Raw genomic sequence first — 60948 nt, 5'->3', positions numbered from 1 at the left:
AGGACTTAGAATTGGGTGTTACGTTTCCATCGTTAAACATCATTTATCTAAAAGTATGTCACTTTATATTATGCTATCCATATTTTGAGATGCCACCTGAGGATGGTGAATATATGTGGTTTCAAAATGAAATCACTTCCTAATTAGACTTGTTGGTTGCCTAAAATTGATGTTGATACGGGTCTGAAACTTGAAAACTGTCCTCATAGTTCTCATAAGCTCTTGTATATAACTTTACTTGCGATTCTTGACTTGGAATTATGGAAATGTATTCATGTCGAAAACTATGGCCCATTTTTGACCCATATTATTGGTCACTATTGATTAACATCTCAAATAACTTTAAGTGGCACGCACTAGCAGTACTCGCAGAGAACTTACTCAAAGAGCAGTAAGGAAGATATTTGTTTGTTCGCACCAAAAACCATAACTTGAGGTTTTGGGAGTACCTTACAAATTCGGAAAGTGACAGCTGAGGTGGTGGGATGTCGAATATTCCTAAAGATAGTGAGTCGGAAATCCTCGAAGTTTTTGAAGAATGCCAACTTAATAATTTGTCACACGATCGCTTATGTGTAAAACTGAAAAATATTTACGACAATGTAAGTGGCGACAAATGAAATTTTTATAATTTGTTCTTTATATAAGCCTTGAATTCGACTCAAAATTATGGGTTTAGGGTGGTTACTGTATTCAAGTAACCATCATATAATGATTTTTCAGATGGATTAGTCTCCAGAGCTACCGTAGTGAGGTTTAAAGTCTGCGTACAGATTCAGATCCAGATTTGTGTAGTAATGACAGAAGGCCTACGGCCTATGTTATTCATTTTCTAGTATGCTTCTGTGAGTGTCCAGTCTTCTCTTGAAAGAGTCAATTGAAGGTGCGGACACCACTGCTTCGGGCAACAGGTTCCAAGTATTGATGACTCGGTGTGAAAACCTGTATGCCACGGGTATTTTGTTCGTTCTTGGCTTTTCTACTCGCCTGCTATGTCCTCTGAGGTGTCCCGATCTAGTGGGAAGAAAGAGAGAGAATAAGTTAGGTCCAAAATCATTTCACAGTATTCTGTACATCAAAATAAGATATCCTCTTAGTCTGCGATAGGACAGAGTAAAGAGGTTCAGTTTTTCAAGCTTCTCTTTGTATGGTAAACCCTGGAGTTCCGGAATCGCACGCGTAGCTGCTCTCTGTACTTTTACGGGATGTCCGAGTCACCTTTTAAACAGGGGCTTGCAGCCTGAACACAGTTCTCTAACTTAGTTCTCACTAAGGATGTGTATACTGTGTTGAACATGGTAGTATCAAACTTAGTGAATGTCCTTTTTGTCTATTGAAACTGTGTTAATCCTTAGAGTGTGTTTTCCAGTGAAGGCCCAGGTTCTAGCCGAAAGTGTTTGCTGAACAGGCCAATACTACTCGTTGTGGTAAGGTGTTCTAGACACTGACCACTCGATGAGAAAAAGGAAATCCACTAAGTTTATTAGATAGTGGTTTTTGAACCTTCTTACTATGGCCTTGGAGATGATTAGTGCTAGAGAAAGTGGAAAGTTAAGACATTAACATCCAATCATAATTAAAGATACGGAATACCGAAATATGTTCACCTCGCGTCTTACGATGCAATAAGGGTGACAGGTGTAAGCGTTTTAAGCGCTCTTTGTGAGTCTGGAAAGACCCTTCACCAATTTTATCCCCATACTCTGAACGTGTCCAAGTGAGTTAGTATCCTTAGAGTTCGCGTGATTATCGCAACCAATGTTTAGAGACTAGTTGATAAGGCTCAAAATTGTTCACAATGGTAACTGCTCATTCGCTCTGTCTTCCCTAGGACCCTAAGTTTTTTTGATAAATTTTTATTACACTAAGCTGTATTCTCGGATCGTATGTACTGTGACCAATATTTTCTACTATGAATACAACTGCTACACTAATTTCTATTCGTTTGTTTTCCTTTGTTATTTTCTCTTACCTTTCCCTATTTCTTCTTAGTCCCATTTCCTTGTTGTGTACCACATATACTTATTATGATGCTCCTTTGTACCAATATTTGTGTTCAAATAAAGAAATAATACTGTTTGTTTTATTAATCTACACTCATTGGTTTAATCATAACTTCTGTTTAATGTGGAGATAATCATTGTGACCTTACATTTTTGTACCTCTGTCAGTGAGCCAAGATTTCAGGTAAATCGTTTAGTTAATAGGTCTAGGGTTTCCTTGAGCTAGAAGATTCCAACTGGGTGACGTGGCTCAAGGTACATCATAGTGGTCCACGTGTATTTTTATCTTCATCTAAATCTTGAATTTCGATGTTCATATTTTCTACTCCTCGGCCTATGCTCCTTCACGAGGACTAACAGGCGTAAGTAAGTAATTTTCTACTTCTCAACTTCATTCTTGCTCTACATACTGTGTTTATCCTTCATTTCTTACCACCATTGATGCTAGTACTAATTGAACTCCTTTGTTATTACCACTCTGCTAATGTGGCATGACAACTTGGACTGACAGATATTTGTACCAGAACCTATGCCACTCAGGACTGACCAGTGAGCTTTAGATTTTGTTTTGTTAATTGTATATTTTCATTCTATTACTCGAGTTTTCATTGTATTTGGTTTAACAGACACGGTTTACACACTTCGCTGATGATTTCTTTGAGCTCTGCCGTTACAGTTTAGTATCCAGTGAACGGTCATCCTATCGCGAAAGGACAATTGATTTCATCACAAAGTTTGCTCTGTTTTGTGGAAAATCAGATGATAGTAGTCAAGATACACTGAATAACCGTTTATTGTTAAAACTTTTCTTATTTTGTATTAAGGTAGGTATAGTTTTTTATTTTTTGCCCATAAAATCGTACACTTTTTTTGATGATCACTAATTTTTGTGTTCTGACTAGGACGCAGGGTATATGAAATTATTTAATGCTTAATTGTTATTCCCATAATGAGTTCTCGCTTTGTGATGTATTAATATTCATAGAATCAATTAAACTGAGTTTATAGACGTGTTGTTGGTTAACGAAATTTAAAGACTGGGAAGTTAAATTAGTCTTGAACAGTTATCACAAATAGACATTAGTCTTGACTTGTAATTAGTGTAGTGGACGCTTATCACAAAAATGTAAATGGTGTCGAAGTTTCAACAATTGTTGAACAGTGAAGAGTTTCACTACACTTGGAGGTCAGTTGAGAAGGCAGTTCAGAATACAGAACACATCGAAAGATGCAAATGGACAATTGAAGGCTATGTATATATGTTATGTAAATACTTTGTAACTTCTCTCAATCAAATACATTCTTCCTGCCTATTGTTGTGTTTTACACTAAAAGTAAATTATCTAACTAATTCGTAGTTTTCCTTAGAGTAATAGGAAATGCATTTAAAAACGGTATGTTTTATACTCTTAGTTGTTTCCTGAGCCTTATCAGTTAGAATATTTTGACATATACTATAATGAAATCACCTGTTTTATAGCAAGTCTATGTTTGCAAGTGATGATTGAATCAAAATCGGTCATTCAAAATAGATTGAAAAGTTGATGAAACTGAACTAGCAATCTATTAAAATTTAAAATTTGGTCTGGTTCGGTTTGTATCGATATGCACCACAAGTGAACCTATCACTTACCTTGTTTGTACCCTATTAATTATAACTAATATTTCGTGAAATCAATCTGTTTACTGATTAGATCTCATCTGTAAGCATTTCTACCAAACCATTCCATGTATAAATCATAATACAAAACGTATAATATGTTCTTCTTACCTTAGTATTCACACTAGTTAATGTGAGGTTCAAAAATGTGTGGTTTCATGCTTTTATTAATGTTTTATGATAAACAGGTAGGCATAAACAACTCATAACTCGAGACAAATATGTGATTGTTCGCGAATTAGCTGTTGAAATGATCAACGGGGTTTGCGTAATCATTTTAATGTTCATTTCATCCATTGTTATTCGTAGTCTAGATACGCGGTTAAGGAACACAAAACAAAGGATTTGAAATTAGCTTAGTCGACAACGTTTCGTCCAGCGGAGTGTTGTTTTTTGACCGTTTAGCAGATTTTCCCATACATTTTAAAATCCTGAAAGTTAAGTGACGTAACAATCGTAAGTAATTGACAACCATCACATTACTACTCATGTTTTTCTAATTCCTCGTACTCTGGATATTTGTGTTATAGTCGTACTAAGTTAATGAGTATGATTTAATTATCTTTCACACAGCTCAGTTTTATAGTTTTCTATTATGCTTGTCTGTTGATCTACTCTTCAAATCAGTACAACGAATGTCCGAATCCTGCAGTAAGATTTCGATGTATGCAGATTATTCACAAACTATTGGATGGGATTGGAGACAATGGAATAATGCCTGAAGAATTGTACAGAACGTTGCAAAGTATATTACTTCGTCGTGTCTATGATACAAAGGTTAGTTGGTTTCTTGTGTGTGTTAGAGAGTAAAAGATAGTCTCCTGTGAAAAATGTGGAGACAAATTCGTTAATTATACAAACGTTTCATTCAATATCATCTTGATTTCACCAATTCAGTCGCATACATTTATCAACTAAAAATCATTGATGGTTATTAAGTTTCGTATAGTTCCATTGTTTCTATCCAAGATTGAATTGACCTGATATGTTGGCAGGCCTACATGTCCTATATAGAGCGAAACTGGTTTCCGAAATTCCATTATTAGTCACCATCGAAAATGTAGTCAATTAAAAATTAGTTTTGACTAAGAAGTATGTTTTTAGAATAATGCAATATATCTAGTAGTTTACAGTGGAATTTAACAGTATGATTTGGCCACACCATAACAACGAAATCAGACTAACAGTTCTTGTTGGGGGCTCTAACGTGATATCTATTTTCAAATAATTATTTCCGATAGGACGCATGCAACTTGTTGTCGTCGATGTCTTTGTTGTGACTCGGCCAGTTGAGTTTTTCATAATCATTTCTCCTACAAAACACCCTAAAATTCAAAACCAGATCACTATAATGTAACACCATAAAACATATTCTCATGATTTGAATAAAGGGAAAAACAAATACTTTTCCTTATTTCGTGCTATTTTTAGATTTTGTTTACCTCTATGTAAGAGCTTGATACAATCAAATACCAGAAAATACTCTGCATAAAAATGAGTTAACAATGTAATCTTAATGGGTAGGATCTTAAAACAATGGAACTAATAGTTCAGATTTCATTTGTTGCAAATAGTACGTCTGTTTATGCAGTGCATAGTAAAGGCTGTGTTTTGCAAGTACATAGTAGAGCAAGAGTTTTACAATTTAGGTATATACTTCCAAAGGTATGTATTTCTCTAGATATCATTATATAAAGATTGGTTATATCTGTCACATCTCCGGCTCTCACGTTACTATTCGTATAGTCGAACCCCTCAACGATAAATAACGTTTCATTAAACATTAATCGAGAGTAATTATTGGCTTCTAAGTTTAGATTTATAAAAACTTAGTTTTATTGATCATCATTCTCACCTACGCCGATCGATTGCAAATCATATAAACTTAAGACGTCCATACATGTTCATAATTTTAATCTTGTCAAGTTTCATTGATCCGAAAACATATTACCTCAAGTCATGACTAGTAGCTTTTATACTGAAAAATCATAATATTTTTTTAAAGAAATTCGTACTATCAAGCTGTGTAGTTCGCTTGCTTTTCAAGTTTTCATGCTGCATTTATTATTGTCAAGTTTTTGAATAGGAGTACTTCACAACTTATTTCATAATGTATGGTGCTTAATATAACGAAATCTCGTGATTGCAGAATGAATTGTACTCTTTAGCTGAATAGATTCGTCATAGTAGTCAATAATAATAGTTGTAATTTCTGAATGAATGATTTTAAAAATATCGGCATTTACACTGATAGAACAACATCGCATTTTTTATGGTTTACTATGTTTATGTATACCTTCTAGGTGTCGGTGCGAGTTGAAGCAATCCAAGCACTTTCTCGTATGCAAGATCCTACTGATGCAGAGTGTCCTGTAGTAGAGGCATTTATTTGGCTCACACGACACGATCCTACTGCAGAGGTTCGGCGTGCGGCATTAGCAGCAATGGTTCTGACTACTCGAACATTACCAAGTCTAGTTGAACGATGTCGTGATCTTGCTGACAATGTACGTCGGGCTGCCTACAAACTGTTAGCATCTCGAGGTATTTTACGACCACTATCGATCGCAAAACGTATCCGTATCTTACAAGATGGATTATCCGATAGATCGGGTAGGTAGCTTTAGAAAATCCTAGGATTGCTGGGATAGGACTACCTTGTGTGATATATATATATCACGTTTATTCTTTTTTGCTAAAGTTATTACTTTGGCTTTTCATTCAGTGCTTTTTATTGACGGGTTTATTCGATACATATATAATGTCGCTGTGAAATCAGTATCACTGCACACTTTTATTATACGTCCTCTCCAGTAATCACGTTTTCTAGAGACTATCAACTTTAAATACTGACTGACATGGTGGTTACCAATTTAACTTGACGATGATAGATACGTGTAGATCATACTGTTATTGACCACTCTGAAGGAGAATCAGTAAGATATTGGCTTTTTTTAACTAACTACTTAAACTATGATCACTATTTGTTTCTTGTCCTCGTTTGTGCCTAACTGGGTGTCGTCAGCCTAAAGGTCAAAATATCGGCCAATTATTAGGGCACGACTACTCTTCTGAATTAATCAGGTTAAGTATTCAGTCTATTGTCAAAACATCAGTAGGAACGGTAATATCTTTTCGGCCTGTAGCCCCTACAAGTCAGTAAATCATCTTAGCATCATCTGAACCATGAAGACTCACCCCAACTGGCTATAGGGAACAATAGCAAGCGAAAACAGTTTAAACGCAAACTGATCGGGCGTATTTTCTAGTAGAAATAATTGGTGGCATGGCAACTTGAGTTGATGCACATGAATGATAAACTCAATTAGCTACAACGTAGGACCAGGCACATATATGCATCCGTCCAAGTTGCCATACCTCATTAGCACAACAAGATGAACACAGAATTCATAAAATAGTTACTTCAATGGTAGTAATCTATAAAAGAAAGATTACATATTAGAATATAGTACAGGAAGAAATAATTGGTTGGTAGAAAGAAATATATGAAGCGATTTTAATCTCATAGTTTAAGGGAAGACAAAGAATGTATACACCTACGCCATTGTGATTGATTCTGAGCCATGTCACCCAGAGTTTCCAACCATTGGTTACGATAGTCACGCTATGGTTTGCTTCATACTATAGAACGTATTTACAACATTATTTTTAAAGGTAGAGATATGTTAGTTGAAGATATTCGATAGTAGGTATTACCATGACGTGTTGCTTACATGTGATGAAATCACCGAATAATGTTGATGTAAAGATTATAATGCTAAGTGAGAGAGATGAATCAGTTAACCTACATGAACTGTGATTCGATCAAATCTTCGATCATTAGTTTGAACTACATAAATAAAAAACAGACATGTATAAAATGTTACGGATATATGAAGACAGGGAGTGTATACACCTACGCCATTGTGATTGATTCTGAGCCATGTCACCCAGAGTTTCCAACCATTGGTTACAATAGTCACGCGGACCCCAACCAAGTAGTCTACATCTACCAACATGGCTCAGACTAGGACTGATGGACTGATTGGTGGTGAATATACGCTGTTGATTTTCACGATGAATAACTTAATACTTGTTTCTGTAGTTTTTCTGTCTTCATTTCTATCCTTCGTTAGTTTTGCGTTTTGTTTTTCCTTTTTCCCTCGTTTTTTTATACCGTTAAGCTTTATACCAACTTAAACCGTTGTATATACTTTTCATGTCATGTCCTTGTTTTCCTTACACTCCCTAGAATTCGAATATTTTGCTTAAAAAATATTACAAACTTTTGGTAAGTTCAGTGATGATAATGTTTCTGTTTTTCAATGTATTTAATTATAGAGGAGGTTCGTAAAGCAACTAAAGAACTAGTTTTAGCATGGTTTAATGGAACTAATCGAGATCCAGTACTACTGTTACGACGTTTAGACCCAGAAGGTGATCCTAGTACAAGTCAAAAAGCTTTAGATAGTCTATTTGAAATGTTATCACTAGACGATCTGTTGAAAGTTGTCCAAGAATGGTCTCCAAATTATTTAAATTCTGAGTAAGTTATTAATGACTTCTCTAAACCTCTTATATTTACTTCTTAGTGTATCATTCTGTACTTCAACATACCGAATAAATAAATAAATAAATAAATAAATAAATATATATATATATATATATATATATATATATATATACTCCTCGTTGAGAAGCGTAGGCCTCCCACCGGCTTTCTCCAAGCAACTTTGTCTCAGGCTATCGTTTCCAATTCCTATTTATTCTTTTGATGTCTGCTTCCAACTCCCAGTGCACTATGTTCTAAAGTCTCCTTCATTTCCTTTCGCCTTCAGGATCATAAGTCAGGGCTTTTCTCGTGATGCAGTTTTGATGATTTCCACAATGCATGTCCTATGTATATATATAGAGAAAGAGAAAGTTGAAATGCAATTCATTTGGGGCAAATACTCTTATTGGTCTAGTCAGAAACGTGTGATTGACTTGTAGTAGTAGCACTTATACCTTACTTCCCATTTTTGGAGGTTGAGGTCATTTTGAATTGGCGATCTAATTGTTACAAATTAAATGTTTAGATTGCCTAACTACAACCATGTGTTGTAGAAGGTTGTAAACAATTAGTCAATAATTAATAAAGTAAAATCTGCTTGCATGCAAGTTGTCACACGAATAAGTATTCGTTGGTATGTTCATTTTGTAATAGGGAAAGATAGGTTCTCAATCAGCGAGTAATAGTAAATTTTTCATAGAACAAATGTAAATTGAACTGATTACTGCGCTTGAAAATGAGATATTTCTTCAGATTATTATTGGTTTATTTTTCAGTCGAATACTTAAATCCGATTGTCTTACACCGGAAGCAACATTTTTCTGGAGAGCATTGGTGGAATTTATTCATAAGAGACTAACTAATGTAGATGACACAACGACAACAACAATAGGATCAGCTGTACACCTTGAGCATGAAGAAGAAGATGAAGAAAACAACCCTTTACAACGATTAGCTGATCTAGTTCAACCGTCTGTTAGTGTTTACGTTGACTTAGCTAAAAGGTTAGTTTGTATTTGTTAATGGGTCCATGAATAGTTGCATAATGAACATGAGTGAGTTGAATCACATGAAGTATAGTAAAATCATTGTCCTGAGTACTTTAGCTCAGTGAATCTGCCAATTAATCAGGATGTAATTGATTGTGAATCTGCCAAGTACTAGTTGAAAGGCATATGTTTTAACCACTCTAAGCCATTGATTCACACGCCATGTGATATAGTTTGTTGAATATCACTGTTTTGTATGATTAACAACACAAGCTGAATACACAGAAGTAAACAAGCAAGTGAAGAGGAGCATCAGAACTGACAAACGTAAATATGTAGAAGATTTATCAACGACGGCAGAAAAGGCTGCAAGGAAACATGACACGACAAAGAAACTCTCTGGAAATCACCGTAAACCAGAACGACCAGTGAAAAGCAAGGAAGGCGAGGTAATCACCAACACTGAAGAACAACGAAACAGGTAGGTAGTGCACTTCAAGGAACTCTTAAATCGACCAGCCCCACTGAACCCACCCAATATCGAAGCAGCACCCACGGACCTCCCAATCGATGTTGGCCCACCAACAATTGAAGAAATCAGCATGGCCATCAGACAAATCCAGAGTGGCAAAGCAGCAGGACCAGACAACATTCCAGCAGAGGCACTAAAAGCAGACGTAGCGGCAACTGCAAGGATACTCCACATTCTCAATCAGATTTGGGAAAGATTTGGAGAGAAGAACTTCTGGTTAAAATACCAAAGAAAGGCGTTCTCAGCAAGTGTGATAACTACAGGGGCATCACTCTTCTCTCCATACTGGGAAAAGTCTTCAACAGGGTATTGTTAGACAGAATGAAGGACTGCGTAGACGCCCAACTTCGAGACCAACAGGCAGGATTCCATAAGGATAGATCGTTTTCAGACCAGATCGCAACTCTACGAATCATTGTGGAACAATCAATTGAATGGGATTCATCACTCTACATCAACTTCATTGACTACGAAAAGGCATTTGACAGCGTGGACAGAACATTACTATGGAAGCTTCTTCAATACTACGGCGTGCCTCAGAAGATAGTCAATATCATATGGAATTGTTATGATGGATTAAACTGCAAAATTGTGCATGGAGGACAATTGACAGACTCGTTCGAGGTAAAGACCGGTGTCAGGCAAGGTTGCTTACTCTCACCCTTTCTCTTTCTCCTGGTGATCGACTGGATCATGAAGACGTCGATATCTGAAGGGAAGCACTTGATACATTGGACATTTAGGATGCAGTTGGACGATCTAGACTTCGCAGATGATCTGGATCTTCTATCGCAATCACAACAACAAATGCAGGAGAAAACGACCAGCGTAGCAGCAGTAGATCTCAATATACACAAAGGGAAAAGCAAGATTCTCCGATACAACACAGCATGTACCAGTCCAGTCACCAAATGACGGAGATTTTGAAGATGTAAAAAACTTTACATATTTGAGCAGCATCATTGACGAACGTAGTGGATCTGATGCAGATGTGAAGGCGCGGATCGGTAAAGCAAGAGCAGCATAATTACAAATGAAGAACGTCTGGAACTCAAAACAACTGTCAACCAACACCAAGGTCAGAATTTTCAATACAAATGTCAAGACAGTTCTACTGTATGGGGCGGGAACCTGGAGAACTACGAAAGCCATCATCCAGAAGATACCAGTGTTTGTTAACAGTTGTCTACGTAAAATACTTCGAATCGATTGGCCAGACAGTATCAACAACAATATACTGTGGGAGAGAATAAACCAGATTCCATATGGAGGAAGAAGCGATGGAAGTGACGTAGGACACAGATTGAGGAAAGTACCCAACTGAGTCACAGTTGGGAAGATCCAGAACAGAGTGGATTGGAGAATGCTGGTCTGCGGCCTATGTTCCATTAGGAGTAACAGGCGTAAGTAAGTAAGTGACAATACCTATATATCTAACTAATAAGTCCTAGAAGAGTGAAGAAAATCCGTATCTTAAATCGAAATTCCTAAATACAGTAAACCATAAATATTAAAACTTCATACAACTTGACTTCAAAAATTAATGAATTCTCAACAACATAAATAAATATCATTTCCCATTGAAATATTTTTGTCTACCACTTATTCTAGTGTATTTCTTAAGTTACGTGGTAGCAGTTATTTGAAAAGAGATTTCAACGTAACATGATATTAATCTATAAGTCACTGATCATTGATCTTAAGCCCTTACATGTTGGAGTCTTCGAATAATATGCATTTGATTACCTTCCATGTTATGAATTGGCATGTTATCAATTGGTAGGCGATACATATATCCGTAACATTTTATACATGTCTGTTTTTTATTTATGTAGTTCAAACTAATGATCGAAGATTTGATCGAATCACAGTTCATGTAGGTTAACTGATTCATCTCTCTCACTTAGCATTATAATCTTTACATCAACATTATTCGGTGATTTCATCACATGTAAGCAACACGTCATGGTAATACCTACTATCGAATATCTTCAACTAACATATCTCTACCTTTAAAAATAATGTTGTAAATACGTTCTATAGTATGAAGCAAACCATAGCGTGACTATCGTAACCAATGGTTGGAAACTCTGGGTGACATGGCTCAGAATCAATCACAATGGCGTAGGTGTATACATTCTTTGTCTTCCCTTAAACTATGAGATTAAAATCGCTTCATATATTTCTTTCTACCAACCAATTATTTCTTCCTGTACTATATTCTAATATGTAATCTTTCTTTTATAGATTACTACCATTGAAGTAACTATTTTATGAATTCTGTGTTCATCTTGTTGTGCTAATGAGGTATGGCAACTTGGACGGATGCATATATGTGCCTGGTCCTACGTTGTAGCTGACTGACTGTGTTAGGTACTGTGGTTAAACGAGGAAATATTCGTCGATATTTACCTGTTTTTTACTCCGCCTGTAGCTCTTCTAGAGTTACTGCCGGTCCCAAGCCCGGGTAAAGGAGGAGGGTTGGGCATGGGGTTAGCGTCCTTATCCCGTAGAAAACTAACTGACTAAAAAAACGCTTACCAGAAAAAATAATTCAAACCATTTTAACTCTGCCCTGAGAGTTAGAAGGTCTTCATTTAGAAGAATTATGACGCTTCATGGTGAAAGCCGTGTTCCTTCGGAAGCCACGAGGCCGATGCCCCTTCTAACAACCAGAGCAAAAATCTTTATATGTACATGGAACGTTCGAACAATGTGGGAAACCGGGAAGATCAGCCAAATAGCAACGGAAATGAGGAGATACAACTTAGCAGTACTGGGAATCAGCGAAACCCATTGGACCCAAGCTGGACAGAAAAGGCTAGCTACGGGAGAGATGCTGCTATACTCCGGTCACGAAGAGGACAATGCTCCACACACTCAGGGAGTCGCTCTTATGCTGTCCAAAGTAGCACGAAATGCACTTGTAGGATGGGAATCTCACGGATCTAGAATCATCTAAGCATCATTCAAAACAAAGAAGGAGGGGATCTTAATGAATATTATCCAATGTTATGCACCCACCAATGATAGCAACGACGACATTAAAGATCAGTTCTACGAGCGGCTTCAGTCAATCATAGAGAAATGCCCAAGAAAGGACCTCACCATTCTAATGGGAGATCTAAATGCCAAAGTCGGAATAGACAACATCGGATATGAAGATATTATGGGACGACATGGACTGGGTGAGAGAAACGAAAATGGAGAAAGATTTGCAAATTTGTGTGCATTCAACAAATTGGTCATAGGAGGCACAATATTTCCACACAAGCGTATACACAAGGCTACATGGATCTCACCGGACCACACTACAGAGAACCAGATAGACCATATTTGTATCAACAAAAAATTCCGAAGGACAATGAAAGATGTGAGAACCAGGAGAGGAGCTGACGTAGCTTCAGATCACCACCTAGTTGTAGCCAATTTAAAACTGAAGCTAAAAAAGAACAGGACAACTGGACAAACAGTAATACAAAGGTACAACACAGCCTTCCATCGAGATACTGTCAAACTCAATGAATTCAAGATAGCTCTCAACAACAGGTTCCAAGCCTTACAAGATCTGAAAGAAGAAGAAACTAGTGTGGAGGACAACTGGAAAGGCATCAAGGAAGCATTAACTTCAACGTGTCAAGAGGTTCTGGGTCTAAAGAAATACCATCATAAGGAAACACTGGACAAGATCAAAGAAAGGAAGAACAAGAAGACAGCAATAAACAACAGCCGAACACGAACAGAGAAAGTCCAAGCACAAGCTGAATACACAGAAGCAAACAAGCAAGTGAAGAGGAGCATTAGAGCCGACAAGAAGAAATACGTGGAAGAACTAGCAACCACGGCAGAAAAAGCTGCTAGAGAAGGAAATATGGAACAGCTTCACGATACAACGAAGAAACTAGCAGGGAAATACAGTAAACCAGAGGGGCCAGTCAAAGACAAAGAAGGCAAGCCAATCACCGAAATTCAACAACAGCGTAACAGATGGGTAGAATACTTCGAGGAACTCCTGAATAGGCCGGCTCCAATGAATCCACCGGACATCGAAGCAGCACACACAGATCTTCCTATAGATGTCAACCCACCAACGACGGAAGAAATCAGAATGGCCGTCAGACAAATCAAGAACGGGAAAGCAGCAGGACCCGACAACATACTGGCTGAAGCACTGAAGTCAGACGTCGAAGTAACCACAAGCATGCTTTACCTTTTATTCAAAAAGATTTGGGAGGAGCAACAAGTGCCGACGGACTGGAAAGAAGGACACCTCGTCAAGATTCCAAAGAAAGGAGATCTGAGCAAATGTGAAAACTACAGAGGCATTACACTACTGTCAATACCAGGGAAAGTCTTCAACAGGGTGTTGCTGAACCGGATGAAGGATGCAGTAGATGCCCAACTTCGAGATCAACAAGCTGGATTCCGAAAGGATCGGTCGTGCACAGACCAAATTGCAACACTACGGATCATCGTCGAACAATCAGTTGAGTGGAACTCGTCACTATACATCAACTTCATTGATTATGAAAAGGCATTCGACAGTGTAGATAGGAGGACATTATGGAGACTTCTTCGACACTACGGAGTTCCTGAGAAGATTGTCAATATTATCCGGAACTCATACGACGGACTACAGTGCAAAGTAGTGCATGGAGGACAGCTGACAGATGCATTCCAAGTAAGGACCGGAGTCAGACAAGGCTGTTTACTCTCTCCCTTCCTCTTTCTTCTGGTGGTCGACTGGATTATGAAGACCTCGACATCTGAAGGAAAACACGGAATACAATGGACAGCTCAGAACCAATTAGACGATCTGGACTTCGCAGATGACCTAGCCCTCCTATCACGTACACACGAACAGATGCAGATGAAGACAGCCAATGTAGCAGCAGTCTCTGCATCAGTAGGCCTCAGTATACACAAAGGGAAAACCAAGGTCCTCAAATTCAAAGCGGAGAACAGTAATCCAATCACTCTTGATGGCGAAACTCTGGAAGATGTAGAATCCTTCACATATCTGGGAAGCATCGTCGATGAACAAGAAGGCTCAGATGCAGACGTAAAGGCAAGGATTGGCAAAGCAAGGGCCGCATTCCTACAATTGAAGAACATATGGAACTCAAAACAACTTTCGACCAATATCAAAGTGAGAATCTTCAATACGAACATCAAGGCAGTTCTACTGTATGGAGCTGAAACTTGGAGAACTACAACAACCACAATCAAGAAAGTACAAGTATTTATAAATAGCTGTCTACGCAAGATACTCCACATCCATTGGCCGGATACCATCAGCAATAGCCTTCTGTGAGAGAGAACAAACCAACTTCCAGCTGAAGAGGAAATTAGGAAAAGACGATGGAAATGGATAGGACATACATTACGCAAATCGTCAAACTGCATCACGAGGCAAGCTCTAACTTGGAATCCTGAAGGGAAGCGGAAAAGAGGAAGGCCAAAGAACACATTACGTCGGATAATAGAAGCAGATATGAAAACGATGAACTACAACTGGAAGGAGCTAGAAAGGATTGCCCAGGACAGGGTTGGATGGAGAATGCTGGTGAGCGGCCTATGCTCCTTCACGAGGAGTAACAGGCGTAAGTAAGTAAGTAAGTATTTACCTGTTTTTTACTATTATAGACTTATTATAATTCATTATTATGCGATGATTAACTCAATATTTGGTATTATTATCTTTATTTCAATAATTTAGTGTTGTGGATAAACTTGTTCAAACTGTTCTTGCTCAAGAGTTTGATGAAAAAGCAATTGAACAAGAATGTGTTGTTGAACAAATTTTGTCAATGGCAGGTTCACTTGATTTAAGTGATGAATTTGGTCGAAGACGTTTAGTATCACTAGTTCATGATTGGATAACTAGTCAACAAGTTTCGGGTACTTTAGCTCCTCAATTATTAAAATTGCATGCTATTTTAGAACCAAGTCTGGTGAGTAGTTTATTTGTTCTTCATGATAGTGAAATTTAATTCTTAGTTTTAGTGTTGTGTATGTTTTGTAAGTGTTTAGAGAGTTACCTCATTCATTTTTTTTCACTGTTGCCACTTGAGTGTAATTATACTACCTTGACTTGGTCAACTAGAACTGAGAAGCCGATTTGGTGTGACTAATTTATGGACAACCTTTGAGCGACGCCAGACTGACCTTGAAAGTTTCCACATAATGACCGGGACCAAATGAGGATTATGAACTTGTGTGAGGAATTAGAATTATGATTTACAGTTGATAATTAAGGTTAGAAATTAGATTTAGTGTTTTCATTACGAACTAACATTAGCTATGATGCCAAAACTTCATTAGGTCTAATGAGTGTATGAATTTCGCGCCAAAATCCGAAACCTGTTATCTTGTATGTGACTACTGGTTCGTCCATAAATTATAGTGTCGCCAAAATATATTTAGATAGTGATTATAATGTTGAAAATTGTTGCTAAACTTTCTCTTTTCACCATTACAAAATGGAAACGACACTGTGAATCACATTATATGCCTACTTCTTTTTATGTGCACAACACAACTCAACAAGTTTTTGTTTAGAGTAAACTTGACAAACATAGGTCTTCATTAATGGTTAACTCAATATCAGTCGTGATGGTGAAATAGAGATATTTAAACACCATAATTTCTGTGAATGTCTTACCTATATCATTGTGTTGTAAATTTATCTAGCCAGCTCTTCAAACGATCTTGTAAATAATGAATTTTCCATAAAAGTCTATTCTCATTCAGATGAATAAAATAATGTAGACATGTTTATTTGATGATAAGATCGGATAACTGATAATAAGCCTTGAAAAGTTAATAAGCTTCTCGGAACCACTGTACTTTTACAAGTTTCACATTTACATTCTATGGTAATATTACCCATATCGATTATGAAGCGTTACTTTTACTCCTATGTTAAGTTAGGAAGCATGAGTCGTTCAAAGCATTTCGCCTGATTTTCAATATCGATATAAGATTAACTCAATTAAACGTATCCCATTCATTAATCAATTGGTCGGAGATAATCTATCTTGTATATTTACTTATATTTTAGTTGTTTTGTTTTGACTTCATCTTGTTCATTATATTGTAGCGACGTCGTATAAATAGTGTAATTGAAATGATTAGTGAACTTTGTGATCCAGTAGAACCACAAAACTCATTGAGAAGTGCAATATCTGTTCCAGTTGAGTCTAATGAAAATTGTTGTTTGACAAAAGAAACAGAATGTACAAATCTACAACCTACCTTGTCAAAAAAGAAAGAGATCAGTATTCGTTTAAAAGTATGTTATTATTGTAAATGCTTTTTTTCTTAATTAAATAAAGTGATTTTTCCTTCTTTCTTTTTTTTTATTCGTAGTTACTGAGTTATTGTACTCTTGAAGTAATTAGTTGATTTTGAATTTTTCACATCACATTTGAAGAAGTATAGCCAACTAGTGAATGTTTTAAATCACTGTATCACAGACTCAATCTATGCTTCACCTCTTTTGGCTTGAATGGTTGGGTTGTGTTGTTAACCTTTATAGATAAAGTGTAATTCAAATTCAAACGTATTGCGTTCAACCAATGAGTAGTGGGTTTTTTTCTAGTACATAGACTTTTTTTCATGCACTTGCCCTGTTGCTGTAGTATTATCATCGTTATTAGGTGAATTTTATCTAATTATTACAGCAACACCAAGAAATATTACACAACACAAAAAAGGTGTTCTATCCAAATAAGAAAGAGACTGTGATGAATATCATTTTCTCATCCAAAGTACATCTCACTGAAATGATGTTTTAAATTTACAGATCAAGTGGATGTTTTTGGTATTAAAACACGAATTTCAGCGAAGGGATCTCTTTTCAACGAATCCTAAACGTTTTTGGTATTGTTAAGTTCAGCTCTCTATTTATATGAAATACATAACATTAAACTGAATTAACATGATGAGAATCGGTTTCATTGATTGCAGAGTAATGGATCTTCAAAGTGGATATTATCTAGTTTATAAATATCTGATCATATTAATATTTTTGTTATATAAACATATTTTATTAATAAAATATCTCTTCCAAAAGACACCTCTCTTGTCTTTGAATATCTTTACAATAGGGTCCTTAAGTCAACAATTTGATTTTGTAATTGATTGTCATTAGATCACATCGTATCATTGAATTATATCAATTGATCAGCATTTTATCCCTTAATCTGACTGTTCTAATCTCTTTCTTACGGTTATGACCCAGCTATTCCTATTGCTTAGTATTCTCGGACACTGATTCACTCGACAAGTACCCAAATCAGAACACGGTTGTACAGGAAAAGGGATTATATTCCAGATAACAAGGTTAGATGGAAGTAAAAAGCACAATAGGGAAAACGTTAGTATATTTATAGTTTTTCACATGAGAAGATTCTAGAGTATTCTCCAACTATCGGCTAGTGCTGATTGGATAAGAATTAGCCAATTAGCGTGCACCAAAGCAATCGTGCATTGAGCATGCTTTAATCCAGTCTATGTCCCGCTAACACTGACAGTCTCCCAAACGTCTTACATTACAATTTACCGAGTTCTAATTCATATAATATTTGAAATTTGATAATTAGTTATTTGTGATAAATTTGCATGATTTTTTTAGGACGTTGTTCAAGAGATTACAATGTTTTGACAGTTTATCTAACACAACTAACCTTTATATCCTCTTTTTTTTATACATACTGGTTGTGCGACAGCATATAGTTACGTTCTGAGGTTGTTTGATTTTAATACTGATGTACATGTCTCTTATACCTGAGCCCAGTCTATCACGTAGGCAACAACATTAAGAATAACTAGAATGAACTTTTCAGATTCATTTGTATCTATTTATTTTTTAAAAAGAACTCGTTTTTATCATTCATTTAGCGACACATACATAATGATGATAGGAATGATGGTAAATTAGTTGATGAGGTTGTGAATCTTCAACGACTGAGATGATTGGGCCACGTGTTACGTATGCCTGAACACCAATTACCACGGCGCACAATGCTGACTAGTGTTGGGGTTGGTTGGAAGAAAGTTAGGGGTGGCCAAACCAAAACATAGCATCAGTGCTTGAAGTCACTAACTTCTAGTCTGAGTCATGTTGGTAGATGCAGACTACTTGATTGAGTTCCGCGTGACTATCGTAACCAATAGTTGGAGACTGTTGGTGACATGACTCAGAATCGATCACAGTGGCGTAGGTATATTCATTCTTTGTCTTCCCTTAAACTATGAGATTAAAATCGCTTCATATATTTCTTTCTGCCAACTAATTCTTTCTTCCTGTATCATATCCTTTTATGCAATCTTTCCTTTATATATTACACCATTGAGGTAATTGCTTCTATGAATTTGGTGTTCATCTTGATGTGCTAACGAGGTGTGACAACTTGGACCGATGCACATATGTGTCTGGTCCTACGTTGTAGCTAATTAACTGACTGACATATATAATCGTTTAATCTTGTTCTATATGCACAAACGCGCTTTAGATGGTGGTTGGAGGTAGTCAACAGGAAACCCTGTGCCCGGGCTTCGTGCTACTCGGCACTCGTCAGCAAGGTGTACCTGTAATCTTGAGGGATCTGGTGCTCCCTGGCGGATTCGATCTCGTGTCACCCAGCAAGCATGACATTGATCACCACCGGGTGATCAATCAATTGTGATTACATCTCAGTCCTATAGGAGGTCAGTCGCGGCTCGGATAGCTCAATGGTAACGTCTCTGACTGTGAAGCTGGATGACACGAGATCGGATCCGCCAGGGAGCACCAGCTCCCTCAAGATTACAGGTACACCTTGCTGACGAGTGCCAAGTAACACGAAACCCGGGTCCAGGGTTTCCTGTTGACTACCTCCAACCACCATCTAAATCTCAATATATAGTGCACGCAATGTTGAGTCACCTAGACTGATGGCCACATTGCAACATGATCGATAGCATTCGATCTGCACTAATAAGGACTGGACAAGCATGACATTGATCAACACCCAGTGATCAATCAATTGTGCAAACACGCTTATTAAACTATTTGCATATTTCGTGTTTCCTTTATTTCTGTTCCCTTATTTTCTCTCTTTCTTTAAATTCAACTCAATATTCTTCCCAATTACACAGAACCTGTTTTTTTTTCAAATATGGCAACACTGAAACTTGTGTATTGTTGGATTTCTGAAGAAACCCAAAATGTTTTCTTCACAACATTTATTCACCCATAAGGTATTTGTGAATAATAATAATAATAATAATAATAATAATAATAATAATAATAATAATAATAATAATAATAATAAAAGCTGTAGTTGGCAATCGAATAAGAATGCACACCACCCACTGGTTTGCATATAAATCTCTCTTCCAGGCATACTATCTAAAACATCCACCGAGTATATAATACCATGTTCATTCATTAGAGTGCATCATTTCTAGCTAAGAGAATGGATATATGACAGTATATGAGCTTAGACAAGTGATATGTGTGAATTCACCTCCGCCTATCACATACTCCTGGTCTTAATTAGTTATACATTGTATACGACAATTTGTTATACTCTCTTACTCAAGAAATTTATTAAGGAGAATAATTCAGATAAGCGGTAATTATCTTTATTTTTAAAAAAAATAACACGTTCGCTACATCCTTGAAATTTGAGTCGAGTAAATTAAAACATCGTAACAACTCAAAACTAAATCTATAAGTGAATGTGATGCAATCATCAAATAATTGCATAATCAATATGAACAAGTAATCAAATTAGATTTATTTACATTATAGGTAAATGATTGAAAATTAACTTATTACTTTCATATATCTTTCTTTTTATTATTGTAATAAACATTAAGATTGCTAGTCTTGAAGTTCGTATGAATGAACTTAATGAAGCATTACATGATTGTGTATCTCGTAAAGAATTTGAACGTGCAACTGAACTTCGTGATGCTTGTAATAAATTAGATATAGAACGTACAGAATTATTACAAGAATTACGTGGAAATATTGGAATATCGTGAGTTTGTTTTTCTCTCGATTAATTCTTTTGTTGTTCCTTGACATTTATGAAATCAATAATCTGAAAAAAATATTCCTGCTGAATGTATAAATCACTTTTTTACTCAGATCTACAGTAGATCATGCAGTGCTGACTAGTGTTGGGGTTGGTTGGAAGATAGTTAGGGGTGGCCAAACCAAAACATAGCATCAGTGGTTGAAGTCACTAACTTCTAGTCTCAGCCATGTTGGTAAATGCAGACTACTTAGTTGGGGTCCACGTGATTATCGTAACCAATGGTTGGAGACTGTTGGTGACATGACTCAGAATCGATCACAATGGCGTAGGTGTATACACTCCCTTAAACTATGAGATTAAAATCGCTTGATATTTTTCTTTTTTGAACTAATTCTTTCTTACTACACTACATCCTTATACACAATCTTTCTTTTATATATTACCACCACTGAATTAACTACTTCTATGAATTCGGTGTTCATCCTGTTTTACTAATGAGGTGTGGCTGGTCATACATTGTAGCTGACTGACTGAAATCATGGATAAATTGAATATGATTGCACTATCATATGTAACTTCAAATGAGCTTATTATACTCTGTAATTTGATGTTTTTGAAGCACAATGATTTACTTGTTTGAAACTTATGGATTTCTACCAATAGGTTTTAATCCCATTCTACTTTCTTCGGTTTGAGAAGCCAAGTAATATCGAGATGATGGAGAAGATTTGTAGCTCAGGTGGATGATTTTGATGGAGTTTTGTTCTCTGAACTTCAGTAGTTTGTGCTGATGATGTCGTTCAGAAGAATGATGAAAGCCCCACGACCAAACCATCCAGTTCAGAGAACAAAACTCCATCAAAACCAAGTAATATCATCAAGTTCCAGTTAAAAATAGTTGTTACTCAAAGCTTATTACTTGAACGTTTAATTGGTAAATGAATTACATCACATTACACTGCATAGATTTATTCTGCAACATGGGTGTGAGGATGAAACTGTTTAACTGAAGGAACGCTTATAAAATGTTTTACCCTGTATCAGCCAATCTGTCTATAAAACTTTCTGGTTAGCGTTATTTTAGCGAGTTAGTTTTCTACGGGATGGTGTCGTCAACCTCCATGCCCAACCCTCCTCCTTTATCCGGGCTTGGGACCGACAGTAGCCCACAGAGGGGCTCCAGGCAAAGTTGCCTATAAAAACTTAAAGAAACCTAAATAATTATGATGGTTTTACTTAGCTTATGAATTTTTCAAGGTTTCCACTTGGGTTCCTATTAACTTTAGACTAGACTATTTTCGCTGCAAAATCTAATTTATTCAACAGAATAGATTGTTATATACTCAAGTCCATTACCATATAAGTAATGATTCCAGGATTACTTACTCATTGTAGTTTTCACAGTATTTATGTACAGACTGGTTCTCTGAAAGCCCAATCAAATTACAATTTAAGGACTATATAAATGAAATCCTTAATATATTTAAGCCATTTGAAGGAACATAAGAGTGCCTATGATTCAATAGATCAATAATGAATGATATTATTTGTTTGCGTTTTTTTATCAAAGTAAAAAGGAGTGAATTTTCACTAAAAAATTATTTTCCGAATAGAATCTGCTTTATATGGCTGGGGGTAAACGTTTCAATGTAACTCTCCTTTCATACTATATGATTGTTACCATATCATAATACGAAAACACTAAATTTCCTATCTTGGTTTTGATTGATCTTATCAAGAACATGTTTTTATGGCGAACTGATTGTCATCACGAGCATTATCGTACTTTTTAATCCATTGGAAAGAATCTCTTGATAAATGATATATATACCTAAGTTTGCAAAAGCAGGTGAACAGGTATATACCTACATCCGATTGCTCAGTTGAATTATTTTGTCCATCTCTCAGAGACCGGTTAGCATAAGACAAACAATGAAGTTGCGTAACTTAGCCAAGTGTAACATTACCTTTTAAGTCCAGACTAATGTACATTTTTCTTTATCTGATATATATTGATGATTTCTGGATAAGTTTGGATTTTCTTCTTGCCTATTGCTAGAACGTACGGACGAAAGGTTACTCGCAAAATTTGCTTTTAGCTGCTGTTGTATGTAAGCAGGTCATTAACTGATGAGCATATTTTAATACGTTAACCTGTCCTAAAATAGCTCATTCTAAAGAACAACCCGAAAATATAGTATCTTTTATATAATAGGATGGATTGTGGCTAACAGTGGAATCTGGAATGCGTGTTTCGCCCTATTTGGGACTCATTAGCTGGATGTACTTCATCCCAGTATGCATGTTCATTATGTCTCAAATCCAATATCTTTCACGCCAAACACCTACGCGTTATCACTAAATAACATCAACGGGATAATTAAAAGCCTAAGATAATGATATAATATCTTATATCCAACATATATTTAACTGTATATGACATCAGATTTATAATTTTACACTTCTGTCAACTTCTCCTGTCTTTTACAGAGCAGATAAACCTCCTGTTTCGCTGTCACCAGGATCTGATGAACAGATTAAGAATGAAAATAGAGGAGATCTAAACACTGAAAACCCCGATGGAGGTACAAATAATGATAAAAATGATGGAGATGATGATAATGAAGCGGATGCAGTTGAAGATGCAACACAAAGCCTTATTAAACGTTGTTCATCATCTGTATTATTTAAGGCAAACAGAATGGCTGCTTTAATTATACAACAATCTCCTACTCTGTGGAGTTTGCCAGCTTCATTACGTTCACTATTGGACAGTTTAGTATGTTTTTCGTCACATATAATATACATACCGACACACTTATTTATACCTTGAAATATTTTGTGTTTATTATGTTAGGAGCTAACTTTTACTTATTTTTACACTACTACTCAGATTTTCTGTCTCAGTGATTGATTATTGTCACTATCAAGATGGACGCGAGTGTTGTTGGCAATATCAGAATGTTGTCATCTCCTGGTTTTTAACACCTCGGAAGGATTCCTTTCCGTAAACAACCTGAAAAAGGGACACTAAATTGTGTTCTTCGACTACCTGGGAGCGTGACTACAAAGTTGTCGTGTTCGTCAAACTTGAATGCCACTACTGATTCGTCTTACTCGGAACGGAACGAAGAATCAAGGGTTCAGAGACTCGATAGGCTATACTGGTCCGTTGTCCCCGACTCAGCTAACTCGATCCAGGAGTCTTGGTAAGATGTAGAAAGTGTATTCTACAGACAACCAGAAGATACCAGGTCCATCAAGCACACAAATCAAGCGTATTTATGCAAAATATATATGATCGAAATTGCTATGAAAGTTTTTAAACATTTAATCGATAAGTTCGTCAATCAACTATGTGCGTAGGTGGTAAGAAATGCCCAAGCATACATCTGCATACAAGTTCCACAAAGATAAAATTACAAAATATGAGTTTTGGGGATCTAACGTCCCCAACAAAAGGAGAAACAACTGTTTAAGGCTAACAACACATGTCCCTTTTACCATCAATTTTCGATGTATCTTTGTTCTTTTCCAGACATATCTGCGGAGCAAGAAGAGTTGTGTTATTGACTCCTACTTCTAACCCCCTTTTACTTTCTGGAAAGGCATTATAGTTGAGGTGGCCAAGTATCAGAAAATAACACCATCTCACACATTCTCTAGAACATTGAACAGTACAACTTCTCTCTTGAACCTTAAATTTCCCTGTTTTGTCTTACCGTTCTCTATCTGATTTACCTCATATAGAAGAACTTTAAGGAATGAATATTTGAATTAATATAGTTGTGTTATCACGATAAAGAAGTCTGACTATCATATCAAAGTAACAGCTACAATCAGTTGTTGTCACTAGGTTGACTCTTGACTTTTTCAATCATCTGATAAAAAGTGCATGAAATTATGGAACAATGTGTTTATTGTTTATCATAGTTTTTTTCGTTCCTGTTTTTGTCTTTTCCCCTCCAATGAGATTGTATTCTCTAAGTTTTAGTTTCTTTTGTGAATGTTTTTTATTCCCTAGATATTGCCAAGTATGCAACATCAAGATGTTGCTGTTCGTAATCAAGCGATATTAGCTTTGGGTCTTTGTTGTACAATGGACTTACCATTAACATTACAATATATTCATGTGTTTTACTCAGTGAGTTTCTTTATTTGGTAAATATGTTAATCTTAATATTTGAATTCATGAGTCGATCTAAGCTAGACCACCATTTAAAACCTGGAAGTGCTGGGTGGTCGTTTCTTCCTAGTATGAGACTTCTCAGCAGTGTGTAACCATTCATTCATTATCTGGTGTAGATACCTATCTCTAGCCAACACGGATTGGATTCCACAGCTCACCGTTTCCCACTAGAACTCCAGAAAATCCATCTTGAAGCCAGTCACTGAGGAGTGTTCGAATCTCGCGAAGTGGGGTCGTGTATGCGCACTGCTGGGGAGTCCTATACTAGGATGAAACGGCCGTCCAGTGCTTCCAAGTTTTCAGTAGTGGTCTAGCTTGGATTGACTCATGAATGCAACTATTGAAATAACTGCGATCTCCACAAATCCTTATTCTGATAATATGTGAATTGTTGTTATTGTTATGTCGTGATTACCTTTCTTACTATAAATAATTTTGAGACTTAAAGATTTCAATGTACTGTATTCTCTTCAATTGTGTTATTTGTTTTTTACTATAATTTTTATGTAAATATTATACTTAGATATTGTTTTCATGTTAGTTAAAGAGAAAGAGAGTATCTCTGGAATCTGTCAGTTCAAACATCCGATCTGTAAAAACTTCAAGCATACCTTTTAATGTGGTAACTTAGTAGTTAAGTTAGTTAGGTTTCAACTTATAGGTTATGGAGTCAACTTTCGGGCAGTAGCGTCATATCACTAATTCTAACATAAATTATGTATGGTTCAATTGCTGAGTATATAGAGTTTACAATCTATCGAACAGTTATTATGATATGTCTCATCATGTGAATTACAGGTTACTCTTAAGATTGAGTTTTTTTTAGATCCAATTATTGTAACTTGTCGAAATCGAAAAGAATTCATTATTCACAATAATATATATCCCTGGCTATGGAAGATTTTTTTTCTTTTTAGAGTTAGGTTAACAATTCTCAGTCTATAATTCTATTTTGTATATTCTATGTATGTTTTCTAGGCTATGCGTGTGGATCACTTGATGATTAGTGAAACAGCACTAGGTTGTATTATTGATTGTTTGCTTATTTATGGGTTTCGTCCATTTCATGATGCTAATATTAATCCAAATAGTCGATTAGTGCCAACTGATACGATTATCGTTGATGAAGATGATGACGATGAAGAAGAACAGAATATCAAAGCTTGTAAGTTGCTGTAGTTAATAATAATAATAAAGACTTGTATTAGTTAGTGTACCTTTATCAAATTTTATTACTTCATATCTTAGAGATATGATCGTATAAGCTGAATGTTTGTTAATGAGTAAATACTTTTTCAATTTTGTGCTTTTATTGATCAAACTTTTACAAAACTAAGAGTGAGGGGACTATAATTACAAGCGTCTAAAATAACGGAAATATTCCTGTAGGATTTTCCATACACTTTGTCGTTTTAATTAATTTACATGTCATGTACAGAGATCCATTAGTTCTATCCAATTGTTGTTCATTTTTCTCATGTCTGTCTCCGTTTTTCGACGTGATGTGTTCTTTGATCTTCCTCTCCTCCTTTGGCCTTGAGGATCCCATGTGAGGGTTTGCCTTGTGACACAGTTCGGTACTTTCCTCAATGTGTGTTCTATCTACTTCCAACGCTTCTTCCTTATTTCCTCCTTCACTGGGACCTGATTTGTTCTCTCCCATTGTAGGTTGTTGCTAATAGTGTCCGGCCAATGGATCTGAAGTATTTTGCGTAGACAATTGTTAATAAACACCTGTATGTTCTGGATGATGGCTTTCGTAGTTCTTCAGGTTTCCGCCCCATACAGTAGAACTGTCTTGACATTTGTATTGAAAATTCTGACCTTGGTGTTGGTTGACAGAGAGTTGTTTTGAGTTTCAGATGTTCTTCATTTGTAGATATCCTGCTCTTGCTTCCTTGTTATACTTGTACAATACATTTTATCAGTAAGTCATAAGTAAGGTTTTGGCTTGGAACAAATGTGGATCGATTCAAACAGTCACATCACATGTGTATCATGATAAAATATACAAAATAATTAGCAATGTCTTGTTTTGACCCCCTCTAGCTGTTTTCTTCAACCTACTCCTATTTAAGCCAGCACTATATATCATGGAAGGCGGTGTTGATTTATCATACAGAAGAAATCTCTCTCGTTTTCAAGTTATGTACTGTTTAAGAAAATTCAATAAGTTTCAATAAATACCCTTGCCAGTAGGGGTTTTGTGGAGATTTTAGAAATTTCACTGATTGAAATCCTTTAGTCAATTGACTCATGATTTCAATCATCTGCTCACTAGTGACTGACTTCAAGAGATACTCCTGGAGTTCTAGTGAGAAGCCGTTACCAGTGGAGTTCAACCAGGTCTGTTGTGAGATATCAACTCACTGAAGACAATTGTGTACGGTGGCGCAACTTCAAGGATTGGTTGAAGTTAGACATTAACACCGTTGGATGTCGGCTCAGTGGTCTAGTTGGTTATGCGCCTGGCGCGAGACTGATTGGTCCTGGGTTCGATTCTCGCGGGGTGCGGGATCGTTCATGTGCACTGCTGAAGAGTCCCATACTAGGACTAAACGACTTTCCAGGTTTTCCATGGTGGTCTAGCTTCAATTGACTCATAATTTCAATCAGTGTAATACCCTTGTGTTTAAAGTATAATTTCTCTGAATATCAATCTTTTGAAAGATTAAACAAGTGAAGTGAATTTTCTAATTTATTCTATTGTATTCTCTCTTATACAGCTAAACATGATTATGCTGTACTAACACGGCAAACTTCACAAGATTCTACCGATCTGTCTCATAGTTATCCACAGGGTATGTTAGTTCGATGTGATGAAATGTCCAAAACAGCTTATCGTTTGTTAAAACCAATCACTTCACTTTTGGAAAAAGAGGTAAAAAGAAATTTGTTTGTATATTTCAACACTTAGTTAATTCTTTGGATTCTCTTACAAACAGTTTGTGATAATTTAATTATTTAGATAATGCTATCAAATAGTCTATAATTAACTAGTCAGCTTATCTTCTGTTTGTTATTTTCAAAATAGAAAATAATGGAATATTGCAACTTCAGTTTCGGTTTATGTGATGAGGTTATATGAACCTGTAGCTCCCCCCCCCAAATACCCTGGTACCACCGAGAGTGGGAGGAGTCAGCTCTCCCTCTCGAAATGCTTTCAAGTAGCCACGTGCATTGATTGCGAAATTGAGAGGACGAAAAGCGAATGTCCGGCCCTTTAACTGGGTTGGTGAATACGGAAGATCCACCCGCCTTGTGGATTGGACCTTAAGGTCAAAGGCTTGGGACGTGGCTCCCCAAGAAATCCACCTGTTTCGATTTGGGCACCCGGGCAGTACCCCAGCCTTCACGCAAATCGAATGATTTATGTGTCGCATATCTATTTGGTGCCTCCTTGTACCAATGTTTATGTGTTAAAGTAAATAAATAGGCTAATACTATAGAAAGGACAATAGAAAATTACTATGATCAAATCTCAATGTAGAAGGTAAAATTTAGGAGTGACTGTGTTGAAACACTCAAACCTTTAGATTGTGAGTTTAGTGCAACTGAAAAATTTCTTAAAAGCATTACCCATATATGTTGGGACCACCGAGTGAATGATGCTAAGGCTACCAGATATAAATGAAAATCGGTAATGACGTAGTAAATCATCATCAACAAATGTGGTTAGGATGTGTTACATATGCCAACCACTTTCTACCTCTATATACAATGTTGGATGGTATAGAAATAGATTGAGTGAGAACTAGGAATGTCGAAACAAAAACTTAACAACTTATCTCAATACTGACTATTTGGTAGTTCATCTGATCATACGTACACATGAGGTATTACAGCTACCTGTAGTGAAATACCTATAATCTTGTTAAGTCATATTCCTTCATTTAAATGATCAGTTTATAGTGTAGTGTAATGACGTGAACCTATGAACATATATGCCAATTTCTACCTTCATTATTACTAACTCAAGTATTTCTTATCCAAATAAATTATAAAAATTAGTTGGACATTATTCAAAAACCGTGTACAATCTCATTCATTATCAAAATAAGTTATGATTATTATTTGTAATTGTAATTTTGATTAATTCACCGGTATTCAAATGCACAACGGAATAGTTGAAAGTTGAGTTGCTTGTTTTTTAGGGCGGGGGAATTCGAGAAACTATTACTCTCATAGTTAAGTACAAATCTTCAAAATAAAATGTATAGATTACAAGATATACTGTAAATTAAAAAGAAGAAGAAACAGTCACTTAATAGGACCTGTCAGTCAGTCAACAACGTAAATCTTCGTACGTACGTACATCAGTTCAAGTTGCCATGCCACATTAACACAGATAAAATTGTCGATTCAAATGTCATTGTGGTAGTGGTAGTGGTAGTCAAAGTATGAGCAGTAATCGGAAACATTAGGGTTTGAAGATGTTGTTCAAGGAATATAATTCAGTGAAATAAATTTGAAGAGAAAAAAAGGGACATGAAGAATTCGGAAGATTAGAATTTGAGAGAACACAAAGAGTGAATGCACTAGCGCCATTACAAAGGATTTTGAGCCATGTCATTCAAGGTCTCTAACCGATTGTATCAAGCTCTTGTATCCTGATAGAAAATCATTATATTTTATTCCATGTTTATAGAATTACTATCCGTTAAGTTGTTAGTCGGGTTATAAGCGTATGCTTACAATTTCGTTACATAATACATATAGACTTTGAGATGGTGGGGAAGATAGTTAGTTATCTACAGGATGGAGTCGCTAACCCCATGCCCAACCCTCCTTTATCAGGGCTTCACGTGGTAGTTTTAAGGAATCTTATGAATTTGTGTAAATATGGTTATAAACATTTGTAGAGAAATTAGGAGACAAAATGATTACGCCATACTATTTGTATGTCTTTTACTTTTGTTTCTTTTCTTACTCTTTAGTCTGATGATGGATTACGTTCAACTGGTGCACTTGGTCTTGCCAAATTATTAATTTATGATCGTATTGTTTCAAGTCATATACTTAGTCTATTATTATTGTTATGGTTTAATCCAAGTAGTGAAGAGAGTCCACAACTTCGTCGTGGTTTAGCATATTTCTTTGCAGATTATGCTTGTGCTAACGGTGTTGGAATGGATGCATTTGAACATCAATCTGCACTTACTAATGCTGTTTTGCCTACATTAACTACATTGATTCGTGCACCTGCCTCTTCACCTTTATCTGAAGTTGAACCAAATGATGTGGCTAGTTTATTAGCTCGTTTAACTGATACTACTCATTTGAAAAGTCGATCAGAGGTTAAAAATTCAACCACTAATCAAGAAGGAAAAGATATTATCAATAATGATAATGAAGATTCCCGTCCAAGTTCAAACAAATCAAAAATGATATCATCAACTGGACAAATTGATGAAAAAATTGTAAGTTTTTTTTATTTCATAACCCAATCGACTAATTCCCTCTTCTTAGTATTTGAATAGCCTTATTTGCCTCAAATTTCACATTAGTAATTTATAATAATACATTGGGATGGTGAAGAAGATTTGTAGCTCAGGTAGATAGTTTGGTCGTGGAGCTTACGATGAAAGCTCCACGACCAAATCATCCAACTCAGAGAACAAAACCACCAAAATACATATTGGGTTTGTACTTACTAGTCACTATCATCGTTCTACACTTTGTATTAGCGTAAAATCCTGGAAATAGTATTTATAGAGCTAATACAATCAATCAAAATAGTTTATGAATTTGATCTCAACTTATTGCTATTTCTTTCATCTTTCATGAGTAAATTGAATTTTTTTTCAAGTTGCCTGGATAACTAACTGTCAATTAAATTAAATTGTAAATGTGTTACTTTTTCGTAAACTTTTCATTATGCACACTACAAATCAATCAACTTTTAACAACGAACCTTATATCAAATACTATGATATGGTTATTTTTACCCTGTAAAATTCATATAAAATACCTATCATGTATTGAATGTTGTATGAAGTACACACTTTTATCGTTGATGTATACGTTCCATGTTTTTTGATATATATATATATATATATATATATATATATATATATATATATATATATATTAGTATATCCATTCTTCAGTGGTTAAAGACCTAACAAGACTCTGAATCGATCATAAAAGCAATCGAAGATGTATTCGTTCTTTATCATGTCACAAGACTTTGAGTCCTGACATTATTTCCTAATTACTATCGCTCTAATCAATTACGTTTTCCAAATACTATTCACTATAATTGGTGCTATGGTTATTTAGAAATACTACTGACACTATTATACAAGGTTGCATTCTATTACCTCAATGGTTATCATGTTTTACATTCCTACAACGTGTAACAATTAGTACTCTATTATACTTTTTTTGTTGGAGTTGTTGTGATCTCCGAGTTGGATGGATTAATTGTTTAGCTTTCAATATCCTTCTGAACAATATCATCAGCACATACCTCGGAGAGAAGTGAGACGTTAAGATCTGTCAACAACTGACTAGCAGGTCGCGTTGGTTTTTTCAATCAGTCAGCCATATACAACGTAGGACCTGGCAAATATGTACATCGGTTCAAGTTGTCACACCACATTATCACAAACAAAATCGTTTCGAGACAAATCCTTTTAGTGGCCCTTTGATCTGACTCCTATTTAGAGCGTATGGATGTTTGTTATCGCCAATTCTCGTATATCATCGTCGACTTAAATCGCGTTATCCAATAACGGAATTAAATAAGTCGAATAACGAGAATTGACTTGAGAATACATATATTTCGTACATAAAGCGAATGAAGCATAGCAAAGCAAAAATGACGCGTATGGAAGATGGCTGGGATGCCAACTCCCTCTTTGTCAAGCGTTACTCAATATTTATAGTCAGACAAAATAAAGCTACAGACATGTGATTAATGGAATAAGAAGGGCACACACATATACGCTCATATAAAAACAGTCTAGATTGATAAGCGAATAAATAACAAGGTCAATGTATGGCTCAAGTAAAATGAATAGAATGGGATGTCCGAAAGCTCGAATAAGGTATATGGGCTTGGCATAATAACTGACACTACATCCTACCATAGCAAAAGTGGCAAAAGTCTTAGGGGTTTCAGGAATGAACAAAGATATAAATAGATAGAGAGTGTAATTCCACCATGGCGAACGATCCTGATCCGTGTTCTTCAAAGTTTCTATTTATTGGTAACATCTATGACGCAGACCACAAACAAGTAGTTTACACCTATTCACATGGCTTGGTTCAATTGCTAATGTCTGTAGACTGGTGTTACATCTTGGTTTGTCCGTCCCTCACTTTCTTCCAACTTGCTTTTTGTCTCAGGATGGTAAATTATGACCAAATGTTACGAAAAACAATGAGTCCATTCATCTTAAAGATCACAATAATGCCAACATCGTCATCCTAAGTTCATGTATCTCATGTTAGGTTTTGAAATATACTACTTTTTTTTGTTTGTTTTTTTTTTTTGCCTAAAACAACATGCACAATTATCTTTTAAGATCAATCCACATCATGATCGTTTGGTATCAATTTTGGCCACTGAAGTTTTAAAAGCACCTCAATCCGCTGAAGCTAAATTATATCTACGTATGATTTTTCAATTACGACCTTCTACTGAAAATATAAAAATTCATAAAGAATTATTAACTTTAATTGATTCAATGTCAAAAGTTAGTTTCTCTTTGTTTACTAATGTATCTTTATTAATCAATTGAACATTGTAATGAATGATAAATTCTATTCTTATTGTATTATATCAATAATTCTATGAAATGATTGTCTATTTCTCAATCAATTCAATAGTATTACTTATAAACATCTTATTGTATATAAAAGTATCTTTTGCAATTTTAATAACTAAGGTGAAATTTCAACTTAAATGATCAGTTTAATCATTAAACTTTCATTGTCATTCATAATGACCAACATCTTTTACTATTATTTTAATAAATGAGAGCACAATTGGGGATGGCTCCCAAATGCCCTGATACGACAGAGAGTGGGGAGACTCAGCTCTTCCTCTCGAAATGCTTTCAAGTAGACACGTGCATACAACCACTAACAGAGAAGTCCTACTCACTGCCTTCTCGTAGCAGGGAGGTTGATTAAGAAATTGAGAGGACGAAAAGCGAATGTCCGGAGCTGCAACCGGGTTGGTGGATGTGGAAGATCCACCTAGGGAATTCGGAAAACCCTGATTCCAAACCAATGGTGTACATGAGCTCCACTATCCTGAAGGAAAAATTAGCATATGAACCAATCATTGGTCAATGGCTACCATGGGACTGCATCTCCTTACGATGCTCCACTGCCTTGTGGATTAGACCTTAAGGTCAAAGGCTTGGGGCATGGCTCCCCAAGAAATCCACCTGTTTCGATTTGGGCACCCGGGCAGTACCCCAGCCTTCACGCAAATCGAATGATTTATGTGTCGCATATGTATTTGGTGCCTCCTTGTACTAATGTTTATGTGTTTGAGTAAATAAATAAAATAAACAGATCAGAGCAACCAATGTATTTTAATCCCAAATTACAGAATATCTTGGTAAAATATGTGGGAACCATACATTGAATACGTCATTTGCAAATTTCTATCATTTGTCTCTTACATTCTGTTTGATTGTTCTTACTGACAGTTCTTTTCTGTTTTCTTCAACTCGATTTTCTTATCCTTCTGCTGCCAAGTTTTCCACTTTCAATTGATGTTCCATACTACTCAATTTCCTTGCAGCAAAATTCTTCACTGCAATTATCAGACTGACAATCTTATTGTTACGATTAGAAGTGAATAAAACTTTAATAGGAACAGTAATAAATAAACTCCTTTCCCTCTTTATGTAATGTAGGTAATTGAGTTGTATTACCGCGAACGTGATGTGATACATGTATACCGAACTTTTTGTGCCGGTCCTTTTAACTTGATAGATTATTTGGAAAAAATGTATCTAACAGGGACTTCGTCATTAGAATTAACAATGTTCATGAATTGAACTGTAGATTGATTCAGACATTCGTTTTTAATAGCCAAGCTATCTAATGAGTCAGTGATTTTGTTGATTGATGAGGATTTCTTAACAAAAAATGTAATTCAGTGAAGTTCTGCAACAATAATATCTTTCATTTAATTCATTACTAATATTATCCATTTTATCACATTTCTTTTTGTCTGACAGTTTGCTGATAGATCTTTAAATCTTATGCTTCATCGTTTTCGTAAACAACTAGTTGAGAAAATGGAACGTCTTGGTATTGATTCTACAAGATTGAATGAATCCATATTATCTGAAAATGAAAATGACAAGGTAAATACTTCTCCACTTCATGATAATGATGATGACTCCAATCATACATTGATGAATAATGAAGGTATCCAACAATCACAACCTACGTTACTTGGATCTGCCCGAGTGAACTTTCACTTGGTTAATTCATCTGAACATCATATCATTGAAAGGAATCAGGGAAATGCTACAATGATATTTAGTCAATCAAATAGAACTATTTGTGCTGGTGGTAATCCTTTATTAGGTGAGTGGCTAAGAGTAAGAGTTTCTTGTCACTTTTGATTCTGTTATTCAATTCTTTAGCTAAATGACTCAATGAAGCAGCCTTCAATTAGAAATACGATTCTGTGTATCATCGTATTACGAAAATCAAGTTGACTATATTGTGATCTCATATTTCATCTCAAACTTTAGCTGACAAATTATTATTTCTTTGATGACACTATGATCGGCTACATCTTAAACTTACAAATGTACAAGAAAGTCCAGAAAATGTTTCTACATTATCCTTATTTAACCAAAATTTGTCAAGTGCAAGCTGACGAACAATGGTGATAATATATGATGATTTCGCGAGGTGACCCTACCCTGTATTATAGATTCTAAACTATTGGTCACCAACTCTCACCATGTATGTAGTTTGTAATTTCTAGGCCACATTTGTCGGACCAGGTTAACTGAAGAGTGCTAAACTAGGTCAAAACAATTAGACAGTGCTACCTGCTTTTTATTGCTGACTCAATTAATGTCAGCCTGTGTAAAAAAAAATCAGTTTATATAGTCATGTTAAACATTCCTTACTCTGTGTTCTCGTACTCATGTAGTATTGACTAAGGCGATTTATTTTGTTATTTAGAATTTAAAATAATCTGAATTTCATAACTGTAAGACTTGCTTCTATCCTACGTCAAGTATTCTTATTTCGTGTTATGGTTTATAAAGTTGCCTCGTATTTTGAACATTCTATATATACGTTGTTAGTTATCATTATATAGTTGTGGAAATTGTTGAGTTTTAATTGAGATTATGAACCTACACCAGCGAGGCCACGGGAAGCAGCATTGGGGCTTCTAGTTACACGAAGCGTGAATCGAGTTGGTTCTTTATTTCCATATAGTGAAGTAAAATGAATGACGCTGCTCGAATCGTGTATGCGCGTTTCGGAGTCGCAGCACACATCGATGGCTTGAGGCCAGTTGCGCACGCCCCTTTTGTAGGAGGTTTTTAGCGTGTTAGCTCTGCTCTTCAAAAGGTCTTACCGCCGGAGACGGAAATCCGTGATGTGTGACATTTTCATGGTCGACCTTTTCTAACCCTTCCTCCTTGTGAGAAGGCAGCATCGCTGTTATGCTGGTTGCCCGAGGGAAACATCTTTCTATCCTCACACCCCTATACAGTCAGCATTACGACTTCGCTCTCAGACTTTGAGTTGCTGCCTTTAGTCTTACCGTTCTTAGGTCAACCTGCCTGGCATAGTAGAACCTACAGGAATATATGTTCCAGCCATTATAGCTCGGTTAGGTCATCACGGTAGGCAAGCCCGACCACCACGTCAAGGTAGCAGCTACGGTCGGGAAGATCATGAACCAATGAATACTAAAGTACCATGGAAACCCTGGAAGCACTGAACGGCTGTTTCGCCCTAGTATGGGACTCCTCAGCAGTGCGCATCTACGACTCTACACGTGGGGCTCGAAATCAAGTTTCGCGCGTGGACGCTTAACCTCTAGACTATTGGGCCGACATCCAACGGTGTTAATGTCTAAGTTCAATCAATCCACGATATTGCGCGACCATCTTCCATTGTCTTCGGTGAGTAACTACCTCACATTTGACGTAGTTGTATTTCACTGGTCACGGCTACACTTGCGGGATCGGTAATGTGAACTACCGAGAAATCCTACACTAGGATGAAATGGCCACTCAGTGGTGGTCTTACATTCATCAGTTCATGATTTCAATCAAAACATTATCGGCTAATTTATTCTATTGACTGGTTATTGTTCTAAATATTTTACAGATAAATCATCACATCAAAACTTACTGGATTTTTCCGACGATGATGATGATGAAATTGATTGCGATCTAACTCCTACCTCAAAACCAGCAGTATCTAATACTAATCCTTCGAATAAACAAATCAAACCAAAAAAGAATACTGAAATAGCAGATACTCATCAAAAGAATGTCAATAATAATTTAGAAAAAAAACCATTCAATAAAACAAGTCGTAGAAAAGTTGTCCTTCAAAGTTCAGACAATGAAAGTACCAATAGTAATAATAATTCTGTAAAAAGTCATTCAACAACAAATTCACGTAGTCGTAATCCTAAAAAATTAAAACATTCTCAGAAAAAAATTGAAACATCACCATCATCATCATCTCCAGCATCCTCATCATCATCATCTGTAGTAAATAGTTCTAGAAGATCAACTAGATTGTCAAATGATCAAAAATTGAATCGAAGAATTTAAATAAACTATATTGTGTATATTTTGTTTTTTTTTTCTCTTCTTCTTGAATAACTGTTATTAGTATTATTATAAACTCTTTTATTGTACATGATGAACTGTTCTTTGTTTAATTGTATATTACCTGGAAACTAATTAAGATATAATCCATTGTTTCTTCTCTCTCGAATTATGACACTTTTATAAGGAATTCGAGTTTTATTCGTTTCACACTAATAAGGGTGTAAACAGAAGGGTAACCATTAAAAAGGTTCATATTCGTAAAAGGTAAGCATCGGAAGGGAGGAATAATAATGTGACGTCTATTCGATATTCACCTTTTGCTGTGGAAATCCTTCGTAAAAGAAAAAATGTAGTGAAATGTTATAGAGGTTTTAGCCAACTTATTAGATGATTAACCAATTACTAATATGTGCAATCAACTTTAAGGCTATGGCTGTTTATGTAATGATTATAGATATCAGCATATTGTTAAAAATGCAAAATAAAGGGATTTCATTCAGAACGTGGAAATCGTGTTATGATTAACTGAAGCGCTATTTATTTAGTATTCGTTGAAGTCGAGTGGTAAATTTTTCCCACTCAATAACATTTATCTTTGTAGACGTTTTTATTTAGATAATTCATAGAAATTACCTTTTAATGTTTCATAATTTTGCCGCAACACTGGTGTAGAATATGGATACTATAACCAATCTGTGAAAGCTTAGTATAGATTTGTCTGGTGCACTACAAATTCACTCTCTATTTGTCGCTTCTAAATACTTGTTTTATATGCGTTTACCCTAGTTTTGCTGATATAAGTGTCGCACTGAAACAGAAATGACTGACTGAATCCTCATTAACAGTCGGTTATGTTCTGTTAGATTAGAAAGTTCCATTAAAGTACGAATAAATTAGTATGAGAAACGATATTTTTGCATACGCTCCGACAGGTTTCAGCCGGGACGCGATCAAGGATGAGTTTTACCACCAGTTATCAGTTCTTCTCCAGAAAGTGCGTTCGACAGATATTGTAGTACTAGCCGGAGAATTGAGTGCTCAGGTCGGGCGTCTAGGCACAGAAGAGAGTCGTGTAGGTGGTCGATGGGAACTTGTTCGTCGCAGGTCTGATAACTGGGGCCGTCTACTGCAACTGTGCACAGACAACAACCTGTTTCTGGCTAGCACTAACTTTCGGCACAGTCATCTCTGATGTGCCACCTGGCGTCCTCCCTCTGCATCTCAAGCCTTGACTCGGATTGATCGCATCGCGATCAGCTACCGCTGGCGTGGTTGTGTACAAGACTACCGCTCCTTTTGGAGTACCTATCTTGACTCGGATCATGCCTTGGTCTGCGCCAATCCTATCTTACATTTCAGTAGCCAAGAAATTCATCGTCCTAAATGGATCGATGCCAGCAAGTTGGTTGCAGCTTCTGTCGAAACTAAACATAAAACCGAGCTAGGTTCAAGGTTAGCTACCATTCCACCGAAAAGTATAGATGAGCATTGGTTTCAACTGCATGACGCCATGAAAATGGCGAGTAAAGTGGCCCGAGGCTTCGCGAAACGTTCAGCTTGTAGGCACTGGTTTTCTTCATGCTCCTTACAACGCATCGGTTTACTCCTAGTGACCACAAACGACGCCTTTCGGGTAATGAGATTGTGCAAATATTGCGTAAGGACCGAGAGGCCTGGTGATTGGAACGTGTCGACGATTTGGAAGTAGAAGCTGCATCTGATAACTGCCGGGAGCTCTTTCAACTTATCCGAGTCACTTGCGGGCAGAATTCTGGTGTGAGCGAAACAATCTGTGGGTGCCAATCACTAACATCTACCGACGTCTTGAACGACCAGAAGTTATTCGAGGAACACTTCAACTTGTCTCCTGCCCCGGCGACATCGACCAGACTATCGTACCTTCCATGACCTGTGACAACTGATCCGCCGAATGAAGCGGAACTCCGCAAATAACTCCAACTCTTGAAGCGCATATAACCACCCATCTCCACTGTTGCCCCCTGAATGCCCTGGTACGGCCGAGAGTGGGGAGAGTCCGCTCTCCCTCTCGAAATACTCTCACACGGCCACGCGTATATAGCCTCTGCCAGGGAAGTCCTACTCATTGCCTTCTCGTGGCGGGGGTGTTGTTTACGAAATTGAGAGGACGAAAAGCGAATGTCCGGCGCTTTAACCGGATTCCAAATCAATGGTGCACATGGGCTCCAGTATCCTGTGGGAACAAATGGCGTATGAACCAATCGTTGGTCACCGGCTACCATGGGACTGCATCTCCTTACGATGCTCCACTGCCTTGTGGGTTAGACCTTTAGGTCAAAGGCTCGGGGAGTGGCCCCTAAGATAACCACCTGCTTCGGTTTGGGCACCCGAGCAGTATTACAGCCCACACACAAATTGATGAACTCTTTATGCCTATGGAAATTACCTTTCTCGCTTTGAAAAACAAACAATTGATTCAGATTATTATCATTACAATTATTGTCATTATTAATACTATTATTATTGGTACTACTATTATTGTCATTGTTATTATTATTATTATTATTATTATTATTATTATTATTATTATTATTATTATTATTATTATTATTCTTTCCACATTATTCACCCTCTTTTATACTTATACAGCGGCTCGTCTTTGGTGGAAATTCGACTGTATCTAAACGTTCTCGAGTCACTGTCCGGTTGAAAATTGTATGTTACCACCGAATACGAGGACTGAAGCAGTTTTTCTGAAACCACGTGCACCATTCAAACTGGCTGCCTTCAACGTTCGCACATTTATGCAGGTCGGACAACAGATAGGGCTGGCTATGTCTTTGGAAAGTCTTAATATTGATGTTTGTTGTCTATCCGAGACCCGTATTCAAGACTCTGGCGAAGTACTACGAATTCGATCTCCATCTGTCGCTTCGAAAAGCTTGTTTTACGTGCGCTTATCCGGGGACCCTGTGGCATCTTCGTCTGGTCTTGCTGGCGTTGGTGTCGCACTAAGCGCTAGAGGTGAGGCAGCACTAGTCGATTGGATCCCCATTAACAGTCGGTTATGTGCTGTTAGATTAGAAAGTTCCATCAAAGTGAGAAGAAATCGGCGTGAGAAACGATGTCTTTTCGTCATCTCCGCCTATGCCCCGACAGATTGCAGCCCGGATGCAATCAAGGATGAGTTTTACCACCAGTTATCAGTTCTTCTCCAGAAAGTGCGTTCGACAGATATTGTAGTACTAGCCGGAGACTTGAATGCTCAGGTCGGGCGTCTAGGCACAGAAGAGAGTCGTGTAGGTGGTCGATGGGAACTTGTTCGTCGCAGGTCTGATAACTGGGGCCGTCTACTGCAACTGTGCACAGACAACAACCTGTTTCTGGCTAGCACTAACTTTCGGCACAGTCATCGCCGATGTGCCACCTGGCGTCCTCCCTCTGCATCTCAAGCCTTGACTCGGATTGATCGCATCGCGATCAGCTACCGCTGGCGTGGTTGTGTACAAGACTACCGCTCCTTTTGGAGTACCTATCTGGACTCTGACCATGCCTTGGTCTGCGCCAATCTTGCCTTACTTTTCAGTGGACAACGAAGTGACCACCACCAAAAGATTGATGTTAGCAAGCTGGTTGCAACTTCTGTTGCAAGTAAGTATCGAACCGAGCTAGCCTCTAGGCTAGCTACCACTCCACCGAAAAGTATAGATGAGCATTGGTTGCAATTGCATGACGCCATGAAAATGGCGGGAACAGTCAGTTGTGGGTTCGCGAAACGTCCCGCTTTTAAGCACTGGGTTTCTCCAGGTTCCTTACAACTCATCGAAGCCCGTCGGTCTACTCCGGGTGACCGTGAGTTTGACCACAAACGAAGGATGTTACGTAAGGAAATTGGGCAAAGCTTGCGTAAGGACCGAGAAGCCTGGTGGTCGATGCGTGCTAATGAGCTGGAAGCAGCAGCTGCATTTGGTAACTACCGGAAGCTCTTCCAGCTCATCCGAGCCACTGGCAGCAAGAAGTCTGGTGTGAGTGAAACAATCTGCGAGGATGATGGGATGCCAATCACTAACATCCATCGACGTCTTGGACGATGGGCAGAATTTTTCGAAGGGCAGTTCAACTGGCCTGCTGCTCCGGCAACATCGGTCAGACTGTCCTGCCCTCCATGACCGGTGACGACTGATCCACCAAATGAGGAGGAAGTCCGCAAGGAACTCCAACTCTTGAAGCGTTACAAATCACCTGGCCCAGATGACTTACCTCCGGCTCTTTTTAAAGATGGTGGTGACTTTTTGACTAAGGAATTGACGACGTTGTTTACAAAGGTTTGGGAACTAGAGTGTGTACCAACGTCATGGAATGAGTCGATAGTTGTCCCTATCTTTAAAAAGGGTTCACGTCGTTCCTGTAACAACTATCGGGGGATAAGTTTACTTCCGATTGCGTCCAAGCTATTGGCTTCCGTCATTCTTCGTAGGCTGTTCAAAACCCGAGAAAGATTGACTCGCGAGGAGCAGGCTGGGTTTCGTTCTGGTCGAGGATGTATTGATCATATCTTCACCCTACGCCAAATGTTAGAACATCGCCATATTTATCAAAGGCCAACAATCGTAGTGTTTCTTGACATCAGGGCTGCCTTCGATTCGTTGGATAGGACTGTTCTCTGGGATTGTCTATTGAAGAAGGGTGTGTCTGAGAAGTTTATTAACATCCTGAAAGCCCTATATAAAAACACCTCAGGCAGAGTGAGGGCATACAACCACCTCTCTCCATTGTTCCATTCGAGCAGTGGGGTTAGGCAGGGTTGCCCAATCTCACCATTCCTCTTCAACTTTGCCATCGATGACATTCTGGAAACAGCTCTGATGAATGTAAGTAATGGTGGTGTGGATCTGTTGCCTGGAGAAAGACTTCTCGACCTTGAGTATGCGGACGATATTGTCTTACTGTGCGATAATGCCCAAGGCATGCAACCCGCACTTAATCAGTTGACAATCAGTGTCCGTAGGTATGGTATGTGCTTTGCACCTTCCAAGTGCAAAGTACTTCTACAAGACTGGCAGGATTCCAATCCTGTACTCACCCTGGATGGTGAGCAGATAGACGTAGTTGAGAAGTTCGTGTATCTGGGTAGCTGCATAAGTGCTGGTGGGGGTGTGAGTGATGAGATCAATGCACGAATAGTGAAAGCCAGAGCGGCTTATGCCAATCTGGGCCACCTTTGGCGCCTTCGTGATGTTAGTCTGGCTGTAAAAGGCCGGATCTACAACGCGTCGGTGAGAGCAGTTTTGCTCTATGCTTGTGAAACCTGGCCTCTCCGAGTTGAGGACGTTAGACGACTCTCTGTGTTCGATCATCGCTGTCTCCGAAGGATTTCTGACATTCAGTGGCAACACCATGTCAGTAATGCAGAGGTTCGGCATCATGTGTTCGGGCACAGAGATGATAATTCAATTGGTGTTACCATCTTGAAACACCGACTTCGGTGGCTTGAACATGTTCTCCGAATGTCGTCCCAGAGAATTCCATGCCGTGCATTATTTGCCGACTCTGGGACTGGTTGGAAGAAGCGGAGAGGTGGTCAGTGCATGACATGGTGTCGTGGTATGAAAGAAAGCTGCAAAGGACTGGCTTCTGTCGGTCCTTTACGACTCCCTGGTTGGGGTCTGAGAGATGGTGCTACACAGTGGCTAGAGACGTTATCAGATATGGCTCAGAATAGAAGCCAGTAGCGATCCTGCTGTAACCTTCTTTTACTTTCTTCATAAAAAGTGGTTGTGTCTCCCTTACCTGAAAGATTTCTTCTGATTGTACCTTTCCGTTTCCTCATTATTACTATTATTAATACTACACTACGTTACACCAATCTCTTCCTTTTTTTTCACACTCCTTATCTTTTTTTTTCCTTTCTCTTCGAATTCTCATTGTTTTGTGTGGCGCATAAATATTGGCGCTCTCTTGTACCAATATTCATGTGTTCAAATAAATAAATAAATCTCCACTGTTCCATTGAAGCAATGGGATAAGGGTTACGTAATCTCACCATTCCTCTTCCACTTTGCTATCGATGACATCCTGGAAACAGCTCTGATGGATGTAAGTAATGGTGGTGTGGACCTGTTGCATGGAGAAACACTTCTCGACCTTGAGCATGCAGATGATATTGTAGTGGGAAAACGTCACATCATTTTTACAATACATTTAAACTTCCAATTTACTATATAAAAATGAATCCCTCTAACCATTACACCAGTCAGTCAGCTACAACGTACGACATATATGCATCAGTCCAAGTTGCCACACCTCATTAGTACAACAAAATGATCACCAAGTTCATTGAAGTAGTTACTTCAACTTTAGTAATATGCACAAGAAAGACTGTATATAAGGATATAGTACAAGAATAAGGAATTAGTTCGTAGAAAGAAAGATACAAAGATTGTACACACCGACGCCATTGTGATCGATTGTGAGACATGTCACCCAGAATCTCCAACCATTGGTTACGATAGTCACGCGGACCTCAATCAAGTAATCTACCAACATGACTCAGACTAGAGGTTAGCGACTTCAAACACTAATGTCACATTTTAGTTTGACCTCCCCCTAGTTTCCTTCCAACCATTCCCCAATACTAATCAACATTGTGTGTGTGTGTGTGTGCGTGATGATAATTAATGTTCAGGCATTAAAACCACTTGTTTAATAGTAGTAAAATAAATTCTTTTCATCACATAAAATAGAAAAGAACTACATTTAATTAACTTCTCATATAACTCGCCCTGTTCAAATACGATAGATTATATTGATTATTGATCTATCATTATTAAATCAATAACAAGCATTTAAGTAACTATAGATCAATGAATAAACGAATGAATTAATGTAACAAGAAGAAGAAAACGGTGACGACAACAAAGAAGAACTTCTGATCATTGAACTCATCATCGTCATCATTTAAAAGATCTAATTAATTAATTAAAATATCAATGTCAACATTTTCATTAGATCAAATTCATGTTCAATCTATTGATGCCTATTATGATCCAAATAGTAAAACAGAAATAATAGAAAAATCTAATTTCTTCAAATATAAAAGTCAACATTTTCATTGTCATATTAAATTAATGATAAATGATGATTGTATAACTAATCAACAATATTGGACTATTGGTTTAGTACAAGCATGTTATAAAAATTATATAGAACAACGTTATAATAATTATGGTAGTACATTATGGGAATTTCATCCAATTAAAACAGGACGACATCAAATGATTAATGATAGTGATGGTAATCAATATCCATTTTATGATATTTTTAATAGTAACTATGTAATTCATCATGGTTATATAACAAATAAATTTATTCAATTACATTATAAAGATTATTTTTATCCAACAATTGCATGGCAGTTACCATATTCTCATGGTAACAGTAATAATGTACAATTAACTGAGATTATAAGAAGACAACAATTTTGGGTATGGTTATTAGCAATAAAACATGGTCGAAATTATAAATGGAATTCATATAATTTAATTAATATTGAACAAGATGAATTATATATATTAAATACAATCCGTTGGCAATATGAATTACATATCACATTAGATCCATATCAACCAATTGGTAAACGTTTAAAACATATTGATGATATCCAGTATGAAAAACCAATTATATTAGATAAGAATAAAAAATTACCATTATCTGCTATAAATCCACCACATTGTAATGCGGCACAATCATTAATATGGTATCCGAATAATAAAAAAGATCAACCAAAATTAATTATCCCACCAAAACAAATTATTGTACCATGGAAACAATGGTTAAATGATATGACATTAAATGGTAATGATGAAATGAAAAAATTAAAACAATGTCAATTTGTTGGTGAATTATTACATGATAAAAAAATCGGTATTATAAATTGTTATAGAAATGATCAGAAATTATCAACAGATCTTGTTAATTTACGATCACGTTCAAGAGGTTGAACGGGATCATGAGTACATTTTACAAATTCTTTTCTTTTTTTTCTTTCTTCTTTAATGATCATATTTCTTGTGAAAAAAAAATCATTCATTTCAATGAATGAGATACATTACCTTTTTGTAAGATTTTTTTTTAATTATTTAAATAATTTCAATGTTTCGTCCAACAAACTTGTCTGAACTTCTTCAGGGTTTTTCTTAGTTGGATGAAGCGATTTGTCTGGTTAATTTCGATAATAAATAGACTTTAACTTGTTAAATAATAGACTGATCCTCCGTTCTCGTTTACGGCGCGGATTCTATAACTTCTTTATGGTGTAGTGTAATCGTGATCCGCTGGTTTTTACTTGTTAGAGGGACAAGCAGCACACCCAAGTTGCACGAAATTGAGCAATAACATGTCTGTAATGCCGTTAGATGTCCGGGACCACACGTGCGCTACAATGACAGTGCCAACGAGTCTGGAAACCTGGCCCGAAAGGGTTTGGCAAATTGTTTCATCACAGTCGTGACTGGGATCGGGGCTTGCAATTATTCCCCGTGAACGAGGAATTCCTGGTAAGTGCAAGTCATAAACTTTGATCTGATTGCGTCCCTACCCTTTAAACACACCACCCGTTGCTACTACCGTTTGAATGGCTTAGTGAGGTCACTGGATTATTTGTTGTAGTGTCTTTGCCGCTCGACTGGTGCTGACATAAACTAACTTCACCATTTAGATGAAGTAAAAGTTGTAACAACGTTTCCGTAGGTGAACCTACGGAAGGATAATTATCATGAACCAAAAATATATAATGAAGAATGCACCTGGCTTCGTGTTGGACTGCATGTACCCTGGCTTAGTGATATTTACCCTAGGCTTCAGTGGCCACATTTATTTCTATGATTCAATATTCATTTGTTCAAATACTCCGTTAATCATTCAACTTTTCTTACCCATCAGTAGGTTGGTCAACTTGTGTAAAACCTTGAAAGGAAGCATTTCCATGAAGATGTTTGATAACGTTTATTGGTTTCGGTTAATATAGATCTTTTAGTTGATAGATAACGAAAAATCTCAATTGATGTTTATTATCCTATTCTTCTTCTGTCAGTAAGAATCCTTTTCGAATTTATGGTGCATACTACTTATACCTGTCCGTACACATAGCACATATCACAGTACTGCTGATAGAGACGATGTCCAGAAAAACATTAAAAGCTTCTCAGTTAAACCATTCAGCTCAAAAAAGACTACTTCACACTATAAACATTAATTATTTTCTCCTATTCTCTTTCAGTTAATCTGTCACAACGTAGAACGTGATACGTGTGTACATCAGTTCAAGTTACAATACCCTGATGGCACAGAGATTATATTGTCACGTTATATCCCAGAATAGTGGAGGTAGTAACAGTATCAGTGGTAATAGAAAATACTAGGCATCGACGATATGACTCGAAAATAAAGTATAAATTTGCAAAATAAAAATATAAAACGACGAGGAATTCAAAAGCTCAAAATTTGAGGGAAGACGAAGAATGGATGCAACTGAGCCATTGCTGACGATTTGGAGACGTCATTCAAAGTCTATAACAATTGGTTAAAATAATAACGCGCACTCGACCAGGTAGTATATACCTATTAACATGGATAAGTCCAATCGTCAGTGTCTTTATGAACTGGTGCCATGTGTTGGTTGGCCCGTCTTTAGCTTTCTTGAAGCCTACTGTCACACGTCGCCCGTCGACATAGGCGGTGGTTGGGGATACGCAACACGGCCCAATCACCTCAGTTGCTGAAGATTTACTACCTCATCAATCGATACCCCATCTTTACCTAGTACTCTATTCCTAACCCACCCATTACTTTCTCCGTAATCCCAAAATACACCAGCAATGCTTTATAGACACCTATGATCGAATTCTAGTAGCGTACGATTAACTTCTATTCTTAATGACCATGTTTCACATCCATAAAATAAAACAGAGCGAATTTCTGCACGGTAAACCCGCCGTCGTTTGAAAGATGGATTTGTCGCCCACAACACAAGTAACTCAGGTTGGCATTATGGGGAACCGAAATGTGACTAAAATTCACTTGGACTGTTCCCTAAAATGTTCTGCCCATCGCTTCAGTCTTCTGGATTGACAGTGAATAATAGTCCCGACTTTTTCCGAGATAGTTTCACTAACAGCCGGCTTATTAATACTCGTTTCCTTGAAACGTCTAAACAGTTGTCTACTGTTACTTATCACAGCTGCCTTTCCCATCTCTTCTGCTTCCACTACCCATCACTTTTCACGATCTTTATGTAGGTTTTTTATCAGCCTACGTTTAAGTTGCTTCCGCTCATCGTGTTCGGAGCCAAACGGGATAAGTTCCCTAACATCTATCAGTCCAGTAAATGCCGCTGAAATCTAGTTTTTTCTTGACCTATTGGTTCATGTTACTAGTAGATATCACTGCTGTTCCCACAGCTCTTTTGACATATCACTCCAAGTTACCTCAGGGTGGATATCACTTTCATGATTTACTGACTTCTCTTCCTTATGTGTATTCTTAACTTTTTCATCATTAAGTTGAACTCTAAGTGGTTTTTCTTATCATGGCTTTTCTAGGTCCAATAAGGCGCAGTCAAATACGTGCTCGAGCTAGAGCAGGATTCGAGTCTAAACATGTGCTCCAGAATGAATGATTGTCTTCTGTCGAGCCCCTTTAACGGTGCTTGATGGCAATGTGTTTTGTTCGACCAAAAATCTTTAATAAACCATGGCTTAAATGAGCTCTTAATGGGGTACAAAATCTTGTTTTTCAAGCATTTAGAGACTAATTTTGTAACATACGAAACTTCTCCAGCGACAGCTGTGGTGCATTTTGCTGTCATAGTTTGCAAGGCCCGTGGAAGAATTTATGTTGGAATCATATTGGGGTGTGATGCCAATTATATGTACTGAAGCAACCCTATAAAACCGACCAATGCGAAGAACTCCACGAACGACAGGCCTCAAACAATTTTTACATGAATTCAGTGGTAAGTGAAACCATCGATAGTAGACCCAAGATAACCTTCAATGGTATATGCGGCAAGTGTCAGTCGTATATACGCTTCTGGTGAAACTATAATTTATGAACGAGTCAATCAGACTTAAGATAACATGTATTAGATTTTGGCGCGAAAGTCATCCATTCATTTGCTATGTAGCAATTTGACATTATATCTTATATCAGCTCATGTTAAAAAATACCCTAAATACAACTCCTAACCCTAACATACAGCTGTAAATCCTAATCCTGATTTCTCACACTAGTTTATAAACACCCTGTAAGTTTAAGTCACAAGGCAAGCCCTCACCTTCACTTGGAATCCTCAAAGACAAAGAGGAAGAGGAAGACCAAAGAACATATTACGTTGAGAAATGGAGACAGACAAACAAAAATTGCATAGGACTAGGAAAGAAGGCCCAGGACAGAGTGGGTTGGAAAATGCTGATCGGCAGCCTATGCTCCATTGAGAGTAACAAGTGTAAGTAAGTAAGTAAATGGACATTATGAAGATCAGTGCAACGTCATTTAAAGGTCTTCCATGAACGGAAAAGAAATAATATTTGGAATAATTATTATATTTACAGGCATAAGTAATGTGTACAATCATATCGTATGCTTATTATCTACGCACAAAATCATGTTACCAATGTTATTTTCATATATAAGGAATTATGATAAACATTGTTAATTGAACAATGATGATGTAATTACACAAATTGATTTCTTTTTAAAAAAAGAGAGTAAATTCTAACGAAAGCGATTTGAAATAGAAATTAATTAATCTGATGAGAATATTCTACAAGATACATCTTTGAGTAACCAATTTATACCATCTAGTAAATTCTCCCCAGTAACTGCACTACAACCAAGAATTAACCAATGATGTGTTGTTATCTCATCTAAATGTAATAATTCACGTATTTGTGATGGTTTCAATGATGAAGATAAATCCTAAAATGCAAAATACAAATGTTTTGATTAATAATAACAAGTTGGAATGATATCTGGATTGAATACCGACCGTTATTGTCACCTTGACGTGGTGGTCGAGCTTGCCTATCGTGATGAACGAGTCGAGCTATACTGGCTGGAACAATCGTTTCTTAGGAGGTCACACCCAGAGCCTTCGACATAATGGTCTAATACACAAGGCAGTGGAGCATCGTAAGGAGATGCAGTCCCATGGTAGCCATTGACCAATGATTGGTTCATACGCCAATTGTTCCTTCAGGATACTGGAGCCCATGTGCACCATTGGTTTGGAATCAGGGTTTTCCAACTTCCCTGGGTGGATCCTCCGTATTCACCAACCCGGTTAGAGCGCCGGACATTCACTTTTCGCCCTCTCAATTTCTTAATCAACCTCCCTGGCACGAGAAGGCAGTGAGTAAGACTTATCTGTTAGTAGTTGTATGCACGTGGCTACTTGAAAGTATTTCGAGAGGGAGAGCTGACTCTCTCCACTCTCCGCCGTACTAGGGCATTTGTTCAGTAAATAATTTTCATCCATCACTTAACCCATGTTTAACTTAAATTACCGAGTACATGTTTGGAAATCACTAAACTACATCACGAGACAAGCGCTGACTTGGAATCCTGAAGGGAAACGGAAAAGAAGAAGACCAATGAACACATTACGTCGGAAAATAAAAGCAGATATGAAAAGGATGAATAACAACTGGAAAGAGATGAAAAGGATCGCTAACGACATGGCTGGATGGAGAATGCTGGTGAGCGGCCTATGCTCCTCCACGAGGAGTAACAGGAGTAAGTCAGTAAGTATGTTTGTGTGCTTACTTCTGAACCACATTGACGATGCGAGGGTTAGTGATAATATCCGGTTGTTTAAGTCAAAGTAAATGGTGTAAGACGTAACCTACTGGCAAGCGTTACGACCAATAGATCAGCATCATCCAATTATAGCTTTATTATTTTAAAAGTATAACATGGGATGATAATATATGGCCAAATTCAATTTCGTCTCAGTAATTCAGTAGGTATTCTATCCAAAAAAACATGCGAACTAAAACCATAGAAACTTTGATTTGCTAAATTTATTTATAGCACACTTTTATGCCCCGATAAGCATAATGAGGGGTAATTTTTGGGATCCATTTGTGGACCAAATACCATACGTATATTTTTATCGTATAATTGTTAATGAACTAAACTATTCTTATCGATTAAATGTTTAAATATTTCGATGGCAGTCGATTGGCTAACTTATCGATTAAATGTTTAGAAATACTTCGATGGCAATATCGATTATATACATATAATTGATAGATATACGTTTTGAATTGTGTTTGTGGATCGCGCTGTGTGATCGCTCGTTCTAGCTGTTTGCAGAATATACTTTTCCCACTCCAAGCTTGGACTTCTCCCTCTAGTTAGTAGGGCTGGGACGCATCAAATAGCTAACTTACTGGTTTTTGGTCACTGAGTCTTTGTTCTTGTTCGCAGATGAAGTGAACTCGTGATAACTTCAAAGCTAGCACACATAAAAGTTCTCTAACAATATTGCACCCGAAAAACATGAGCCATACAAATCAAATAATATTGTAAAATAATGGAATGGGGTAGTTTCACAGTCAACAAAAAAGTGGACAAGAATACTATTTGATGAGATACAGTTCCATGACAAATACAAGCAAGAGAAGTTTGTTTTGGTTAAAAAATTTCATTTCACTTTACAGAAATACAACTACTAACTTATATTCTAAGCCACATATGATAGTCTCAGGCGGCCAGGTTGCATGATTTCCACGAGCATATGGACAATGTAAGGTATATGTCTTTCGATACCCCCTTCATTTGTATAGATACTTACATTATTTCCGTTCCCATTACTCAAAACACTCAAAGGAATGTTCGAAAGTCAGGCCGTTTGGATAACTCGCTGTTCTACTTATAATGATCTACTCCTTTCGTGATGCAGGCTACAATTTTTACTCGTAGAATTATGATTCGGTCCTTCTGAGCTTTCCTTCGAGTGTCTAAAACTTTAGGGGGCATTTCCGTAAACAATCATTCCAACCCCCATGTGATTTGCTAGAACTGTACGTATAGATTTCCGTACATACGTTCGTCTGCAATGATCCAGATATTAAGCTGACGGTCACAAACCACAAGGGACTGAGCTGAAGGTCCTATGTTCTATGAGCTGGATGATTTAGTTGTGAAGCTTTTATTGCTTTTCTGAACAACAACATCGACTGACAGATTTGATTGATTTCAATGTGTCTAATGATTGGTGGTTTATTAGATTGTCATGCTTCTAAAAATTTGTTGGCATTATTTCTATCTTGTGCTTAGTATCTTGATGTTTTCTTAGTCGAAGTAATTTACATGGTTGTCCACATGCATTGTTATAAGCGAAGCTAAGTCATGACATTTAACAGATAACTAGTGTTCAGGTAGACGTAAATGGAGAGGGGTGCTACTTTATCCTACATAGTTTGTTGGAGTTGCTGCGACTGATGATGTAAATGATATATGATTTGTCTCTGTGTCCCTTAGTTTGTAATTGACTCACATACATGATGTTCTCAACAATACAGGGAGTCGAAGTCCAGATAGCATATTGATTAGAGACAGTAAATAAAGATAAACAGACTCACATTGGATACAAGAGGTTAATATTTGTAGTCAAAACTGTGAAAAATATATGAATAGAAAATAGTATGTAACATTCCATCTTTACAGTATTTAGAAAAACTTGGTACTTTTCATCAAGAATATCTTATTACTATGTGCAAACAATTTAAAATGGATATCTAGTTAATAGGTATCAATGCCAAGATTGGGCATGATAGTTTCAAATAAACTGAGCGTTGGGTAGAAGATTAATAATCAATATATTTTTGTGATATCCCAAAAAGTAGAGAACTGTATTTCTGACGTTTCATGACTTGATACAAGTCACTTCTTCAGAGTAAATAAATAACGAAAATAAGATCAAAATGAGTTTAAATAGCACAAGGGAAATAATGAATATATTTAGTACGACCAAAAATATATTCTGCACTGCTTCTTTCGTACTATTCAAACTCATGTTAATCTTATTCCCGTTATTTATTTACTCAAAAGAAAGGGCGAGGGTTCGAATCCCACCCCCATCACAACCTTGCCCACAAATGCCCTGGTACGACCGAGAGCGGGGTAGGCCCGCCCTCCCTCTTGAAATGCTCTCACACGGCCACGCGTATATAGCCTTTGCCAAGGGAGTCCTACTCACTGCCTTTTCGTGGCGGGGTGTTGTTTACGAAAATGAGAGGACCAAAAGAGAATGTCCGGCGCTTTAACCGGATCCCAAACCAATGGTGCACATGGGCTCCAGGATCCTGAAGGGACAAATGGCGTATGAACCAACTGTTGGTCACCGGTTACAATGGGACTGCATCTCCTTACGATGCTCCATTGCCCTGTGGGTCAGACCTTTAGGTCCAAGGCTCGGGGTGTGGCCCCCTAAGAAAACCACCTGCTTCGGTCTGTGCACCCGGGCAGTATCCCAGCCCTCATACAAATCGAATGATTTATGTGGCGCATACCTATTTGGTGCCTCCTTGTACCAATGTTTATGTGTTTAAATAAATAAATAAATAAATAAATAACAAAAGAAGTGACTTGCATCAAGTCATGAAACGTCCGAAATACAATTTTCCACTTTTTGAGATATCACAAAAATATATTTATTATTAGGATATCTGGTTAGCTATAATGACTATGCAAATTGTCTGTGAGATGGTGGAGATTTGTAGCTCAGGTGGATGATTTTGGTCAGAGAACAAAACTCCACCAAAATGCAAATTGTCTATTAAGTGAATTGAAAAGTTTATAAAAAGTATAATTAGTTCAAGTAACCAATTGGATATACAGTTACTGATCTTACTTGTTTGTTAGCGAACACAAGTAAAGTAGCACCGGCTAATCGTTCTTCAACTAGCAGTTTAGATAGTTCTACCCGACAATCTTCTAGACGAAGGCGATCTGAGCTGTCAACAACCCATATTAATGCGTCAGTAGTTTCGAAATAATTTCGCCAATATGATCGCAAAGACTTTTGTCCACCGACATCCCATATATTCAATTTGAAACTAAAAGTATATACTTAGAATAATGTTGATAATTTGATTGAATACCCCATATGCTCTAGTGTTTGAATACTAAAACCTAGTGTTGGAGATATACTGTTTATGTCTTCACCATTAAATTTCTTTACGATGGTTGTCTTGCCAGCATTGTCTAATCCTCTATAATAGCAAAATAGAATATGAAATATGTTAATCAGTTCTGGAAGAATTTTACCAAATGCATACTAACAACGGTATTTCAAAATAAGCCAAGTAAGAAAAAACATGTATAAAGGGTCGAGTTTTTTTTCAATCAGACAGCCATATGCAACATAGGACCTGACAATTATGTACATCGGTTCAAGTTGTCACACCACATTAGCACAATCAGACATAGTGATTATTGACCCATATTGCCTTGATTGGTTTAAAATTTTCGTATAAATATTCATGTATATTAGAGTAAAGCCTGATGACGATCTAATTGAAAACAATACTGTTCGCTTATATGTGTTGTTCTAAATCCTACAATAGCAAAACTGGTAAAAGTCTTCGGGGTAGTATGAATGAGGAAAGATATAAATAGATTTCGTGACTCGGGTTCTACAGGAATTAAATAGTGAGTGTAACTCCTCCATAGTGAACGATTCTGATCCGTGTTCTTCAAAGTTTATATTAATTGGTAACGATTATAACACGGACCCCAAACAGGTAGTTTACACCTATTCACATGGCTTGGTCGAATTGGTAATGACTCTATAGAATGGTGCTGCATCTTGGTTTGGCCGTCCCTAGCTTTCTTCAAACTTCCTTTTTAGTCACAGTATGGTAAATTATGACCCATTTAACCTATTTTGGTTAATAATAACCATCCTCGACGTGTGATGGCCATTGGTGTAGGAGTAGATTTTAAACTGGCTAGGGGAGGCCCAACCGAAATATGGAATTAATCCATGAACCCATTGTCAGTTCAACTTAAGTATATAGATTGGTGCAGACTACTTAATTTGTCTGTGCGTTTTTCCCAAACAATGGTTACAGATTTGATAAAATGGCTCAGAACTGTTAACAATAGTAGATAGGCGTTCACTCTTGGTTTTCTCTTTAACCTTAAGACTCTAGATGATCTTATCAATTGTTTTCATTCCACTAATTCATCTCTTTTCTCGAATCATATTGCCCACACCTAGTCTTTCTTATTACAACCAATACTGTTATTATCTGTACTGCATTTAGATTTTCCTAAACCATTTCACTTGATTGTTTTGGTGTTGACAACTTGAACCGAGGCACATGTGCCAACTACGTTGCGTATGGGGCTGAATGGGTCAATCTCACCAAATATCTTAAATAAAGTGGGTGAATTAGGGTTTAATGAGCATGAATAGTACTTACTTAAAATTGTACCTTTGTCTTACCCGATTTCGTTCCAAAAAAACAGAATTTTACGGGAAATTGTTATACTGTATTTTGTTAACACGTTAAGTTACCCTAACATTTATCTTATGATAAACTGAATTTCCAACCTACATCATAAGAAAATATTAATTCTATTGTTTTTAAGAAGTGTTTGGCTGATAGCATCTACGAGAGGATTCTTGTTCTTCACTATGAAGATGCACTTATTTACGAAGGCACTAACTGCTAGTTTAAGCTAAACTTTTTGGTTAATTTCAGCAATATAATCGAACTTTATGATTTGAAAGTCGCACGGATGCATTACATAGTGGCGTAAAATACAACAACTCAAGTCAAAAACATATTAGCACCAGACCATAAGACGGTTATCTCGCTTTGGACAGTAGCTTAAGTGGTTATCAAATGGAAAACCTGACTAATTACTAGCGTTTTCATGCCAAGCAACTCGATCATACGTTTCCATATCAATAGTGCGGTTCTAACCACCACATATAGATGCTGCTGATCATGACAATTTGAAACGACAAATTACAATATTAGATTTCTCTGGTAAAATGCAGAATCCAATTCAGTTATTGAGTACAGATTCGTGCTGCTTGCTTACTAAAATCAGAGTAGGTCGAGCATAATTTAAATCAGAAACTTTCAAACGCAATTCCGAGGATATAACTGACATTGTTTTATAACTTAATAACAGTCCCATTGTACGGTCAGTAATATCCATTTTCATTGAGTTATCTAACAGACAGATACATTAGCGTTAATGATCTCAAAAGACACCGGCCTAAGTTGCGATAGACTAAAACAGCATGGAAAAACCCAAAATGTAATCAAAGTGAAAATGGGAAAAACACACGGGTATTAAATGAAGAAAAAAACAAGGTGCTCAATATCTAGCGCGTCATAAATAAGACATTAATCAGATCTACCAAAACTTATGGTGGAGCGCAATCATTCTAAATAACCGAACCAAAAAATTCACACCTCTAAATGGTCAGTGGAACAGTCAGTGTATTTGTGGACTATTATCTTAACTCCACCTAATATTTGTCAGCTACCCCTACATATCGGACCGCTTCAGTGAGGACTGTCCTATACGATACCCTGGAGGTTCGTTAAGAGAAACAAAACAGATAGAACCCTAACAGCTACTTTTTTGGTTCTGATGTAATAGCTTACCATAAATTTCAGTACTGGAAATCAACGGACGCTCTCTGTAATGTAATATTTATTTATTATTTATTTCAACACATGAATATTGGTACAAGTAGGCCCAAATACATATGCACCACACAGATCTCATTCGATATATGTGAGGGCTGTGATACTGCTCGGGTGCCCAAACCGAAGCAGGGTAATGTAATATAATCCGCGACAAATACTCACCGACGCAGAAAGACCGTTCGCATGCAACGAACTTAGAAAAGGTTGCTTAGGTTCACTCTATTATCTGCTTATTTCTATGGGACAATTCTGTGTGTATCCAATGGAGGGATAAGACGCATCTGTCGCAGGAAAGTACACATGAGTATGTTGGCCAAACTTACACAGAGACCTGTGACACTTAGGCAAATGGATGACAGACAATCCTCGTCTCTAACAGGACTAGCAAGTACTTCGTAACCAACACCACGACAGATTATGTGAACATGGGATATTCAAGTGTAAAATCTCATGTACAATCGTACAATATTTGAAGCTTCAAACATAACTATCAATGTTCATAATGTCAATCAAATGATTTTGCCAACAAATTATTCTCACTTTCTTGCTTACAGTATTAACACCCTAACTTCCTTCTCTTTCTGTTTAAGCTTTTTTAAAATAGTAAACAACCCCATGAACCCAGACTAAATAACAATGACCTTCAGGAGGAAACCACTAGTTAATAAAAACTATAAGATTCACTATGTATGACCAGAAACCCATTTTTCTAACTTCTGTGTCTATATCTAATGTAACTTTGACGCTTATAATGTTCTATCTGCAGCCAAAGAGCATAAGACGCGGACAAAAGGCCTACGACCTATGTTATTCCTTTTCTAGTATGCTTCTATGAAAGTCTATTCCTCTTTTGAGTGAGTCGACTGAAGGTGCGAACATAGTTTCTTCGTGTAATATGTTATATATTAGGCCCAAAATCATTTTTAGGATTCTTTAAGCTAAAATCAGACCACCACTTAATCTGTGGTAGGACAGAGTTAGGAGGTCTAAATTTTCAAGCCGCTCTTTATATGGTAAACTCCGGAATTCTGGGATCCCACGGGCACCTGTCCTCTATACATTTTCCAGAATATTCGGGTCTCCTTTTAGACAGGAGCTTTCAGCTTGAACGCAGTTTTCAAGCTTGGATCTCAATAAGACTGTGTGTACTGTAGCGAACATAGTAGTATCTATCTTGGTAAACATCCGTTATAAAACATATACGGCTCTAAACCCTTTAGCCGCAACGTTACGGTGGTGGGCTATGGTTTTAGGATTATGGCTCAATGTCGCCGCAAGATCTGTTTTAAACCGGATCTTGGGTAATGGTACTCCCCCCTACGCTGTATCGATGTAACTTTGCGTCCTCAAAGTGAATATAGAAACACTTTGCAGCGGTGATAGGCATAAACGATTTTCTGGACCAGCTAATCAGAATATCTACGTCTGCCGGAAGTGCTTATGCATCTGCGTCTCCTAATGTTTCTCTCCAGATTTTTACATTATCAGCGTGCAGTAGCACTGGGGACTGAACTATATTTGGTACTTCTTTTGCATACAGTATGAAAAATAAGGGACCCAGGACAGCCTTGCGGCACTCTACTAAGTACTGGTTTACATGAAGAGCATGTGGAACTTATTCTTACGCTCTGTTGACGACCGACCAAGAAGCCTTTGATCTCCTCAAGGAGTTGTCCGGCGATCACTAGATTATCCAGCTTCAAGAGTAGTCTATTTTCGGTACTTTATCAAATGGTTTTCTGAAGTCTGTATAGACAATATCCACTTGTTTTCCATTATCTAGAGCCTCTGTCCAATTCTCTATTGTCATAAGATTTGTTGTGCAAAATACACTTTTATTGAAACTATGTCATTATGGTCTTTTCAATCATTCTTTACAGCATTTTAACTACAACGCTGGTGAGGCTGAAATATTTTTTTCTGTTTAGCGTTTTTTTAGCGAGTTAGTTTTCTACGGAATGGGGACGCTAACCCCATGTCCAACCCTCCTCCTTTATCCGGGCTTGGGACCGGCTGTAGCCACCGGAGGGACTTCAAGCGGAGTGGGTTGGAGAATGATGGTCGGCGGCCTACGCTCCATTGGGAGTAACAGGCGTAAGTAACTAAGCTGGTGAGGCTGATGGGTTTATAGTTTAATGAATGTTGTTTTTGTCCTGTTTTATGTATGAAAGTGACGACTGCATTCTTGAGTCTAAGACTGCCCATAAGGGAGGATACTCTAAGAATGTTCGAAAACCGAAATAAAAACAACTGCCTTTGTATCTTCGTTTTTTGCACGAAGTAGTGAATTAACGGGATTCTCTACCAGTACATGGAATATCAGAATCTTACCACGACACGTTCAAGGAGAGATCGAATTTCCACAGTACTGCAACTTGAGAAGATTATTACTGTTCGACCGACCTCTTATCCTTAAGCGGAAGACTGAAGACCGATAGTTTAAAGATGACGGACCACATTCCGACTAGATACACATTTAAATTTCGTTTTGAGAACAGAAGGCACGATTTTTTACTCGTTTTCCAAACAGTTTCCATGGGTTTATACGAACATTCGTCAAGATTAGAACGAATAGTTTGACAGTAATTGAGCTCCGAGTATAGAGAAGTCATTATGTGTGAAAATATTTCAAATATAATCTTCACATATAATGGGTTTCCATGGGTGTTTTTATATTCTTTTGAATGACGCGACCGGAATACTTATCATGAATAATCCAGTAGTAGGTTCTGAGATTGAAATACTCGGTGAGGAAACCTGTATCTCGAGATTACGTCCAGCTGTCTTGTCTTTCAAGGTCATACGTGACGTCCACTTTATCAAGACAACATATTCGGAAGGAAACCAGGAGATTTGCCAAGTCCATGTGTAGTGTCAGTCATTATTTTAAGCCCATACACTTTATTCTAGCTTTCGGACATTCCATTCTATTCATTCTACTTGAGTCATATGTTGACCGTGTTAGTTATTCGCTTATCAATCTAGACTGCATTTTTATATGAGCGTATATGTGTGTGCCCATCTTATCCCATTAATCACATGTCTGTAGCTTATTTTTGTCTGACTATAAATATTGAGTCTCGTTTCATCAAAATTGGAGTTGGCTTCCCAGCCATCTTCCATACGTGTCAATTTGCTTGGCTATGATTCATTCGCTTCATGTACGAAATATATGTATTCTCAAGTCAATTCTCGTTATTCGATCTATTTAATTCCGTTATTGGATAACGCGATTTAAGTCGACGATGATATGCGAGAATTGGCGATAACAAACACCCATACGATTTAAATGGATTTTGATCAACGGGCCACAAAACATAAACACTTGATAAACTATGCATCCAAATATATCATCACTCAATCCGTCTTGAAATGATATAAAGTAGTCTAAATTCAGAGACCGCACTATTTATAACAAAAAACAGAACAAGATTTGCGCGGGTAGCCGTACTCATCACTTAATCTAAGTGTTGGGAACGGTATATCCTCAAAATTCATATTTGCAATTTTATCATATCGATTAACTTATCGATTAAATATTTGAATATTTGAATGGAAGTCAAATGATGAAATTATCGATTAAATATTCGAATGCCGGTCGATTGATGAACCGAATGAATCATGTTTAAAAAGACATTTTAATATGACAATATCGATTATATATATTTATATATATATACGTTTTAAATTGTGTTTGAGTGTTCGCTTGCTTGCTTGCTCGCTCGTTCTCTGGCCGTTTGCAGAATATATTTTCCATACCAAGCCTGGACTTCTCCTTCTAGATAGAGGGGCTGGGATGCATCAATAGTTAGATTACTGGTCTTTGGTCACTGAGTATTGTTCTCGTTCGCAGTTAAGTGAACTTGTGAAGCTTCAAACCTAACAATTTGGCGGCGGTGATTTCGGAAACATGGATCCTTCTAAACTTGAATCATTACCCGAGCAGCAGATGAAACTTATTCAGATGTTAGCAGATGCAAAGCATACATCTAATTCTCAACCAAGCAGTTCTAATCCTACTACTACTGCACCATCAGTTGATGGTATCGCTAACAGTATCTCCGAGTTTCATTACGATCCAGAATCCAATGTCACGTTCGATATGTGGTTTCGACGTTACGAAGACTTATTCAAATTTGACTTTGCCAACCAGGATGATGCTTGGAAGGTCCGCTTGCTGCTTCGAAAGTTGGGTCCTAGTGAACTAGACAGGTATTGCAACCTAATTCTGCCTCTAAACCCACGCGATCGCTCATTCTCGGACACTGTCCAGTCATTGAGTCAACAATTCGGAGACAACTCCTCACTATTCAATGCGCGCTATCGATGTTTGCAGCTCACTATGAACGAAGATGATGATTTTCTCTCACAAGTGGTTATCGTAAACCGAGAATTTGAACTCTTACGGTTGAAGTCGCTTACTGAAGACCAATTTAAAGTACTCATTCTCATCTGCAGCCTTCAATCGCAGAAGTTCAGTGACATTAGAACACGCTTTGCTAAGTCGATTAGACCAAGACCCAAAATTAACCCTTAATGATATTGCAAACGAATATCAACGCCTAATCAATCTACAGCGCGACACTACGATAGTCCAGCGTGGTTTTTCAGATCGTACCGAAGTTCATGTAGTCCAATAACCACGCAACTCGCATAAATCTGCCCCAGCAACATCTGGTTCAGGTCGACAGACAAAAACAAATCCTCCTGCCCAATGCTGGCACTGCGATGCATGGCATTTTGTTCGATACTGTCCATATAAGCAACATCGGTGCAGGAAATGTAATGCGGTGGGTCATAAAGATGGGTTTTGTCGAAAAAAGAAGCCGAGCAGCTCCAGAGGTACCAGAAAACCTACTAGATCCAACACGAATTCGTTGAGTCTAATAGCAAGCTGTGAGAACTCAACCCCAGTTGAGAGGAAATTTATTACCCTTAATATTAATGGGCACACGTTTAGATTGCAAATAGACACTGCATCTAATGTAACAATTCTCTCACGAAAATATTGGATCAGAATGGGAAGACCACGCATAGTGCCAACAACACAAAAACCGTTAACCGCATGTGGTAGTTATCTACGTTTGTTGGGGCAACTACATAGTAAAGTGTCTTTTCACGATTCGACGTTTACCGAGGTATGTTACATCACACCAGCTGATCTTAATCTACTTGGGTTAGACTGGTTTGACCGGCCATGTTTGGCTGACGTTCCTTTAAGCATCGTATGCCATCTGATGAAACAACCTCATGAACCTGAAGCGTATTCGAAAGAACTAATGACGGAGTTTTCAACCATTTTCAACCTGTATTGGGTCAGTGCACTGCTATGAAAGCAACACTTCGGTTGAAACCTGGAGCTAAACCTGTCTTTCGTCCAAAGAGACCAGTGCCGTACGCAGCATTATCGAAAGTTGACGAAGGACTTAACCGCCTTCAACTACAGAGAGCTATTACACCTGTTTCTTATTCTGCCTGG

The 60948-nt window shown here is 37.2% G+C and overlaps 3 protein-coding genes across 4 annotated transcripts; 2 read left to right on the top strand and 1 right to left on the bottom strand.

Annotated features, from left to right (window-relative positions):
* The first annotated feature begins 445 nt into the window (after positions 1-445).
* MS3_00004689 (uncharacterized protein) lies at positions 446-37326 on the top strand. Its single transcript, XM_051212653.1, has 17 exons — positions 446-602; positions 2630-2827; positions 4291-4440; positions 5967-6276; positions 8005-8209; positions 8992-9219; positions 15456-15690; positions 16839-17030; positions 20606-20769; positions 23260-23548; positions 24794-24913; positions 25937-26123; positions 27685-27839; positions 29896-30378; positions 32491-32661; positions 34165-34519; positions 36296-37326. The coding sequence occupies exons 1-17, from the start codon at positions 486-488 to the stop codon at positions 36748-36750; spliced, it is 4014 nt and encodes a 1337-aa protein (XP_051072840.1). The 5' UTR covers positions 446-485; the 3' UTR covers positions 36751-37326.
* A 6060-nt stretch (positions 37327-43386) lies between these two features.
* On the top strand, positions 43387-47532 carry FAM78A_2 (Protein fam78a). Its single transcript, XM_051212652.1, has 2 exons — positions 43387-45284; positions 47328-47532. Exon 1 carries the CDS (start codon positions 43719-43721, stop codon positions 44727-44729), a length of 1011 nt encoding a protein of 336 aa, XP_051072839.1. The 5' UTR covers positions 43387-43718; the 3' UTR covers positions 44730-45284; positions 47328-47532.
* A 781-nt stretch (positions 47533-48313) lies between these two features.
* ARL2_1 (ADP-ribosylation factor-like protein 2) lies at positions 48314-56086 on the bottom strand (the record flags this gene model as incomplete). Of its 2 annotated transcripts, XM_035734395.2 has the most annotated exons (4): positions 48314-48705; positions 52646-52850; positions 52896-53006; positions 56022-56086. In XM_035734395.2, the coding sequence occupies 4 exons, from the start codon at positions 56084-56086 to the stop codon at positions 48532-48534; spliced, it is 555 nt and encodes a 184-aa protein (XP_035587689.1). In that variant the 3' UTR covers positions 48314-48531. The 2 variants fall into 2 exon arrangements, with proteins under 2 accessions (XP_035587689.1, XP_051072838.1); XM_051212651.1 differs by having other exon boundaries at positions 52896-56086.
* Positions 56087-60948: the final 4862 nt, after the last annotated feature.

The sequence above is a fragment of the Schistosoma haematobium genome, chromosome ZW (assembly GCF_000699445.3).
Source record: "Schistosoma haematobium chromosome ZW, whole genome shotgun sequence".
NCBI classification, from domain to species: domain Eukaryota; kingdom Metazoa; phylum Platyhelminthes; class Trematoda; order Strigeidida; family Schistosomatidae; genus Schistosoma; species Schistosoma haematobium.
Note: the sequence above shows the minus strand (reverse complement) of the source record. Positions and strands in the feature narration are given on the sequence as shown.

Bases quoted from the DNA above. Each gene is read 5' to 3' on its own strand.
- FAM78A_2 (XM_051212652.1), top strand. From the start codon at position 43,719: ATGTCAACATTTTCATTAGATCAAATTCATGTTCAATCTATTGATGCC.
- MS3_00004689 (XM_051212653.1), top strand. From the start codon at position 486: ATGTCGAATATTCCTAAAGATAGTGAGTCGGAAATCCTCGAAGTTTTT. The intron at 2,828-4,290 runs GTAGGTATAGTT...TCTTCAAATCAG, and splicing joins TTTTCTTATTTTGTATTAAG to TACAACGAATGTCCGAATCC. The intron at 27,840-29,895 runs GTAAAAAGAAAT...CTTACTCTTTAG, and splicing joins CTTCACTTTTGGAAAAAGAG to TCTGATGATGGATTACGTTC.